The sequence below is a fragment of the Hemicordylus capensis genome, chromosome 3 (genome assembly GCF_027244095.1).
Source record: "Hemicordylus capensis ecotype Gifberg chromosome 3, rHemCap1.1.pri, whole genome shotgun sequence".
NCBI classification, from domain to species: domain Eukaryota; kingdom Metazoa; phylum Chordata; class Lepidosauria; order Squamata; family Cordylidae; genus Hemicordylus; species Hemicordylus capensis.
Window position 1 is genome coordinate 35189089 of NC_069659.1, and position 72089 is coordinate 35261177.

Sequence of the window (72089 nt, forward strand, 5' to 3'; positions counted from 1 at the left end):
TTGGCAGAAATGTTCTGTCATCATTAAAGCTGTCTCAGTGATTACATTAGACATATTTCCCCCCTCAAGGCACTTATTGCTAAGCTGCAAAGGGACTAAAATGCACCATACAAACTTTCACTTTGGGATAACAATATGCATTACCGAGGGCAACATATTCTAGTTTGGGCAATAGAGCAGCTGAAAAGAAGGGATTTGGTTTGCTGCATCACTAAGACATGAATCCAGATCATGAAGTTACCTCATTCAGGTCAAGTCACAGTGGGCCTCTGCAGAATGACAACATCAAGATTGCTGCCTTTGATGAGGCAAAAGAAACTTGTTGGCCAGACCCTAATGGATTGTCCAAGCTAGTGATGCACTCTTTTGGTATGTGTGCCAGAAGTCAAGTCCAAAATATGAAATCCTGTACTATGTACTGGAGTACAGATGGAGGCCTCTGTGTCATAGGGTGTTGTCATCGGATAAGTCCTCTGGATAGTATGGGGGAGAGTGTTTGCCTCAATACCATAGGGAGGCCCACCTGTTCTTGTCCAGGCCTGCAATAAATTCCTGCGGCTTCTGTCAGTTATGGTCATTCTGCTATAGGTTGGCCACCTATGGTCCAAGCAATCTCCACAGAAGTCCTAAAGGGCTGTCTTCTCCCATCTGCCCAGGCTATAAGAACTTGCCGGGATGGCCTCCTGTGTGTGCTGCCATCTGAGACTCATCTGGTGACGATGTGGAATAAAGCCTTCTCTATGGTGGCCCCTGCTCCTGATGGAAATGCCTTCCCTGAGTAGTTTGGATTTCCCCCTTTCTTTTAACTTTTCATTATATCTTTGGAGGATGGGTGGTAGGGAGGGTTGGAAGCCAACCAAATGGGATGGGGCTGTAGTTCAGTGGTAGAGCATCTGCTTTGCATGCAGAAGGTCCCAGGGTCACTTTCTGGCATCTCCAAGTAGGGCTGGGAGAGACTACTTCCTGAAACCTTCAGAGCAGTTGCCAGTCTGTGTAGACAATACTGAGCTAGGCGGACCAATGGTCTGACTTGGTATAAGCTTCCTGTGTGTTACTGTGCCAAATTGAAACAGGCCTAATCAGGTCTGATTCAACTTCGTCTGGCCTGAACTGGATGATGGTTCAGTTTGGGTCTAATCAGGCCAAACTGGCCTGCTTCAGTTAAGCACCAATCCAGCCACCAAAGCTTTGTGCAGCCCTACCATTTAATCTAATGGCCCTTGTCCTTTTAGTAATGAATTATAGACATTAATAATATGTTACTTGCACACAATGTTAAGAACTTTCTTTTTACCTTATTCCAAACCTTCTATCAATTAATTTCATAGTATCACTGGACCACTTGTCAATGCTGGATTTCTCAGTTTGTGCTGAGAAACAGAAGCTCTGGGCTGTCGATCTGGAATAACAGATCTCCATGGAAGTCCGTGTAAACAAGCCCACAGTGGAGGTTGGCAAGACATCTGAGGATAAATGCAGGACATGGAAAAACATGTTATTTCTGTGAAGTCTTTTATATCCCTCGACTCAGGCAGGCGATTGTGCTATTTAGTTCTGTCTGAAAGTAAAAATCCTAACACTCCCAAGAAGAATGCTGAAGAGTGTTTTGGATTCCAGGAATAAGACAAGACGTGGTACTGAAGCTGTTGAGATCGGTCACTTTCCTATAATTGCCGAGTGTGAGGTTTTCAGTTCCTGCAGGACTGAGCCTGTAGCTCTTAACAGTTTGAGGGTGTAACAGCATGTGGCCTACAGGGCGAAACTACATTTTACCTTTATGGAAGGCACAGGTGGGTGTGTCCTCACCTGGCAGCTCATATTGCTCCATAGAAGAGGAAAGACTGATGTCTTAACCTCAGCAAAGGTAGACTCCAGAGGAACAAAACAAACAATCTCATGTCTTATGATAGGATGTTTTGCAATCGCAAGGAAAAAGTGGAGCTTACCTCATTTCCAAATGTGTCAAGAAATCATTCAAAGAAACAAGCTGATAACAAAAGGAAAATAAAAATTGGAAGTGAAAGGCTTTGGCACAGGAGACCCTTTTCATTTCTTATTCAAAGGCTTATTGGCATTGATGATAAAACCAAGGTTTGTTATGGTGATGCTGCACACAGTGTTGCTAAGTTGGTTTGTGTATTCTCTAGACAATTTTTTTTTTTTGCTGAGAATTTTGCTGCTTAAATTTGTATGAACTCAGTGGGTGAGCCTATGCTTGGCATGTAGACAGCCCCAAGTTCAATCTTTGGCATCTTCACTTGAATGATTTCAGGTAGCAGGGTTGAGACCTTTTCTAAGCCCTTGGAGAGATGTTGCAAGTTGGAGTCGAACTGCATTAGATGGACCAGTGGTCTAATTATCATGTTTTGCTGAATCATGCCCAGATCTGGCATTTTGTTTCCTGTAGTGCCTTTGGGCAGGTACAAGCAGGGCATGAACGTGATAATCTTTAGCTGCTGTTTGTTTCCAGTGTCTTCTGATAGAGATATTGTCAGGGCTGAGCCTTAGACAGCCGTCCAGAGGCACTCTTATCCCTGGACTGCCACACACCCCTTGGGGCCCCCCAATTTCTCTTTAGTCTGTCCGAGGTGGTATGATTGCTGAGCCACCGGCCCACACTGGGCCGGGCAGCTGAGCATGCCTTTGACCTGGGCCGGGCGACCTAGCGCAACCTCTGCTTGAGAGACCGAGAGGTGAGTAGGGAAAGAAATATGTGGGATGGGAATATGTTGAGTTGTATGTTGTTTCTGCTCATGCATGTTTCTGCTAATGCATATTTGCATAAATATACTTTTAACACTTACATTCTTATGAGTTCAGTTGTTGTTTGTGCCCTCAAGAACCCACGTGTTAAAAATACTTTGTGTCACTCTGTGTGTGTGTGTGTGTGTGTGTGTGTGTGTGTGTAGGGCAATGATGCATAATTTGCAGGGGAGTGGGGCTCTAAAGGCCTTTAGGTCCAGGCTCCAAAATTACCTAGGTGCACCTCTGAAGCAGCCACCAGGTGGGTCAAAGCCAGAAGCCAGGAGTGGGAGAGACAGGCAACCAGTTGGGGCTCCGGGACCAGCCCAGTAGCCAGAAGTTAAGCTGAGCAGAGAGTCAGGAATCAGAGCTCGAACCTGCAGCCAAAGGTCAGGAACACTCCAGAGAGCGAGCTGAGTGGACAGTTCAAAGAAGCAAGCCAGGAACAAGAAACAAGAAAGAAAGAAACCTTGATATTGTTGCAAGGCCTGACTGAGACCGGAGACCTCTTATCCTACCTGCTACAGGAGGAGTCAATAGATGACCCTGCAGGGCAGGGCTTGTCCGGGGTCTAAAGCAGAGCTGCTCAACTTTGGCCCTCCTACAGATGTTGGTTTACAGCTCCCATAATCCCTGGCCACTGTGGCTGGGGATTATGGGAGTTGTAGTCCAAAAACAGCAGTGGGGAAGGGGCAAGTTGAGCAAGCCTGGTCTGAAGGCTTGAAGACCTGCTGCAGTGCCACAAGCTGCCACAAGGACAGCAACACACGCAGCCTCAGATCAGGTATGTATGATCATGAGAGGTATGTATGTATGTATGTATGTATTTAACATATTTGTATGCTGCCTGACAGTGGCGGCCAGTGAGGATGCTGCCAGGGGAGCTGGCGAGAGGCACCTTTATGTGTAAATTAGTAGGTGCTTATCTCTGGTTCCGCCACACCCGAAAGCTGCTCCAAGCAGCGGCACACCGCCCAGCACCCCCTGTGGCAGGGGATCAGCTCTGCCACTCACCTGGCCTCTGCACATGTGCAGAGGCCAGGCCCGATCCCCTGCCACGGGGATGCTGGGCACTGTGCCGCTGCTTGGAGCGGCTTTCAGGTGTGGCGGAACCAGAGGGAAGCGCCTACTAATTTACGCTAAAAGGTGCCTCTCACTGCCCTCCCCCGCCCAGCAGCGCCCTCAAAAGCTGCCACCACCGCCTGATATGTGTATCTCTGGGCAGTGTACACAATCTAAAACACAACAAATATAAGGCAGAATAAAAACAATTAAAACAATCTCACAGAATAAAATCAGTTGAAACAGTTTAAAATTATTTTTAATTAAAGCCCGAGAAAACGTGTGTGTCTTGGGCTGGTCTTGTGGTAGCAAGCATGACTTACATAGGAATATAGGAAGCTGCCATATACTGAGTCAGACCATTGGTTTATCTAGCTCAGTATAGTCTTCACAGACTGGCAGTGGCTTCTCCAAGGTTGCAGGCAGGAATTTCTCTCCGCCCTATCTTGGAGATGCTGCCAGGGAGGGAACTTGGAACCTAGATGTTCTTCCCAGAGCAGCTCCATCCCCTAAGGGGAATATCTTACAGTGGTCACACATCAAGTCTCCCATTCCTATGCAACCAACCCCTGCTAACTTGGCAAAGAGGCATCTTTTAACATGCTGATTCTTTTTATTTAGCAGGGGGAGAGTAACTGGCCCTATTCACCCCCAGCACAGTACCTCCAGTGACTGTTGCTGGTTTCTATCTTGTGTTTCTTTTTAGATTGTGAGCCCTTAGGGGACAGGGATCTATTTTATTTATTTATTATTTCGCTGTGTAAACCTCCCTGAGCCATTTTTGAAAGAGCAGTATAGAAATAAAATAAAATAAAATAAAATAAAATAAAATAAAATAAAATAAATAAAACTAGGGCAGACCCTGCTTAGCTAAGAGGACAAGTCATGTTTGCTACCACAAGACCAGCTCTTCTCATCTAAAGGCGACTTGTCCCCTTAGCTAAGCAGGTTCTGCCCTGGTTGCATTTGAATGGGAGACCACATGTGAACACTGTAAGATATTCCCCATAAGGGATGGAGCCAGTCTGGGGAAAGCATCTAGGTTCCAAGTTCCCTCCCTGGCATCTCCAAGATAGGGCTGAGAGAGATTCCTGCCTGCAACCTTGGAGAAGCTGCGGTCAGTCTATGTAGACAATACTGAGTTAGATAGACATATGGTCTGACTCAGTATATGGCAGCTTCCTCTCTTCCTGTGTGTTCCTGTGTATACAGCCTCTATTCTTGGGTTAACAGCTGTCATGGCTAAGAATAATTGATAGACATATTCACCATGAATTCGCTATATTTCCCCTAACACTACTAAAACCCATAGCCATCATAGCCATGACAGCTAAGTTTGCAATATTGATGTGATTGTGAATTCCAGGCATGAGCTATGAAGAAATACTTCCCTTTGTTAACCAGCTTCTTTGAATAACCCTCACCCCAAGTTCTCATGTTATGCACACAGAAAAAAATGGTCTCTCTTTTTCACTTTTTAAAGAGTTCATTGTATTTTCATTTAATATAACAGTTGCCATACACATCTGGCTAACCCCTCCTTGGTTATTTTCTATGAGTCCTTTAACAGAACTCTTCTCTTCTTCCAAATCATGGGAGATAGAAGGTGTGATGTCATGTGGTGTGGTGCAAGTTGTTAATTTCAGCGGTGGGCATGTGCGTATGCACAGGAGCGTTGGTGACATTCCTGATGGGTTGTGACCTATGAATGCAATATTGTTTCTTGATTTCAAGAAAAGTAATTTCTCTTTCTATGAAATGATGGGAATTAAAACTGAGTGCATGTTAGTGACTATCTACAATTATTCAGAATATGATGATGGTGTTAGTATCATTCTTCAGCCAATCTAGACAAGTTTGAGAAATTGTCTAAGAGGCAGAATTTTTCTCATATGCGTCAACATGCATATCAGCTTAATCACAGACTTTTGTAGACATTGCAAAACATTCCTCATATTTTTGGCAGACAAATGGAGCACAACAAACAGCTCAAAGCTTTCATTCACAAGGTGGGCTTTTGGATGGACTGCAAGTGCAAAAAAGGAATTATGGACATTTTTTTGCAAGTGGCCTTCATTTCCCCATTATTGTTTTCTGAGGAAATGCGTCAAAAGGGAAGAGTTGAGAACATTAAACAAACGAATAACTATTTCTCAGACATTTCCTTGAACGTATGAAGCTGCCTTCTACTGAGACTGGCCATTAGTCAACCTAGTTCAGTATTGTCTACACTGACTTCTTGTGGTGCTCCAAACAGGGATCTTTTCCAGCCCTGCAGGGAGATACCAAGGTTTGAAATTGTGGCCTTCCTCATCCAAAGCATGTGCTCTACCACTGAGCCAGAGGCCATCACCTATGGCTCCTCCCTCTCTCCCTTTCCCCTCCTCCAATTCAGTTATCATATTGCTATAAGAAACTCACTGAGGTCATGCACACAACCCTGATCATGCACTCCCTAGGGCTGGGGGGAAGGTTGCCTGCCTTCCCATGCAGATGAGCGGCGGCTGTCTTGGCCTCTGCTGCACTGCACACCCACACAAATGGGGGTGTGGTGGAGGCAAGAGCTGGGATCGGAAGTCCTTCTGCACCCCAATGTACCCTGCATCAGGAGTGCAGTGGCTGCTCTCAGTAGAGCAGCCACTGAGTTCAGCGTGGCCACGAACACCCTCCCACCCCTGGGCTCACTGCACAAAATGGCAGCAGGCTGGGGGGGGGGAATCATCTACACAGTGGCAATCACACAGATGATGGCCTGCCAAAGTGGAACGAACCCTGGTTTGTTCTACCTTGGTAAAATGCTGGTTACAAAAGGTGGGCTCCACAGGTCTGGAGCAGCCGGAAAGGCTCCTGATGCACCAGGCGACACGTCGTGTCGTGTGAATGCCCTCAGTGGCTCATTAAATTCAACTTTCTGTAATATGAAGTATTTATTAAGTCAAAATTGTTTTTATCGTGCTGTAAACCACTCTGAGCCATTTTGGAAGGGCAGTATATAAATCAAATAAATAAATAAATAAATAAATAAATAAATAAATAAATAAATAAAAATTACATTCATTTTATTATATTTTGGATTGTAACATTTTCCATTTCTTCAGTTTCCCCAGACATTTTCAAAAACAGTGAATGAGCATAGAAATATTTAAATAGCAAAGCAATTAATGTAAAAACCGACCTGCCATTAAAATAATCCGTTGCTTATCACCAAATATATAAACAAACAAACAAACAAATATCTTGCCATGGCTCTACAAGATGTTCAGGCCTAGCCTTTGTGGGACATCCAGAGAAAAGGATTTCCAAAGCTGAAGAGATGTGAAAAGCTTTCTATTGACTTCACTGCTCAAACTTGGACAATATCCCTAAGAAGCAACTATCAGCTAACCATAGGTATGTGACGGAGGTGGATAACTTTACAATGGCAGTCAGGAATGTAGCCCAAGAATATGGATTAAAGCACACAACTCAAGAAAACGTAATAAACCACACACGTGTTGGACTTCCTTTTCCATTTGAACAAACAGTCCTCACATCAAGGAGGTGGAACAGAGGAAGGATTTCTGGGGAGAGAAAAGAACATCTGTATGTTTGAAAATGAAACCTGTATTTACGTATAAAAGTCTGTAACATGTATTGCCCTGGTAATGTCCCCCCCCCCCTTAGTTAAGAAGAAAAAGATGGATGATTTAAAATAAAAATCTTAAGGCGGGGTGGGGGAAACAGGAGAGTTAAATGTTTACAAAAATGTTGATCAATAACCAACATAGATTTGGTTGCCTGACCAAGATTTAGAACACTTGCTCCTTTTCAAGGCTGGTATGTTAAGCTCTAGTTTGTCTGGAGCTAAAGAAAGAGTAAAGAGATTTCAGTAGGTAGCTAAAACTCACAAGACTCACAGGCCTACTCTTGTATACAGCATTAAATTGGGCAAAACCTCAGTGTATTTTAAAAGCATTTATTATGGTTAATTTTAAAGCTGCTTAACAACCAAGGATGTAGGTACTCTTGAGAACTTGCAATCACATGTGGTTTGAAACACAGGATGGGGGCAAATGTGTGTGTGAATGACCGCTCTGCCCTCTCTCAATAATGCCTCTGCCCCCTTTCTATAAACTAGGGAATCAGCATGGAGAAAGTGGCAGAAGAGTTTTTCTTCCTTTCTCATAGTACCAGAATACAGTGTCAGCCAATGTGATTAGCACTGGCAGCAGATTTAGGGCAGATAAGGGAAACTACTTCTTTACACAATGCATAATTAATGAATGGAATTTTCCAGAGGATCCGGTGATGGCCACTTATTTAGCTGGCTGTAAAAGGAGATTAGACACCTTCTTGGATGCAGGGGTGGCAACAGGTGTTGGCCAAGTCGGGCACTGGCTGAGGGCCCATGACCACAAGAAAGTCCATGGCATGCCTTGAGGTCTCGCTCAGTGCCTGACTGGTTGAAAGTCCGGGCGGTGGCAGCAATTCAGAGTGCAGTCTGGAGTGCTTCACAATGACCATGCTGCCTGCTTGCGTCCCCCCACCCTCACCGTCAGGGGCGTAGCAAGGTTGGAGTGGGCCCAGAGACAAGATTTTAAAATACCCCCCTCAAGCTCAGCTCATGAAGTAAAGAAATCTTAAATGAGAATGAATAGTGGTAACAAAAAGCATAGTAAAATATCTATCTATCTATCTACCTATCTATACATCTATGTGCCACAATAGAACAACATCCTAAATTATTTTTAAAAGGTTTTGTAAATTGTGGACGATGCAAGTCATTTAATAGTACTAGAGAAAGACATGCTGTTCTGGTAGCTCCAGGTCTTAACACTCACATCAATTTCGCAGGATGAATACAACTGAAGGAAGCCCGGGCGGGTGTGCGGCTGGGGGAGTCAGTCAGGTGACTTGCCTCTGGGGGGCCCCCAAGACAGTGGGCCCCCAGACAACTGTATCTCCTTGCCCTATTATAGTTACGCCCCTGCCCACCGTCTAATTGTTGCATGACTGTCAATGGGGCAGGTACACTGAAGAGAAAATAGTAGCAGGGAGTTGGTTACCACGAAGCACTTTGCACCACTACTGCCTTGTTGCCCAGGTAAGCCTCCAGTTGTTGTAGGGGTTTATCTGGTCCACAGGAAAGGTCTGGAGCACTGTTACTCTGCAGCCCAGCCATTAGGGGATGGGAGCCCAGTGCACACCCATGCTCGCCATAGCGGGTGACAGACCCAGGCACCCAGCCTGGGTTCCCCTTTGTTGGGGAAACTAAAGGAACTCTGGGGCAAAGCGTAAAGACTGCTGGCAGCTCTTCATCGCACCAGATGTGCATCTCAAAGCCTGAAAAGATTGGATTGGGAGCTCCAGCTCCCAATCTGACCTTTGCAGTCTTTGAAAGGTGAGCAAGGGAGAAGGAAGAGGGCAGATCTGACCCAGGCAGGCTTTGGAAGGGGTACAGGGCAAGTAGAGGAGGGTACTGTAGCTTCTGTTTGCCCCACTCCCCCCGCCTTTCAGAGCCAGCAGGGCCAGACTGACTGCTGGTGGGCTGCAGTTCCCTGCTGCCAGCCCAAAGACCCTGGGGGCATTGGCCATTGCCTCACCTCTTGCTATGATCTTAAAATGATGCTTGGGAGGAGCCAGAGAGTCCTTTTTAAAGTTCAGCTAGCCCACAGGGTTTCAGCCTTTTAAAACAAGTGTACTGCTTTTGTCTGAAACCTGCACAGGTACCTCATAGAGATTTTTAGTGGCTGTATATGTGTTTGTCCCTTACAAGTCCTGCTATGCTGCCTTATCATGGCGGGGTGTGTTGTTCCTGGGAGGGATGGGCGAAGTACGCCAGGAGGTATATTCCTAGCAGGGTCACCCAAAGCGTGAAGGTCATCCCAGCTGCCCAGCTAAAGCAAGCAGGCACCTTGGACAGCAGCAATATAGGAAGGTGCTGGAGGCGGATGATCACTTCAGTGACAACGACAGAGGCATCATTTCATACCGCGTGGGAGAAGGCAATGGTAAACCACTCCTGTATTTTACCAAGAAAACCACATGGATAGACTAAATAGAATGATTGTCGATGTACTGTCAGATGATGGGCCCCTCAGGTAGGATGCTAATCAACATTCTACTGAGGAATTGCTGAGGATCTCTCAGAGTACCCATGGTGTTTATGATGTGGTTAGATTAAAGCCTTTTGGACGTCTAGGGGCTGATGTTGCCATGTGGGGAAAGTAAATCCAAAGCTGCAAAGACAGAATTATAATGGGAACATGAAATGTAAGAAGCATGAATGTGGGAAGGCTCGACACAGTGAAAGATGAAATGAATTGACTACAGATTGACACCTTGGGCATCAGTGAATTAAAATGGACTGGAATATAACACTTTCAATCAGAAAATCATACCGTTTACTACTCAGGACACGAAAAACAAAGGAATGGTGTTACTTTCATAGTCAAGAAGCAATGACAGTACTTGGGTACAATGCAGTCAGTGATCAACTAATATCAATTAGATTTCATGGACAACCCTTTAACATGACAGTTCTTCAAGTCTATGCCCCAATGACTGATGCAGAAGAAGAGGACATTGATGAGTTTTATGCTCAAGTTCAGTCTGAAATTGACAGAATATGCAAGCAAGATGTGCTGGTAGTGGTTGGAGACTGGAATGCCAAAGTTGGAAAAGGTAAGGAGGAAAACACACTTGGCCTATATGGCCTATGAAACAGAAACAAAGCAGGAGAACGACCTATTAGTTTCTGCCAAGCCAATGATCTCTTCATTGCTAAGACATTCTTCAAACAACTGAAGTGGCGATGTCCATGTGTATAGGTAGGGTTGCAATGAAGGCCTTAGATGCAGGTTTTGGGCGGTCTAAAAATATGTTAAATAAAAAAATAATTAATACAAGCCTTAAAAGTATTCCCAAGGGTTTGTGTACTCCTTATTGAGAACCATTGGGCTAGACCAGGTGTAGGCAACGTGCAGCTCTCCAGATGTTGTTGGACTACAAATCCCATCAGCCACTTTTTACAGCTGGGGATGATGGGAGTTGTAGTTCATCAACATCTGGAGAGCCACAGGTTGCCTACCCCTGTGCTATACAATTAGCACTCTGCATCTCCCAGAGTCCCGTAGAACTGCGCTGGGCCAATTCAGTGAAACTACATGGAGGTGGGCACCTGCTACCATGAGTGGCCTTAACACTAATAACAACTAACATTAATTCTAACTAGGCACTTCCGCAACATATGAGACACTAACTGGTATAATGCCTCTAGTTTCCTAACCTTCATTTGATTTTTTTAAAAATTGAATTATTCAAGAGTGTTTCCCCCCTTTGTGAAGTATTGCCCTGTTTCTCATTCACACTGACTATCTTTGCTAACGTTCACGCTCTTGCTTTTGCTGTTCTTGCTTAATTAGGATTTTATCTCTGATAACGTTGAAGGCATTTGATTATCTTCTTGTTTTCCTGCACAGCAAGATTCTTTCTCTGTTAAAGGAAAGTTACTTTTAATATACCAGGGATGGAAGTGGCAGTCTGTGTGAAAACAGAGCTCTTTTTGCTGGGAAGAAAACTCCATTATACAGTAGTTTAAGAAGGTCTGTTTAAAAAGCAAAGCTGCCTCCTCTCTGTTATATTAAACTATTCTCAGCACTCCCTTTTTCTTCGAGGCTTCCTCTACTACAAATATTTTGTTTAAAAATTGCCATTATTACTGTGTGGCTTTTATATCTTCCCTGCTGTTGTTCATCTTGCAAGTGAAGAAAACACACAAAGCATTCCAGACTTTCCGGAGACCTGTTCACAAGGCACACTTGGGGTGTGTGTGTGTGTTTTTTAGTATTTATGTTCAACTGGATGTCCTCTCACCAAACAGCATAAATTCTACCCGAGGCGAAGATTAGAAACACTGGCATTATTTCAGCAGCTAACAGGAGCGTTGTCATGGAGCCAATGCTTAAAAACACACTTTCTTCTGGATTTGAACAGGTTTTATAATTATATCTTCTTGAATAGTATTTTGTTTTGCTTATTCAGGTGATAATTTTAATAAAAATGAGACCATGCCATAGCATTCTTATACAGACATATTATTTATCACATTTTAAAATTGCCCTTCTTCAGAGAAACTCAGGGAAGCATTTATAGTTTTTACTTTACAATAGCAATAAGATGAAATGCTGCACATTAGACCAGGGCTGCACAGTTTTGATCTCTGAGCTGTAGTTGGACTACAGCTCCCATCTACCCCAGCCACCACAAATGGCCAATAGTCAGGAAATATGGGAGTTGTGGTCCATCAACTGGTGGAAGGTCAAGTTGTGCAGCCCTAGGTTAGACTGCGGGAAAGCAACTAGCTGAAGGTTACCTAGAAAACTCTTTAGCAAAGTGTTGGTCCAACACTCTAGCCACTACACAATGCTAGTTATGTATGGGAGGGGAGAGCTGGTCTTGTGGTAGCAAGCATGACTTGTCCCCTTAGCTAAGCAGGGTCTGCCCTGGTTGCATATGAAAGGGAGACATGATGTCTGAGCACCATAAGATATTCTCCTCAGGGGATGGAGCCGCTCTGGGAAGAGCAGAAGGTTCCAAGTTCCCTCCCGCCCTGACTTTTCCAAGATAGGGCTGAGAGAGATTCCTGCCTGCAACCTTGGATTCCTGCCTGCAACCTTGGAGAAGCCGCTGTCAGTCTGTGAAGACAATACTGAGCTGGATAGACCAATGGTCTTACTCAGTATAGGGCAGCTTCCTGTGGTCCTGGTCCTATGGTCCTATTTGAGCTGTGTTTCTGATATCCTCACATCTTCTGGCTTGGCTGGTACTCCCCCCCCCCTTTTCCTGTTCAAGGGGGCTGTTTGGAGTAATTGTCATCATCATGTTAGCCCCTGATGAGGAAAATGTGGAATAATTTTCTCATCAGGCCAATCAATAAGAAAGTAGGATAATTTTACATTATGGGAGACCTGGTCTTGTAGTAGCAAGCATAAATTGTCCCCTTTGCTAAGTAGGTTCCACTTAGTTTCCATTTGAATGGGAGACACGTGTGAGTCCTGTAAGATATTCTCCTGAGGGGATGGGGCCGATCTAGGAAAAGCACCTTTGTGGAGCACACACAGCATGCAGAAGGTTCCAAGTTCCCTCCCTGGCATCTCCAAGATAGGGCTGAGAGAGACTCCAGCTTGCAACCTTGGAGAAGCCGCTGCCAGTAGATGGACCAATGGTCTGACTTGATAGAAGTCCGCTTCCAGGTCTGTTGAGGCTTTCTTACATGCATTTGTGTACAATGTGTAGTTTGCCTCTTGTAATCTCAACCTGCTACCTGGAATGTGCTTCTGGGTTCTTCAGATGAACTCAGTATGGCTGACAATTACTCAGAGCAATCCCACTGAAATTAAAAGGGCAGGTTAAGAAATTCTTAATGGGTCATTTTAATTCCAATGGGATTACTCTGAGTAATTTTACTCAGTATGCCAGCCAGTGCCTGCCAGGTCTGTCTTCATGCTCTGTAGGCTCTTAGCCTGGCTGGAATAGGGAGCTGTCAGTGTGGTCATGCAGCTTCATGCATTACTTCCTTCATCTAGGAGAGACCATATTACTCCCGTATTGAAGGAGTTACACTGGCTGCCGGTATGTTTCCGGGCAAAATACAAGGTGTTGGTTATAACCTATAAAGCCCTAAACAGCTTGGGCCCTGCGTATTTAAGAGAATGTCATCATCATCATCATCATCATCATTATTATTATTATTATTATTATTATTATTTCAATTTCTATACCATCCTTCCAAAAATGGCTCAGGGTGGTTTACACAGAAAAATAATAAATAAATAAGCTGGATCCCTGTCCCCAAAGGGCTCACAATCTAAAAAGAAACATCAGATAGATACCAGCAACAGTCACTGGGGGTACTGTGCTGCGGGTGGACAGGGCCATGAACCCCACTGCCCATTCATGAATCATGAACCCCACCGCCCATTGAAATCATCAGGAGAGGTCAGTCTGCATTTGCCACCAGCTCGTCTGGTGGCTACTCAGGGACGGGCCTTCTCTGTTGCTGCCCCGAGGCTTTAGAATGTGCTCCCTAGTGAAATAAGAGCCTCCCCATCTCTGACAGCTTTATAAATGTCTTTAAAGATGCATCTGCTCACCCAGGCTTTTAATTAATATTGTTTTGATTGTTTTTAATGTTTTAGAATATATTTTTTAAAAAAATTTAATTATCGTGTTTTTAAATTTCTTGTTTCTGTTTTTAACTAATGTTGTAATCCGTCTGGTTGTAATCTGGTTGTAATCCGTCCAGAGACGTAAGTTTGGGGTGTTATAGAAATACGTTAAATAAATAAAATAAATAAAATAAATGTGGCTGCATCCTTGGGTCACTCTAATGCAGGATTTTAGAGCACATATATCAGTTCTATGACCCCACAAGTTATTACATGCTAAACCTTTAAGCAACTATTGAGGTCATTCACACAATTAAAAACTGTGTTCTACTCAGGTTTGGGAGCTGTGTGTGCTCCTAATTTTCAGTTGTGTGGAAACAAGGTAGGAGGAAAACCTGGGCAGAAGGGATTGGGTGGAAGCACAGTAGGAGGAAAACCTGGGTAGCTTTTCTTCTTACCTTGCTTCCACACAATCACTTCTACCCAGTTTTTCTTCCTACCTTGCTTCCACACAACCAAAAATTGGGAGTACACACGTTTTGATTGTGTGGATGACCTCTGTGTCTCCTAAGAATGTCGTCATGTTCATGATGGTTAGTTCTATGTTGTGCATTTCACAAATATTTTACTTTGCATTACATACCACTGACACTAATCTGTTTCTAATTATTGTAAACAGGAAAGTGAAGACAAGAAGAAACATATTTTCTATTACCCTTTAACATATTTTCTGTTACCCTTGCTATTTTCTTTTACAGCATATGTTCTATATGCTATAATATTTTTTGTATCTAATTATAGCATATTTTCTGTTACCCTTGCTGTTATTTGCAATACACAATAAGATTTTTTTTTTTAAAAAAAAGTCCTGTGAGAGTAAAGAGGCCCACTGTTTCTTCACCATGAATTCAGCTTGACATGTAATGCTCATTTTGTATTTTAATTTTTTCTCATTTTTTAACCCTTCTGTTACACTTCGAAATCTGATGTGACATATTAATAAAGAACTTAGGAAATGTATTCCTTTTGATATGAACGTAACTTAATAAATAACAAAAGAGGTTAGAAGATCTGGGCCCATTTTAAAAGTGTGTGGTGGGGACCCTCGTGTTCGACAGTTACATGTGGGCTGTCAGTATGGCTGAGGGGTGGGCAGGAGATCAGTTATTTAGGTCAAAGAAAAACATACGTGTAAGAATAAATGAGGAAAAAAGAGTTCTGTGTTTGTTTGACTTTGTAAACAGCAAAGCATGTCTAATCCATAGAATGGTGATATTCTAGAGCAATCTTTCTAGAATTTGGCACATCCAGCCTTGGAGACATGTTTCATTCCTTGCTGTTTTGCAGTTTGAATACATGTTAAGCCCTCCCCAAACACTGCAGTATAGATATCTTGTCCTGAGTTGGAAAAAGCTATTCATGACGTAAGCTAGTCAAAATCAGGCACATTCAAGTCACATTGGTTTTAATGGAAGAGCTGTGCTTTGAATATTGACCTTGAAATAAATGGCGCTTAAAAATGTCTAATTTTATTGGCTTTTGATCCACTGAGGCTGTTCTCATGCACGGGCAAAACCAGGCTAACAAAGCCAAGCCTGGTCTTGTCCGTGCATGAGAATCCACAGAATCGTACCAGATCCTGGTGCTGCCTAGGCATCAAACCTACCAAGCCAGCCACCATCTTAAAACAGGATTAAGAGAACTAGCGCTCCCTTAGCCCCATATTTTTTTAATTGTCTGCCAGCCCCAGCTGCTTGCCCCCATTGTGGGGCTCCCGACTGGTATCGGGAGAATCCCCATAATGTGTCGCACACTCATGCAGTGCATTATGGGAGTTAAACTAGAAAGAGCTGGTGGCGTGCATGTGCCCTTCGTGGCACGTGCTCATCTCCGCTGCTGGGGCGCGCGCGCCGCAAACATCACATGGCGCACGCGCACCAGCGGTGGAGACGAGCATGTGCACCGCGAAGGGCGTATGCGCGCCGCAAGCTCTTTCTAGTTTAACCCTTACAGACAACGACGGGGGCAGGGGCGGCAGGGAGGAACTCTGCCGCCCCAAGAACGTTTTTGGCAACTCCAGCGCCAGAGGGGGAAGAGCGGCGGGGGGGGGGGGAAGTACTACCACCCCCGCTTAAGGACACACTCCCCCCAGTGCCGGACCATGCTTCTGTGGTTCTGTGCACATCCCTAATGTGGAGAAGCATATAATCTCAGTAAGTACTTCTAACTAGCAAGAGATAGAGAAACTGGAAAGGAGAGAGGGGAGGGAGCTGCTTGGAAGGGGGAATGGCAGAGCACCAGGTTTTAGTGAGCAGGAAGGAAGTTGGAGGCAAAGGCTGGTTCTTGAGAGAGATGTATTACTGGGTCTCGTCATGGGACAGCAAGTGTGAGCAATTTGGGTCCGATGCTTCGGAGCGAAGTTCAGGCAGGCCTCATGCAGTTATGTTGGATATTGCTGAATAGTAGGTAGAAATTACTCTGATCTCAAGCCCCACGGTAGGATCACCAGTAATTTCTTGCCTTTGTCAAGAAGAGCCTTTGGTTCTGCCTCACAGTTTAGCAAAAGGTTCAAGAAATGAGCAGCTTTGCTTGTTAGGCATAAGCTTTTTGACTGGCCATGTCTGAGGTGGCCTCTTATGCAGGCTGGTCCTTTTGATCTGTCATGAATCTCAAAAGTGTCAATTGTTGTTATCCTCTAGATCCTGTCCCCTGACAATTATTGATCAGTTCAGGATAATAGGTTATTCCAGGATAACAGGATCTGAATTCCATCTCCTGTTAGCTGTTAACAGAAAACATTGTATTCTTGTGTTCCTAAAGCATCTGCATTTCTGAACTTTGCGGATGGGCTTTCTCCCTTGTCCACAGACTTCTGGCGTCTTGCCTCAAAGAGTGTTGAAAGTCAAAGGTGTTGGTGTTAAAAAGGAAGAAGCTAAGCTATATGTGTGAGACAGCAATTAAACAACTTCTTGTGTACATCTACCTAGTGTGTAATTATAAAATTCCATACTCCCTCCAATGCTTTTTAACATCTACATGAAACCGCTGGGAGAGATCATCAAGGGATTTGGAGCTGGGTGTTACCAGTACGCTGATGACACCCAGATCTACTTCTCCATGTCAACTTCTTCAGGTGATGGCATATCCTCCCTAAATGCCTGCCTGGAAGCAGTAATGGGCTAGATGAGGGAGAACAAACTGAAGCTGAATCCAGATAAGGAACTTATTGTGCAGGGTCAGAACTCTAGAGATGATTTTGATCTACCTGTTCTAGATGGGGTCACACTTCACCAAAAGGAACAGGTCCGCAGTCTGGGAGTACTCCTGGATCCACACCTCTCCTTGGTTTCTCAGGTTGAGGCGGTGGCCAGGGGTGCTTTCTATCACCTCTGGCTGATACGCCAGCTGCACCCGTTTCTCAAGATCAATGACCTCAAAACAGTGGTACATTTGTTGGTAACCTCCAGACCTGACTTCTGTAATGTGCTCTATGTGGGGCTGCCTTTGTATGTAGTCCGGAAACTTCAGTTGGTTCAGAATGCGGCAGCCAGGTTGGTTTCTGGGTCATCTCAGATAGACCACATTACTCCTTTGCTGATGGAGTTAAATACTGGATGCTGATAGGTTTCCGGGCATAATACAAAGTGCTAGTTATAACTTATAAAGCCCTAAACGGCTTAGGTCCTGGGTATTTAAGAGAGCATCTTCTTCGCTACGAACCCCACCGCTCATTGAGGTCATTTGAGGAGGTCTTTCTTCAGTTACCGCCAACTCGTTTGGTGGTCACACAGAGACAGGCCTTCTCGGCTACTGCCCCGAGATTGTGGAATGCGCTCCCTGCTGAGTTACGAACCTCCCCATCTCTGGCTATTTAAAAAAAAAAAAACATTTGAAAACCTATTTTTTTACCCAAGCCTTCTCAGGTTTTTAATTAAAAAGTACTGTTAATTTTATGGTTTTTAAATTACTGTATTGTTTTAACTTTTATATGTGTTATATGTTCAACTGTTTTAACTTTTATATGTGTTTTAATTGTTGTTAGCCACCCAGAGACGTAAATTTGGGCGGGGTATAAATTTAATTAATTAATAACAACAACAACAATAATAAACATTCAAAGTAACAGCAATAGGATATATGTGTGAGACTAGTAATTAATCCATCTGATTAAGGCAAAACAATGTAGGCAACATCAACATGGTAAAACCTTCTGCCAGAGGAAATCCGGGATCAGCTTCTAGCTTCCCCCAATGCCATTACCTGAGAGCAAAGTCCAGACAATTTGGCTAGTCTATTAGGAGGCAGTCATTTCACTCAGAGTTCAGGCTTCAATTGATTTCTTAATCAAGCAGAATCAGACACAGGCCTTGATTTCACAAAATTTTGGATTAGTAACTCCGGGTCCAATGTGGTAGCCAGGGTGGCCACAACAGTGGGGTGCCTGGGGCTGGGGGGCAGCATGTGTCACCGCTTCTGTCCCTCTAGGGAGGTCACCCTCTCCTCAGCGTTCCCCTGCTGCCACTGCATCACAGGGGAGCTGCACTCACCCCAGCCCTGCAGCCCCAATCACAGCAAGACCAGCCAACCCTCTAAAGCAGGCCTGTTCTTGCTGGCAGTTGGGGGAAGCAGAGCCAAGTGGTTCGGCAGGTAGTGGGTGGCAAGTGAAGGGGTGGTAGGCAGTGAGTGAAGGGGCGGGGAGTGAGGAGCACGGGGCCGTGTTTCGGATTTTACCCCTGGGCTGCCACCAACCTTGCTATGCCACAGACCTAGAAGTTTGAGGGATTCCACCTGACTCTTGTTTCTTTCTCCCTCTTGAATTAGTCATTGGTGAGTCTAGTCAGTCAGGGATTACATAATGAATTGCCCGACATTATGATGTGACAAAGTCAGATCTGGCCATATGATGACATAGCAATAGCAATAGCAATAGCACTTACATTTATATACTGTTCTATAGCTGGAAGCTCTCTAAGCGGTTTACAATGATTTTAGCATATTGCCCCCCAACATTCTGGGTACTCATTTTACCGACCTCGGAAGGATGGAAGGCTGAGTCAACCTTGAGCCCCTGGTCAGGATTGAACTTGTAAACTTCTGGTTACAGGGCGGCAGTTTTACCAATGTTTTACCACATTGTGGCCCAATAAATGATGGCAAATGAGGTACTGTTTCTTGTATAGCCAGATGCTCAGCGCATACAGTTAGGGATCATGGAGTAAATGGGATGTGACTACAGTGCTGCACAGCTAATTAGATGTGTTGACGTGGTGGTCTCATTGAGTGCAAGTAGAGGCAATCAAAAGTGACGGAAATGTAACCATTTCCCCTCACCTTTTTGTGAACATTTTTGCAAGGAGCACTGAAAAATCTTTGAGAAGGGAAGGTGGAACATACATAGGAACAAAGCATCTGCCATATGCTGAGTCAGACCATAGGTCCATCTATCTCAGTATTGTCTACTCTACACTGACTGGCAGCAGCTTCTCCAAGGTTACAGGCAGGAGTCTCTCTCAGCCCTATCTTGGAAATGTGGGAAAAAAACTGTGAGTAGTTTTAGCATGGCTCTAGTGTGATGCACGGTTTCAATTAGTATGACCTGATAAGCTGAAAGCTGTGGTGTATGCTCAGTCAAGCTAAGCCAAGCTTCTAGAGGGATTCTGTTGTTGTTTCACTTTAAGAAGCTGCTGCCTGCCTCTGGGAGCCATCTGTTAATAAAGAACCTGTTAGCTTGTCCAGTTTGTGTATGATCCATGGACTTAACAGTGGTGACGAAGGTGGGATTCTCCTGGGATGGCAGTACTGCTGTTTTCTGCACTAGAAAAACCCACAAGTTAGTAGCTGTTGTTGGTTATTTAGGCCCAGAGGCCTTGCAGAGGACTAGGCCTGACAAGACCTTTTTGCAGACAGTTAAGGGAAGGGCCCCTTGCAGGCCTTGAAGGTAGACGTGTGAGGTGACCTGTTAACAGCCTCAGGAAATAAATAGATGTGGGTTCCCAAAGAGAAAATATGGACCATTTTGATGATTCTGTGGAGGACTGGGCCACATATGTTGAGCACCTGGAGCAATATTTTGTACTCCGTGATATTCCAGAGGAAAAGAAGGTGCCAGCATTATTAAACTACATGGGAGGTCAAACATACCACGTCCTTCGCAGTTTGAAATATCCAGATAAGCCATGCTCTAAGTCCTTTGCTGAACTGGTGAAGTTGCTACAAGACCATTTTTCACCTAAGCCCTTGGAGATTGCCGCAAATTTTCGCTTTCACAAACGGAATCAACAGGTGGGGTTGATCAAGCCATTGTGGCTTATGCTACTGTATTACAGAGACTAGCAGAATCCTGTAACTTTGGAAAGAAAGGAAAGATTGTGCCGTTGGGTCGGTGTCGACTCCTAGCAATCACATTCTATGTTATTTTCTTGGTAGAATATAGGAGTGGTTTACCAGTGCCTCTTCCTGCACTGTATGAGAGGATGCCTTTCAGCACCTCCCTATATCGTTGCTACCCAATATTTGGAGACTTTGCAAATGGCTCTGCGAGATCAGCTGGTTTGTGGTCTCAGAGATGGAAGCATTCAGAAATGCCTCCTGATATCAACTGAACTTACCTTTTAAAAAGCCTTAGAAATAGCCTCATCCATGGAAGTAGCTACAGGAGTTGCAAGCTGTGAGTATGAGTGAGCCTCCCAATCATCCCCTATATTGTACTCTGAATCAAATGGGCAAAACAGAACCCAAGGGAAAATGCAGGTGCAGATAGAAAATGCAGATAGATCTATCGATCTATCGATCTATCTATCTATCTGACTTCTATACCGCCCCATCCAAAGGCTCTGAGCAGTGCACTACAGGTAAAATACTACAACAAACAGCAATTAAAACAAACAAGTTAAAACAATATCTGGCACAACAGGTAAAATACTACAACAAACAACATTTAAAACAAACAAGTTAAAACAATATAAAAACATATCTAAAACAGTTCAGAGCCATTTAAAACCAATTACAAATACTTAAAACCAATTAAAAAACCTTGGAAGGCCAGGCCAAACAAATAAGTATTTAGCACTCTCTTGAAGGCCAACAATGAGCCCAGACTATGGATACCTGCTGGGAGTGCATTCCATAGACCAGGAGCAACTACAGAGAAGGCCCAGCTCTGAGTCACCACCAGACACACCGGTGGTAACTGGAGAGAGACCTCTCTGAATGACCTCAACGTGCTATGGGGAACATACAGAAGAAGGAGCTCTCTAAGGTAACCAGGCGTTGTGGCAAGCTGGGACATAAGATTGTTAACTGCCACCTCCCAAATGTGACATGCTGACAGAATGGGGGAAAGGGGCATGTACAACCAGTGTGTCAGTCTACCACATAACTTGGAGCAATAGTAAGGCCCAACAACATTGCAGCAACAGTGATGTGCAGCAGCAGCAGAGCAGCTATCGTGGCATATGGGTACTGGAGGGCAGTGATGACGGTAGTAAAGTATTGTGTGTGTACAGACTGCCTCTTTTCAAGATGAGGATACAGAGCCCATATGGATCACTCCCCTAATAGAGAGCAAAGCACTTTGGATGAAACTAGACACTGATTTGGCTGTGTCTGTTATTCCTCAGAAAGAGTATGAAAAGAAATTCAACAATGTATACATGTGTTCAGCAGCCATCAAACTAAAGACATACACAGGACAAAAAATAACCCCTACCTTGGAGTGTGTTCTGTGGCAGTTCAGTATAATGGCCAGTCTTAAAATTTAAATCTATATGTCGTTCCCACGAGGGTTGGGGCAGCACTATTTGGACGCAGTTGGTTAAGGGCAATGGACTGGAAATCCATCAAGACTCTCTGAGTGCCTCGGAGAACTGATGCACAGGTGCAGCTGGAAACCCTTTTGTCTATTGCTTCAGCAGAGTATTGGTCATTTGAAGAATAATATGGCCAGCATCATTTTGGTGGAGGGAGCCCAGCGAAAATTCTTAAAAACTCGACATGTTCCACTTGCTATGAAGAATGCTTTAGCAAAAGAACTTGAAATACTTGAAATCATGGGCATAATGACTAAGGTTGATTGGAGTGGGCTACACTGATTGTCCCCATCATGAAGAAGAATGGCTCTATATGGATTTGTGGTGACTTCAAAATTACCAAAAATCCTATGTTGAGATTTGAACATTATTCCATGCCTCATATTGAAGATATCTTCTTACTAGCTCGTCGACAGACAAACTAGATCTAGGACAGTCTTATCTACAAATGGAAGTGGAAGAACCACATAGGAAATTCTTGACCATCGAAATGGAAAAAGGACTGTTCCAGTACAATCATTTGGTGTTTGGAGTGACATCAGCACCTGTGATGTGGCACAGGGCCATGGATCAAGTACCGCAACTGTGAGAGGGTCCAGTGATTAAAATCATGTAAAGAATCTGACACAAATCCTAAAAAGCCTGGAAGAACTTAAAACAATTTAACAATTTAAAAATCATCCACAAATTAAAACATAAAAATTTTAAAGAACTGGAAAAGCTTGGGTGAAGAGGTAGGTTTTCAAATGCTTTCTAAAAATTGTCAGAGATGGGGAGGATAGTATCTCAGCAGGGAGCGCATTCCACAGCCTCGGGGCAGCAACCAAGAAAGCCCGTCCCCGTGTGGCCACCAGCCGAGCTGGCGGCAATTGGAGATGGATCTCTCTGGATGACCTCAATGGGCAGTGGGGCTCATAATGAAGAAGACGTTCTCTTAGATACCCAGGGCCTAAGCCATTTAGCTTGGCTTGTGATGCCTCCACATATGGCCTTGGAGTTGTCATGTCTGATAGCATGGAGTGACCCATAGCTTTTGCATCCAGATTGTTAAGTCTGGCAGAGCGCAACTATGCTCAAATAGATTGAGAAGCTTTGACCTTGATCTGGGGAGTGGAAATTTGGACATTAGCTTTATGGCAGGAAGTTCACCTTGGTCACAGACCACAAAACTCTGCTGTCCATTTCCCATCCTGTGAAGGGTATTTGAGAAGTGGCAGCTGTCCATATTCAGCCCTGGGCATTACTTTTGGGAGCTCATACATATGATGTTAAGTTCAAAGGAGTGGCTCAACTTTGCAATATGGATGGCCTGTCATGACTGCTCTACATTGCAGGATGTAGAGCAGGCTTGCTCAGCGTAGGCCCCCCAGTTGTTTTTGAACTACAACTCCCATAATCCCCAGCCACAGTGCCCAATAGCCAGGGATTATGGGACTTGTAGGTCAACATCTGCAGGAGGGCTGAAGTTGAGCAGCCCTGATGTAGAGGAAGACAGCAACCATTGAGACAGGCTCTCTGTTGTGGAAGTGTTCCATATGTTATAAATGAACATCTTGCCAATCACATCATCAGTGTTTTATCAAGAAACAGACCAAAATTGTATACTGGTGTAAGTCTATGATGGTACCTTACCGTTTGAGGAGCCTTGTTGTTTACTGAATTCAATTACTATTATCAGGGGGTAACAATGAGAAAATATTATTCACCATCTACATATTTTATATCCTTGATGAATATTTATGCATGATTTATTACCTCCAGAGTAAAGCACAGCTTTAAGAAACCAAGAGATGACTCATGATTTTTCAATGCCATAATTTTGTTTATTCCCCAAATTTTGTTTTCATACAAGCCTTCTCATAACAATATGGTCCTGCTGTGAAACCATACCAAATGCATTGGGATGCAGAATCACTGCAGAACCATGAATTATACCTTTGTTTCTAATAAGAGGTTTAGCATCCCCTTTGTTCTTAAACATAATTTTTCCCCAGGTGCTCAGGAGGAGGAGATATCTACTCTCTCCAAAACAGGATGGTAGACACAGACTACAAAGGGATAAGAATCTACTCATCTGATTAGCCTCTCTTTAATTATACTATTTCCATAATTTCTACCAAGGGCTTTTTTCAAGAGGTATTAGATTTCTACCTTCCAGAAGTCCTCAAGAACTTGATCCATATTTAATAGCATAGCACAATCTTCAATTTTCGAAAGATAAACTCTATATGGCAGAGGTTCTCAAATTTGAGTCCCCTGATGTAGTTAGGCTACAATTCCCATCATCCCAAGCCACAATGACCTTCTGGGGACCCATGTTTGAGAACCCCTGAGGGCACACATTTGAGAATTCTGGGGGATCTATATTTGACATCCCCTACTATAATGGTACCATTGATTTATTAATTACTTTTCTATTCTACTCTTCCTCTGAAAACCTCCATGCATGAGGTTCTCAGATAGCTGCCTTTGCCTAACTGTAAAGGGAGAGCAGTTCCTGCCAGAACAAGTAAAGTTCTGATGTTTTCATACAGCTAGGTGCTGCTGCTCTAAGGAGGACTTGCTTCGTGTAGCTCCTCTTTGCCTTTTTACTTGCCTTGTTCTCTCTTTAAATTGCCTTCACTTGCCCTCAGTTTGTTTATCATCAGTAAACAAATCAGACTGGCTGATTATATCAGACTAAATCAGACTCCCTGCCCACACCTATAACACATTGCATAGTGAGGACATCCCTCTCATGTAGTATGATTCCTGATTGAATGCGATCACCCATTTTACTAATCCAGGAAATCTGGATTCACTTGTCCTCAACTCTTTCTTGCTCCTTCTCATTAATGCCATAAATAATGCCTCTCTAGCCTCTTAGACAGCGCCTTCTTCTACATGATCCCCACTGCAGGTTAAGATCATCTGAGGAGGTCCATATCCAGTGACCGCTGGTTCGTCTGGTGGCGACTCAGAGGTGGGCTTTATCTGTAGCTGCCTCAGAGCTGTGGAATGCACTCCCAGTAGAAATCCGTAACCAGAATTCATTGCTGGCCTTCAGGAGAGCCCTTAAAACCTATCTGTTTGGCCTGGCCTTCCAGGGTTTATAATTGGTTGAAAATTATTTCTAACTGCTGTAAATGATTGGCCTGGTTCTCCAGGGTTTTTAACTGTTTAAATGTTTTAATTGTTAATTAGTTTTATGCTGTTTTGTTTTTAATTGTTAATTGATTTTAATAGTTTTATTTTGATGTAAACTGCCCGCAGCCATTTTTGGAAAGGTGGTATATAAATCAAATAAATAAATAAATAAATAAATATTATCTCACCGCCTAGAGATGTACACAACACCTAGAGATGTACATATCAGGTGGTACAGAAATATGGTACATACTTGCATACATACATACAGGGGAAGGAAAAGGGGTAGTCAGTTCATAATGCCTCTCTAACCTCTTCTGCCTCTTCTTGCTTCTGATGGGAGTCTGGTTGTTTGGGATTCTAAAACAGGGTAGAAGGGAATTCACATGTTCTCTCACCAGGAAGTTAAGATAGAAAATCACCCTGTGTTTCCATAAGATACTGCACCTGATGTTTCTCATTTGGGTGCAAGGAGCCTGGCAAAACAAATCATGAATAAGGTATTTAAAAGGTACCCTCTGACAGATGAAAAAGGGACACACTGGTAATACCCTTAGGACGGGTTCAGACATAATGGCAGCACCTGAGGTTGCTACGATCCTTGGAGTGTGCATCCCCTCCCCCAATCCCATTGTGAGTCTTTACTTCTATTGTATGTTCCAATATGCTGAGATTGGTCAAACCCACGCATCTTGGCATATCCTGCCCTACTTCCTTCAGGGAACCCAACATCAGCAATTTACTTCACATTTCATTTACAGATATTGGGTTCCCAATGTGAAGTAGGGCATGGTATGCGAAGATTGATTATGTTGTCTGAACCTACTAATGTCTGTGTATTGGAACCAGCATTCTCTGTAATAGGGATTCCTGGATGTTGTTGACTACAAATCCCATAATCCCCAGCCAAAGGCCATCGGAGTTGGGGATGATGGGAGTTGTAGTCAATAGCATCTGGGAATCCCTGTTACAGGGAACCCTTATTGGAACCTACAATAGAAACAGAAGCTCATGAAGGGATGGCGGGGTGCATGCTCTTGGGGCGGCAGCTGCCTTAGGTGCCACTGTTGCATCTGAACTTGTCCGTATTCTCATAGCAAGGGAATCACTGTCCAGTTCCCTGCCCACACCTATAACACATTGCAGAAAGCTCTCTGGGCTTTTTTTTGTTCACTGCATTCGCTTACTGCATTGCAGTAGGCAGGCTGTCCTGCTCTGTTTAAAAAGCCATGATGCCTTTACATTATTACTAGAAAAAATATTATTGTCCCACAATATTTTATCAGTCATTCAAAATAAATCTTAACAGCTTGTAAAATGACTGGCTATGGATGACATGGAGAGGAGAGCTGGTCTTGTGGTAGCAAGCATGACTTGTCCCTTTAGCTAAGCAGGGTCTGCCCTGGTTGAATATGAAAGGGAGACTAGAACTGTGAGGACTGTAAGATATTCCCCTCAGGGGATGGAGCCGCTCTGGGAAGAGCAGAAGGTTCCAAGTTCCCTCCCTGGCATCTCCAAGAGAGGACTGAGAGAGATTCCTGCCTGCAACCTTGGAGAAGCCACTGCTAGTCTGTGTAGACAATACTGAGCTAGATGGACCAATGGTCTGACTCAGTATATGGCAGCGTCCTATGTCCCACTTAGCATGTTCACCCTACTTTTAATTTTTTTAAATTAAGTCTTAAAATATGAACATACAAATACACAAAAAGGAAAGGGGAAATCCCAAGTACATAAAATATTTGTGAAGAAGGCATTCCAGGCAATCTAATACAATACATCATCTGCAACACCACTTAATCTCCAATACTTAATCTTTAGAGACTCTGGGCAGAGATTTTGTTTATTCATATAAAACATTTCTGTGCCACCAGTAAAAAACTTCCAGGGCAGCTCATAACACTTATAAAATATGATCATGTAAAAGCATATACATTGAACACAGAAGACTGACAATTCTAGCAAGAAATGCTAACAGAATGTTACAAGGCATCTCTCCAACGGCAAAAACAAGAGACAAAACAGAGAGAGTCATTTAACAGAGGCAAGAACCAGAAAACAGAGACTAGATCTGGTAAATAAAGACATTTAGATAGGAACATGGGAAGCTGCCTTATACTGAGTCAGACCATTGGTCCACCCAGCCCAGTATTGTCTTCACCGGCTGGCAGAGACTCTGAGATTTCAGGCAGGAGTTTTTTCCAGCCCTACCTGGAAATGCCAGGGATTGAACCTGGGACAGTTCATTCCCAAGTTGGAAGTATATGATAAAATCAAAGACAGATATGCAAGGCATAGCTTCAATGTAACCAATCAGATAGTCAACCTAGAAAGTTATTCTTCTAAGACAGGAACATGCACCTACAATCGAGATTTCTGTTTAAAGGATCCAAATATTTCAGTGGAAACAAATTAACATCAACCAAATAACAAGAAGCAGAACAACAGATTCCTGGTAGCATTCAGTTTTAGCTTTTTATCGTGAAATAATATGTGTTTCTAAGAGATAAACTGGCCACAAGATAAGACAATTAATCACTAGAACAAACATGAGAACACAACTTAACCATCAAAAATAAAAGTGAAAGAATGGAATGTTCCTTGGAGGAATGTAATTAAAACTCCTAAAAATGTCAGAATGGAAAATTCTGTTTCTGCTTCCTTCATACACAAGTGTCAATCCTAATGGGGATATGTGTGTGTGTGTGTGTGTGTGTGTGTGTGTGTGTGTGTGTGTGTATATATATATATATATATATATATATATATATATATATATATGAATGAATGTGAGGTAGTAGTCATGAAAATTCTTGAGTCCACTTGCAATTTATGAACCAAGGAATGAACGTTACACTTTAGGATTCTTAATACTAGCCTTAGTCCAACACCACACCACATGTGTGAGTAGAAAACACTTCTGTGTATCCTTGGGGATACAGGTAGACCTCACTGTTCAGTTTCACATATTCATGGTCCACAAGTGCCACCCGACCTTGGCATTTGCGGGTATACAAAGGGTTAATACTCATGTATCCATGGTTTCTAGATGGCTGGAAATGACCTCCAAGGTCATTTCTGGCCGCCATTTTGGCTAAAGGAGCCATTTTGTGGCTCTTCTGTAAAAACAAACAAAACCCTATGGTTTTTAAAGGAAAACCCCCCAAATTGGGGTTTGGGGGGGCATCGCTGCACAATTGGAGACCTACAGAGCATGTTATGGCACTTCTTTGCTTCTATTTCTGCTGTTTTTCATGGTTTTTCTGCCTTTTTTTTTCTCTGCAGGAAGTTAACCCCCCACTCCCCATAAGACTCATTATCCCCAGTTTCTTTATCTGTGTTTAGCTGTGGGAATGGAACTCCAGTGGAGAATGGAATGGAATGGAACTCCAGTGGATAACAAGGTACTCCTTTCTGATGGCTGTTCTTCATACCTAATAGAATGCTGCTCTGGAGGGCCTCTAACATTGGGAAGGTTTGGGGAGGGTGCAGGAGGCTGCTGCTGGGGTGGGGGGAGCTGGAAAGCCCATGTGTGTGTCATGACCCCTGCCCCAGGGACTGACTCCGAGCTTGACCCTGAGGAGGCATGAGGCCAGCATAGACCCAGACTTGTGTCTTGACACCAAGCCAGAACCTGAGAAAAGTCCAGTGCTGGACTCCCCAAAACAACACAGAGGAGAGCTGGTCTTGTGGTAGCAAGCATGACTTGCCCCCTTAGCTGAGCAGTTGCTGCACTGGTTGCATATGAATGAGAGACTTGATGTGTGAGCACTGCAAGATATTCCCCGCAGGGCATGGAGCCACTCTGGGAAGAGCATCTAGGTTCCAAGTTCCCTCCCTGGCTTCTCCAAGAGAGGGCTGAGAGAGATTCCTGTCTTCAGCCTTGGAGAAGCCGCTGCCAGTCTGTGAAGACAATACTGAGCTAGATAGACCAATGGTCTGACTCAGTATATGGCAGCTTCCTATGTTCCTATGAGTTTGTCTCCCCTGAAGTTGAGTCCTCTGAGGAACTGGGTCCTCCTGCATGTTGCACTCCCTGATATCTGCACATCTGTGCCAGCAATAGGCTAGGCAGAATTAGATAGAAGGGCAGTTCATATGATTGGTACTTGGGTAGGAGACAAGTCCCACCAAATTTCAGGAGCTGTGCACACTCCCATTTTGTGATTGTCTGTGAGTGTAAAATAGGTTGGAGGCAGGGAGCTTGAGTGTCTGCTAAACCCCAGCTGGGTAGGATGTGCTTGCCCTAAGAAGATTGGAAACCATTCTTATTATATTTAAAGAACTATTTTCCTAATATTGATTTTACAACAGGGTTTGAAATCTAGTAATATTAGCAGGTTGGGTAGATCAAAATCGTGTTTGTAAGGTTTAGATCTATGTTTTGAATTATTATTATAGCAAGGGTTAATTCTATAGTTGGTAATTCACGAGGAGGTGTGAGCGGGAAGTCCATATTTGTTTAATGTGTTGGGAATGTTAATGTTAAGATATTGTTAAAAAATTTTTTTAAAAGGATGTGCTTGCCCTAACCACATTCCATTCCCAGCTATGGACCCAGGTAGGACAAAAAGCTGTCCTGCCAAGGTGGGGCTTAGCAAATGATGAAGCTCCCCATTTGCTACCTTATTTTAAACTCACAGACAATCACAAAATGGAAACACACACAGCTCCTTAACTTGGTCTTGCAGTAGCAAGCATGACTTGTCCCATTAGCTAAGCAGGGTCTGCCCTGGTTGCATATGAATGGGAGACTAGAAGTGTGAGCACTGTAAGATATTCCCCTCAGGGGATGGAGCTGCTCAGGGAAGAGCAGAAGGTTCCAAGTTCCCTCCCTGGCAGCATCTCCAAGATAGGGCTGAGAGAGATTCCTGCCTGCAACCTTGGAGAAGCCGCTGCCAGTCTGTGTAGACAATACTAAGCTAGATAGACCAATAGTCTGACTCAGTATGTGGCAGCTTCCTATGTTCCTGTGTCCCTATGTTCCATGTCTCTGGTTCAACTGCTGATTGTTTGAACTGCCCCAGAGAGGAGGAAGAGTGCCAGATTCCAGGCCAGAAGCCTTCCCCTTTGAGGCTGCCACTCTCCAGGCAGGGGGCAGAATTCAGAGAGGGAGCTTGAGCTCAGAGGTATTTAAAAGCTCAGTCCACCTCTGACTCCTACTGGAGCAACTTGTCCCATGGAGCTGTCTGTGGTGCTGTAACCTGTCTTGTTTGTCTTCCAGACCTCATGGGCTCCTGTCCATGAGATGAGATGGGACGGGACTGGACAAGACAGGACAGTGTGCAAGCACCTACACTGCCCCCTTGCCTTGAGCCCCCAGGGTCTCCCTCCCGATGGGAGCTTGTGTCTGCCTTGAAGTCTTGCTGCCTTGGTTAACCTGGGTTTGGACATACTTGACATTTTTCCTACATGGGTGTAGGAAAACCTGTTGATAAAGTGAATGCTTCAACCAGTTTAAAAGCCACACAACAGCTTCAGCAATGCCACATGCTTGGAAGCGGCACTTCGCAGCAGCTTCCGAGCACATGTGATAACGGCAAAAGCCAACTGGTCATGGATATGAGGATTTTGATGAGGAGATATAGGTGTCTGCCAAGAATGTATATACTTTCTTGGTATATTTATTTCAACTTAGGCTCTTCTAATTTCAGCAAAATGAACTCCGATGGTATTAGGCTAGACTAATCCAAGGTTTGTTCAGTCAAGTAAAAAAAGAAGAAGTGAGGTTCGTTACTCCTCTAATATTGCTTTATTGCCAATTATCCCAACATGATTCTCACCAAAATCACATCCAAACTGCACATTTTCTTTAAACTCACCTGGTCTCTGCACATGCCTTCCCTTCCCCACTGCCACCACAGATCTACCTAGGGACCATCTTCCTCTGAGGGGAGGAGAGAAGAAAGAAGCAGCAAAGCCTAAAGGGCTCAGCATGTGAAGATCTAAACGTGTGGCTTGATGCATGGTTTTTTAAAATTGAAACTTTTATGGAAACTGCTTTGGAAGGTCTGCCTGAAAAGTGGTATATAAATGCCAAAAATAAAATAAATAAATAACAAATAAAAAGCACATGCCCAATTCTGAAATCAGTGATTCCTGATATGGTCCAGAAGTGGCTGCTGTATTTGGGAAAAGAGATTCAACTTAAAAAGAGAGGGGGAAGAGTGGTTAGAAAGATTTTTGCCCCTTTCTGTTGAAGCTGTCTTATGTGATTCAATCAGACCATTGGGCCATCTAGGTGAGTTTTGTCTACACTGACTAGTGCAGGTCTGTAGGGTTTCGGGCAGGGACTTTCCCAGTCTTACCTAGAAATTCCAGGGACTGAACCTAGGATCTTCTGAATACAAAACATGCACTCTAACACTGAGTTACAATCCCTTCTTCATACTACTAGAAACTGGAAGTGACCTACTGAAGCTGGACGTAGCTAAGAGGAATCATTCGTTTCGTCACACAGTACATTATCAGCTTGTGGCATTCACTAGCACTAGATGTAGTGATGACTTCTACATGTGATGCTGCCACAGAGCTGCCACCAAAAATGGCATCCCTGTGTCAAGTTAAAGTTTAGACAGTCTTGTCTATTTTGGGCAGCATCTCTGTGTCAAAAATAATATCTAGTTTCATCCTTAGATGAGTTGGAAAATTCATGGAGGATAAATCTATCAATGGCTCCATGAATGTACAGATATTGGTATTTATGCCCATAAGGAAACTTCTGACTGCTCCAGCTGATTAGGAACACAGGAAAATTGGTAACTGCCTTATACTGACTAAGACCATTGATCCATCTAGCTCAGTATTGTCCACACTGACTGGCAGCAGTTCTCCAAGGCTTCAGGCAGGAGTCTTCCCAACTCTAGCTGGAAATGCCAGGGATTGAACCTGGGACCTTCTGCTCTACCACTGAGAAGTGGTGGCTGGTGAGGGCTGTGCTGGAGGGCTGATGAAAGGTACCTTTAAAAAGTGATTAGCAAGCAGCAGTGCCTTGACTGGCATCCCGCATGGTGGCTGCCGTGGCTCCTGCATTCATTTGGCCTCTGCACATGTGCGGAGGCCATTTGCGTGGTCAGCTGACCATGGAAATGGCCTCCGCACATGCACAGAGGCAAGGGGAGTACCAGAGCTGCAGCAGCTACCGTGCGTTATGCTGGGGGAGGCACTGCTGCTTGCGGTGGCTTGCAGGTGCCGGCGGTACTGCTGGCAGTCACTTTTTAAAGGTATCTCTCATGGCCAGGCCAGCAGAGCCCTCACCAGCCTCTACTGCCACTGAGCTGCGCCCCCATCCCCCTAAGGGAAATATCTCACAGCAGACAGCATTCGCATGTAGTCGCCCATTCAAATGCAAACCAAGGAAAACTCTGCTTAGCAAAGGGGACCATTCACGCTCTCTACCGCAAGACCAACTCTCCACCCTTAAATATGAGAATTACTTAATGCGCAAATTTTGATCGCTTGGTGCACACCTTCTAGTCCAGCTTCAGACTTTCATGTAGTCGCCTTTCTTTAAATGTATTCAGGCCCTTAGTGCTCCAACAAGAATCTGACCTTAGAAACAGAATGACCCATATTCTGGTAATACAAAAGAAAATGAGCATAAGCAAATGATACACAACAGCTGATTACTTTTTATTACAATAAATGAATTTCCATATTGATTTTTGCCATTTCAGTTAAACCTATATAGAAAAATAAAATATTGATGCAGTATTATGTTATGGGCCACTTTTAGCAGGTCCATCAAATTCTCCTTGGGAGCTGCATCATGCAAAGAGAATGCATTCTGGGTTTCAAATGACACTTGTTCTATATCTGTGATGTATGGTAGGGCCATCTGTTGGATAAATATACATACTAAGGAATCTCACGGAGCTATCTTTGTCTGTAGGCAACACAGTGGTCATGCAATGATGAAAACAGCGCCAAGACAAATGTAACAATCAGTATTTTCTGTGGTATTTGGAAGATTTGCAGTCATCAATTAAATTTATGCATGTGTTTGTTTAATTTTCAGACTCTTGAGGATGAATGATTGGGGAGGCTGAATCCCATAAATGAATATTCATTACAGAAGGCCTACTAAATTAATAATCGTTTTAATAGGGAAAAATACATCCTATCAGTAAAGCAACATATTCTCCAATATAAACTCCTCTTAGAGTCAACTTCAGTGCCAGCTATTGGTCTCAACCCTTGCACCCTGGCCTGGGCTCTGATTCCAGGACCCAGTCAGGCTTTTCTGCATGACATAACGCCTCTTCACCCTGCTGGGCTCAGGCACAGACAGCAGGTTTCCAGAAATTCACCCTGCCTTATACATCTGCCTTTACTTGTGGTGCAATTTATACTTGTAAGGACCAATACAAAACCAAACAAACACACCCTACATACTATAGTGTGTTTGTGAGTATGTATGACTCTGCCCTTGTCTTGTCTAACACCACAGAAATCAGACGTTCCAAAGCTCACATTTTAATACTTAGCCATTTGGTACACTTAACTTTATTTTGCCTGTATGATATTCCTAATGTGATTTATTTATTTATTTATTTATTTATTTATTTATTTGAAACATTTAATATACTGCCCACTCTGAAGACTCCGGGCGGTGCACAAAAACATGCAAAGCAAGACAACATTAAAATTACATTCTAAATTAAAAACTTAAGTAATTAACAAAAAAGAAAAAAACCCCAAATAGATAAACTACAGGGCAAAAGCCTGGCGAAAAAGAAAAGTCTTTAATAGAGATTTAAAAATCAGTAAGGAAGAGGCTAAACAAATTTGAAGTGGAAGAGAGTTCCAAAGAAGTGGGGCAGCAACCGAAAAGGCCCTTTCATGAGCACCCCAAACCTCTCGGAAATCAGGAACTGACAAAAGGGCCATCTGAGATGATCTAACCAGACGGGATGTAACTGGATGGGAGATAGTCTGTGGGTAGGGAGGCGCCAAACCCCGCAAGGCTTTGAAGGTCAAAACCAGGACCTTAAATTGAACTCAGAAGCAAATAGGCAACCAGTGCAATGACTGCAGGAGAGGTGTTACCCTGTCATATTATCTGGCACCCATGAGTAGGTGAGCTGCTGCATTCTGGACCCATTGAGGCTTCCCGATTGTCCTCAAAGGTAACCTTGGATAGAAAGCGTTACAGTAATCTAAGCGGGAGATAACAAGGGCATGGATCACTGTCATTAATGCCTGCCGATCAATGTAAGGGCGTAATTGGTGAATCAGATGAAGCTGGACAAAACCACTTGATTGTTGGCAATCATTTGTCTTTGTAACAGAGTTTTGCAGGTGCAGAATAGGGGAACCTATTCTAAACTAAAAAGCCCCAAGTGGTGTAACCTTGCCTTGCAACAAAGGTATTCTAGGCCCCTGATCATCATGAGATGATCAGGGCCTAGAGTACCTTCAGGGGCCTGATTGATGATCAGGGGCCTAGAGCACCTTCATTACGAGGCAAGGTTACACCACCTGGGGCTTTTTAGTTTAGAAAAAAGATTACTAAGGGGAAACATGATAGAGGTCTACAAAATTATGCATGGTATAGACAGAATGAATAGAGAGAATGTTTTCTCCCTCTCTCACAACACTAGAACCAGAGGTCATCCGATTGCCAGGAAGTTTAGGACCGACAAAAGGCAGCAGTTTTTCACACAGCACATAATTAACCTATGGAATTCTCTGCCACACAATGTGGTGATTGCCACCAGCCAGGATGGCTTGAAGACGGGCTAAGACAAATTCATGGAGGACAAGTCTATCCATGGCTACTGGTCTTGATGGCGATAGACTACCTCCAGGTTCAGAGGCAAGATGTCTCTAAATACCAGTTGCAGGGGAGCAACAGCAGGAGAGAGGGCATGCCCTCACCTCTTGCCTGTGGGCTTCCCGGAGGCATCTGGTGGGCCACTGTGGTGAACAAGATGCTGGACTAGAAGGGCCTCATCCAGCAGTGCTGTTCTTATGTTCTGATTACATGAAGAGCCCCTGGTGGCGCAGTGGTAAAACTGCCGCCCTGTAACCAGAAGGTTGCAAGTTTGATCCTGACCAGGGGCTCAAGGTTGACTCAGCCTTCCATCCTTCCGAGGTCGGTAAAATGAGTACCCAGAATGTTGGGGGCAATATGCTAAATCATTGTAAACCGCTTAGAGAGCTTCCAGCCATAGAGCGGTATATAAATGTAAGTGCTATTGCTATTGCTATGAACTTTGGAGTAGCTGAAGAGGTCAATCTTAGATCAGCTGGACCTGCCATGGGTACCCACTTGAAATCTTTAATGAGTAAATAATTCTTCTGGCCTCCTCCCCCCTTTTACTGGCATATCTTATTCCCTCACACCAGCTGTTTTCAAACTTTCGACTATCAGGAATCTCTTTCCACTTTGACTGTCTTCCATGGAAATCCAACATCTTGCAGAGGATTATGTGATATGTTCCAGGGGGCATGCTCAGTTCCACTGGGGCACTGGCAAAGTCTGCTAGACCTCATAGTTTCCCTCTGTGAATGGAGAGCACATCCTTGAATATACCCAGATTTCCCCTCTCAATGTTGTTGCACATTGTAAAGGAGGATAAATAATGGTGGCCAAATTATCATTTAGGGAAGTTTGTCTACTACGCCGGACACAGGGTGCCCAATGCTGCCTCCCCTCCTTGTGTGTGCCTCCTATGTTATTCGCAGAGGGGGCAACAGATGATAATGTTTCATTAGGCATGCACATAAAGACTTATCTCTGCCTCCTCCTTTGTGATGTGAAGACCTGCCACTGTTACCTAACTCAGTGCAAACCCTCCTCCTCCTTGCCACCCACTGATGCCCAATAATCTACTGCTTGAGGCAACCACTTCTCCTTGGGTCATGTAAGAACCGCCCTTGTTCAGGAACTTTTCTTACACTTCCAAGGAAACCCAAACTGCATTTCCCTAAAAAACAGCTTGAAAAGCACTGCTTCATAGGATCTGCATTTTTAAAGTAGAAAGATGCTTGAAGTTTGCATTGCCCATAACCACACATTCTGGAGATTTTCTTGAACAAACAGTTGGCATATTCCTACACAATTCAGGCTGCGTGACCCACAAATTGCTTAAGCCAGTGTATTTGTATTAAAGCTAGATTATTATTTTTTAAAGTTAATTTGTTCATCTGCTTCCCACCAAGACGTTCACTGATAGAAAGAAGAGTAGAAAAGGCTAGTATTAAAGTAGCTGCTCATCACCAGTTATTACACTATGTTCTTTCTAGCTTCTGTGAGGATCTGCTGGCCAAGTGCTGGAGCTTAACCACACAGAAACAGCATCTAGCAGTTATTTTACAGGTTCAAGAGGAGTCATGGATCAAACCATCAAGAGATTCTGGTCCCATGCCAATGTTTAACTATGCCACATGGGATTCCTATTCACACAGGGCACTTCACTGAGAGCCTCGCTCCATTGCCAAGAGAAGAATAATATTATTGCTTCAATCTTAAGTCAAACACTAACATTTGTCCAGAGTACTGTAGGTTGCTGTTAACCAAAACGAAAAGTCAAGAGAATGTATGCTTTCTTGATAATGTAATTAGTTTCTTTGATTTCAAGGTGCAAAAAAACATGCATTAGTATTAGTGGCAGCGGGGGAGATTTTTTTTCATGTGAAAAGGTGCTATGGTTTATTATTATTTAGAATGTTTATATATTGCTTTTCAACCAACAAAAGTTCTCAAAATGCTTTACATAGAAAAGGACAGTAGTGGCCAATGCACAACTGAGAGAGAAAGGCAAGAGGCACCTTTAAGCATTGAGGAGAGCTGGTTTTGTGGTAGCAAGCATGATTTGTCTCCTTAGCTAAGCAGGGTCCACCCTGGTTGTATATGAATGGGAGACAACATGTGTGAACACTAAGATATTCCCCTTCAGGGATGGAGCTGCTCTGGGTGGAGCATCTAGGTTCCAAGTTCCCTCCCTGGCATCTCCAAAATGGGGCTGAGAGAGACTCCTGCCTGCAACCTTGGAGAAGCTGCTGCCAGTCTGTGTAGACAATACTGAGCTAGATGGACCTATGGCTGACTCCTGTGCTTCCTATGTTCCTATAAATTCGTAGGTGTTTACCTCCACTCTGGCTGCACCTGCAAGCTGCTTCGGGCTGCTCCCTGCAGCAGGTGATCAGCTCCGCTGGTGAGGGATTGGCCGCCGGTGAGGGATTGGCTCTGTGGAAGCAAGGTGAGTGGTGCAACTGATCCCCGGCTGCAGGGAGTGCTGGGCGGCACACTGCTGCTCGGAGCAGGTTGCAGGTCCGGCTGGAGTGGAGGTAAGCACCTACTAATTTATAGGAACATAAATGGAGTGGACCTACTAATTTATGCTTAAAGGTTCCTCTCACAGCAATGGCCGCTACTGGGAAAGGAATAAGGGCCCTCCAGCTCCACCCCTCCCTTTTTTCTTCATTATCTCCATCACTCCAAAGGGCTTTCTGGGAGAAGGGCGAACATGGGCCCCCTCTCCCCTAGCTATGCCCCTCCGTGCTGGAGTTGGATAGGGAAATTTGCTCTCCCCCTGCTAATATAAGAGAGCCACCATCTTAAAAGGTGCTCTTTGCCCAGTTAACAGGGATTATTTTGAGAAGCAACTTCCCTCATCTGGATTGGAGTTGAGCGCAGCAAATCAAGCGATTTCCCACCCTCCCACAAACGGAAAACAATGCCATTTCCCCCATGCCTAGTTCCAAAATTTAGACCACACCATGCTTCCAATAACATTATGGGGAGCATGATGGGATTTGAATAATGCCTTGCATGAGCCCTTGTACCCAATCCCCCACCCATTCCCTTCTCTTTGCTTCCTACTGATCGGACCTGGCACATGGTGAGCTCACTTCTGAAAAGCTCCACCCCGTCTCTCTCCCTGGGTGGTTTCCAGATAGTGAGCCTTACAATGCGAAAAGTGGAGTGAACTGCAACGCTTTTGTGTGCCGAATTCAAACCGCAGTTGAAATCCGTTGCAAGCTACAATGGGGAAATACAGCTATTTTTCTGCGATGCATATGCAACATTATAGGGCTGCAAAACAGCAACAAAATCCAAAATAAGGCATCGGAAATGGGAACGGCATCTTGCTTACAGCACAGGGACAGTGCAGGCAGTGCGGAAGTACACTTAAGGAATATGTGTTACCATGCAGTCTGGAAAACGCCCCAGTGTGTCTGGTAGTCTGAAATGACAGTTTCCCATGCACTAGGAAACCTGGGGAATATAGTTTCCAGGGTGTGTGATCTCCATACTAAGGATGGGTGCCTCGGGAAAAGTACATTTCCTGATGTCCCTGGCACCTAACAGAGCAGTTTCAGTATCCTAGACACAAGGGAGGTAGGGTGGGAAGACAGTGACTCAGATCACCATCTCAGCTGAAAGAACCTTTTTTAAAGACGGCAGTATCTGTGCTCAATTCAGAACACAGTGGAGTACCATGAGCTACAAGAATGTATTAAAAACGAAGACTACAACACCAACAAGTATTTATATACTGCTTCTCAACAAAAGTTCTCTAAGCAGTTTACAAAGATAAAGAAATAATAAATAAAGAATCAGGGGTGGGCCCAGAGACAAGATTTAAAAATGGGCCCCCCTCACTGAAGCTCAGCTTATGAAGCAAAGAAATCTTAAATGAGGCTGAATAGTGGTAACAAAAAGCATAGTAAAATTGTCTATGTTCTAGTAAAACCTATGTGCCACAATAGAACATCATCCTAAATTATTTTATAAAAGGTTTTGTAAATTGTGGACAATGCAAGTCATTTAATGGTACTAGAGAAAGACATGCTGTTCTGGTAGCTCTAGGTCTTACCACTCACATCAATTTTGGAGGATGAATACAACTGAGGGAAGCCCAGGCGGGTGTGTGGCTGGGGGAGTCAGTCATGTGACTTGCCTCTGAGGGGGCCCCCAAGACAGTGGGCCCCCAGACAATTGTCTCCCCTTGCCCTATTATAGTTACGCACCTGTAAAGAATATGTTGGAGATGGAGTTCGAGTGCATCAACTTTTTGCACCTACTATCCTAATGACCACGAGGGGCATTGGGAGTAGAGGTAGTGAGTGAGGGTCTCCTTACCTGTCTCTACTCTATGACCCCAGGACTCACTCTTCAGCACTTCTTGTGCTGAGTCACAATCCTTCCCTTCCCCCTAGAGAGCAGATGGAAACATCTCTCTTTCTCCTTACCTATTCATTATGTAGTCCTTTAGATTAGTTTCAGGTCTTTCATATCCATGTGTCCTTAACCAATAAACACTTAGTATTTAGTTCTACAAGGATCTCCATGTATTTTTCTCTAAATAGCTGCAATAACTAAACCATCCTCTGCTACCTACTCTGTAACTGGAGTGTGTGCCCATTCCTTAGTGCTCTGCTGTTTTGCCCACTGGGGGGGTGGGAATTAACACCCTCTAACGGAATATGCTCCCCTGTCCCCAAAGGGCTTACAATTTGGGGCTACAGCAGGGCTGCACAACTTTGCTCTTACAACAGTGTTTGGACTACAAATCCTATAACCCCCAGCCACAGTGGTCAGTAGTTAAGGATTATGGGAGCTGTAGGCGAACATCTGCAGGAGGGCCAAAGTTGGGCAGCCCTTCCCTAACGAAACAAGTACATAGCTTGGGAGAGTTCTTGAGCTGTTTCGGTCTTGGATAAATAGTGGCAAGACAGGAAATGACTGTGTGTTGGACTGCAGTCCGAAGCAACAACTTACTGAGAACTGTTAGTTGAGAAGTTGAAGAATGCAAGAGCGATGGGATAATATTAACTTCCACCCTTTTAAGAGTCTGCATTACACTATGTAACTCTGTAATGCGTCATCACGAAACTAAGTAAGTGCCGTCTGTTGCATCTTAACAGTTCGGGGTTATAATTAAGTGATGACAGAGATGTCCATGGGCATTGCCTTGGCTCAGGCAGGACACCCAACACTGCATAAAAGATACATGCTTGCCGTCTAGCCCATACTATTTTCAGATGACACCCAAAGTGTTGACAAACCTTGTTGGACAAGGATACTCCATTAGATTTCCACTGAAAACGCAGGAAAGGGCTCTCCCACAAAGAAGGTACAAATGGAACAAACTTTGACATGGATGGCAGGATGAACAAGCAAAACAAATGATTTTAATCAAAAATTGGTTCCTAAAAACCTTCACTGGTCAGTGCCCATATATGGATAAAGGTAACGTTGTGCCCTCGAGTCGGTGTCGACTCCTGGCGACCACAGAGCCCTGTGGTTGTCTTTGGTAGAATACAGGAGGGGTGATGTGAGATGATGTGTGAGATGATGCCTTTCAGCACCTTCCTATATCACTGCTGCCCAATATAGGTGTTTCCCATATTCTGGGAAACATACCAGTGGGGATTTGAACCAACAACTTCTTGCTTGCTAGGCAAGTCATTTCCCTGCTGCACCATTAGGTGGCTTGTCCATATATGGATACACCCGAAAAATTAGTTTAGGAGTGTGGAAACTAGACCTAAGTGAATTACAGATTGTGGCTCACATGGTGTGCAGCCCAATGTGGGTGGTGCTGATCCACGTTGGCGTGCCCACAATCCAGAAGCACTACTTATGTTGGAAACATGTCCCAAATGGTTAAGTAACATGTCTCCGATCTAAATTGGAGCATCAGTGTGGTGTAGTGGTTAGAGTATTGGACAGGACTGGCTCATCCACTAGGCTGTGAACTCTGACATTGGGACGAGTGCATTTCTGTTGTTGCAGTATTTGTCTCTGTGCCTGTAAACATTTTCATGTTGCTTTCAGCTAATATGTAAAGTGTGTATTGTTTTATTGTTTTATTTTTTTGTGACTTTTCTAATGAAATATGAGTGGTCCCCCAGGGCACCAGTTCTTAGGGGCATGGGGCAGGCCACTAACCCTGCTGTGAATAACCACCCTCTGTATGGCAACTGGGGCTGGGTAGTGGTGAGGAAGGAGATGATACCTTTTAAAATCCATAAGAAATGCCACTGCTGACCCACAGCAGTGCCACTGCCCAGTTCTGCATGGAGTCTGCGTTTACCACAGCAGACGCGGAGCCTGACCGCTAGCGGCCTGTGTGCGGCGGTGGCCCCGCTCACCCTGCCCCCTGCAACTGACGTCAGACGCAGGGGCTAGCCCCCCCGTTTGATGTCTGATGCAGGGGTGTGTGGTTTGGCTCCCAAATGGAGCCCAGTGGCTCCGTTCAGGAGTTGGGAGGCAGGCCGGTGCTGCATTCACAGTGCCGGCCATTTAACTCCCGAAGGGGCCACATGGCCCCTTTGGGAGCTAGTTGGGCTGGCGCTGCATTCGCGGCATAGCCAGGAGCAGCTCTTCCCTTTTAACTCCCATTTAACTCCCAAAGGGGCCAAGCGGCCCCTTCGGGAGTTAGACTTGTGCTGGTGCTGCATTCGCAGCACAGCCAGGAGCAGCTCTTCCCTGCCTTTAATCCAGCGGCCATTTAACTCCCGAATGGGGGTTGCGCGGCCCCCGCTTGAGAGCTAAACCAGCTCCCCTGCGTCTGACGTCAGATGTGTGTGGGTGTGGGTGTGTTGGGGCTGCGAGGCACGGCCCCTGATTGGGCGCAGCCCAGGTTCTTTGAACCCGTTCGCCCAATGGTGGCTCCACCCCTGGGGCCACACAGCTCACCCCCGCCACTCACCTGCTGGACACGCACAGGCAATGGCCATTCCAAAAGTCAGCCTGATGAACCTCCCTTGCCTCACATGAACTGTTACAGAATATCATTCTAACCGAATGGGGGGATGCCAACATGATAGGGTGACCCCAGGGCTGGCCACGATGTTGGGACTAGGATTGAGGAGACCCAGGTTCAAATCCCCACTCAACCATGAAACTCACTCAGTGACTCTGGGCCAGTCACTTATTTCTCAGGCTAACCTACCTTATAGGGTTGTTGTGTACATGTACAACCATGTACACCACCCTGGGATCCTTGGAGAAGAGTGAGACATAATTTTAAAAATGAATGAATGAATGAATGAATGAATAGCTAGCACTACCAGAGTGCAAGCATGCTCTTGTGCAAAAGTTCAAGACTGACAGCACTTAATCCGAACCCAAAGCAGTACGGATAGGTCAGCACTGCCTTTGTTATGCTGCACAACATGTGGGCCATTGTTCTGGGGCCTGATATTTCCACTGAAAGTGACTGAGGGAAGGAGTTTTTTTCTAGTTCATTGGAGCCTATTCTTTTTGACACGCAGAGCAACACTATCTCAAATCTGCGTTTTCTATACAAAAGTTATGTGTTATATGCATGCATACATTAGCACATTAGAAAGCACATGCAGAAATGTTTGAATACAGATATTCATGTTCACCAAGTTGTATGTACGTGCAACCATCTATATATGGAATTTTACCCAAAACACACACACACACACACACACACACACACACACACACACACACACACACACATATCTATACATATATGCATCTACCTATCTGCTGTTTTAGGAGTTTTCTAACTTCATGCACAATGCTTACTTATATCCTTCTGTTTTGTTTTCTTTCATGTGCCTTAATGAAACCTTGCGTGCTGAATATTGCATGCTTCGGGAAGAAACTTGACCCTGTGTTTTTAAAATGCCAATGGCAGTCCGTCCTTGAATCCTTTGAGGGTAAATTATCAAAACTAAAATTGGAGACTGAGAGGGTGTAACATGAAGTAGAAAATGTGCAGGGGGATCATGATTTATGTATGACAGCAGCAGGCTGGTGAGAGACTCATGTGAATCCCTTGAGTATTCTCCTATCCACGATTCTCATGCTGAGATGCATGAAGAGGCAATGTGTCTGCTTGCTGGGGGCGGGGTGAGGACAGGGGTGTAAGTTAAATAATGAGAGTGAAAGCTTATCCTTGGTTCATTGATCGGTATTTCTTGCTGCTGAGCCCTACAGTACCATCCTTATTCACAAGAGATAACTTTCAGACATCCAGAGAAATAAATAAACCCTTTGCATCCCAAGCCAGCTGTCTTTTTTTGTTGAGTAAATTGCTACTTTGCACAGGCAATGCGGCTGGAATCCATCTCAATGACTTTTAACACTGCTGTCCGTGGGCCATTCCCCAGAAATTTCACTGACTTCAGTGGGGTGAGTTTAACGTAAGATGGATTTAGTAAGTAGTTTGAAGAGCGCAGATACCAATGAGAACACAAATGCACAGCGGCTGACATCCTGTGCACAAGTACGTCAGCCTAGTAACTTTGCATTTGCACAAATTGTGTTATACAAGAGCAAGCCCATTGGATGTAATGGGCATACTCACATGTAACACAATTTGCACACATTTTATGTTTGTGCAACTTGTGCAAATGTGTTACTGGGCTGATATACTCTTGCACAGTATGTTAGCCAGTATGTTTAGGTATAGGTAAAGTTGACTAACAAGCAGAAGGTTGCCAGTTTGAATCCTTGCTGGTACTATATCGGGCAGCAGCGATATAGGAAGATGCTGAAAGGCATCATCTCATACTGCATGGGGGGAGGCAATGGTAAACTGCTCCTGTATTCTACCAAAAGAAAACCACAGGGCTCTGTAGGCACCAGGAGTCAAAATTGACTTGACAGCAAGGTAAAGGTGTGCCGTCAAGTGGGTGTCAACTCCTGGCAACCACAGAGCCATGTGGTTTTCTTTGGTAGAATACGTGTGTGTGTGTGTACCATTGCCATCTCCCATGCAATATGAGATGATGCAGGTATAATCCAGTAAAGCTTTAGTTGTTTTTAATATCCCCCTGCCTTATTTCTGTTGCCTCTCTCATTAATTTTTGACACTCATTGGTAGATGTTAACTTGATATTTGTCTTTGCTTTTTGGCATATAAGAAACTTGTCTTTCTTGAAAATGTCTGTAGCCTTTGATTCAACAGAATTCCCTTGTCTGTCTCTGTTTTCAGCTGCTTCTCCATTTAACTTCCTAGGGCTTCTCCACTAGGAAGTAAAACAACAAAAATAATAAGCATGATGATATACCTGTTGACTAAACAGGTTGTTAATGGTAACGCACCACTTTTCTGTCTTGCATCTCCAAGGGGGAAAAAAGCAGGAAGTAAGCTTAGCATATTACCCGTGTTTCCCCGAAAATAAGACAGTGTCTTATATTAATTTTAGCCCCCAAAAATGCACTAGGGCAATTAGCGGCACATCAGAAATGACTGCTAGGTCTTACTTTTGGGTTAGGTCTTACTTTTGGGGAAACAGGGTATATACATAGATAGCTGGAAAAGTATGATTCAATTGTATTTTCAGTTTTTCCTTTGTCCACATTTTTCAACGTTATTATAAGTGTCCTTAACACAATGGCAATTGTTCTTTTGGCTCCAAGGTTTCTTAAAAAGTATATATTTTTGCCACCAAAGTGAGCTTGTTTAAAAGTTACTACATTTGTGTGTTCACCAGCAAGGAGAATGGTGGCTACAGAATTATTGATACAGAATGAACATGTCTGCTCAAATCAGTTTTGTAGCCAACTAGGCTAGAAACACATATGTATTCACAATTTTCTGTGGGACCAGGACTATAAGGCAGATTTTCAGAATAGCTTTGATACATTGAAAGTCTATGCTCTCAGAATGGCATCAGGGGCTATGGCGGATTAACGTAGTCGCAAATGTAGCATTTGCTACGGGCCCCGCGTTTTTGAGGGCCCCACACGCCTGGCTTCCAGCTGCCCCCTCTGCTCTCTCTACTTGGTGCATGGGGAAGAGCATGCTGAGAAGTGGGCTCTGTTGACTCCTGCCTCTGCCACAGCTGCAGTTAGCGCCTGCTCTCACTTCACTTGCCTCCGATTAGCAGGCTTAGCTCAGCTGTAGTGCGTCCCTTCCCTGTCCTGACTGTAATGGCCCAACCCATTTGCAAAGCAAATGCCCTGTTCTGCATTTGAAGCACTGTATTTAATGTATTTCCCTTGGGCATGGCTGAAAGATTCCTGTAAACAGTAGACTTTCTTGGGGGGTGGCCGAGGCAGGGAGAAACTTCTGGCCTCCTGAGTCCTGTATGGTATGTGGCACTTCCAGGGTTCAGGTGCATTATAGGTTTCCAGCTGTACCATTTCTAAATGCTAGATTGTAGATTTAAATAATAGCAGGACTAACAGACTATATGGTTTGTGCCTTTTTCCAATCTTGCCCTTCACTTTTCCTTGGCATGTTTATTTTCATTCCTATATTAAAAAAAACTCTGGGAATTAAATTAAAGTTAAAACTTTACCTGTTTTATTTGGTCCATGTTAGATAAAATATCCCTTTTCTGCTAAATGTGCCTTTTAAGAGAAGGCCCAGCACAGCATCTGTCCAGTGGCTGTTGCTGGTGCCAACCACATTTTTCTTTTTAGAGAGTGAGCCCTTTGGAGACAGAGAATCATCTCTCCACTCTTTATTTTTCTATGTAAACCACTTTGAGAATTTTGATTGGAAAACAGTATGTAAATGTTGTAGTACGTAAATGAGTTTGTGGCTTGGTCTCCCATACTCCAAAATATAGCAAATGAAAAAATTGAATTACTTTACTATGCAAGTAAATAATTTATGTTTTAATATTTATGTGCATTTTTTTAAAAAAAATTAGGGCCACTTTATAACATATGCTACAGGCCCTGCACTAGCTTAATCCGGCCCTGATCAGGGGCTTGGCCAGCTAGGGATGTGCACGGAACTGGGCAGAGGAGGCTCGAAGGCGTGTGTGTGTGTGTGTGTATGCTGCTTTAAGGGTGGGGGAGGTTGCTCTTACCCCTCCTGCTGCTTTCCCCCCACCAGGGCTCTGTTTTTGGCAAAGTTAATGGGGTGGCAGCATGCCTCCCTGCCACCCTGTTGCCCCTGTTTACCGGAACTAACTGGAAGTACCTGATACGCCAGCGTGTGTGTGCCTCACACCTGATGCACGCATATGCTCGATGCGCACAGGTGAGTTTGATACTTCCAGTTAGTTCTGGTAAACAGGGGCAATGGGGCGGCAGGGAGGTACACTGCCCCCCCATACACTTTGCCAAAAATGGAGTGCTGATGGGGGAAAAGCAGCTGGAGGGGTAAGTGCACCCTCCCCTGCCCTTAAAGTAGCACCCCCCCACCTTTGAACCAGCAGAACCACCCACCATTCGAACCACTTCGGAGGTCCATAAAGGGCCTCCGAACAGGTTCCATGCACATCCCTATAGCCAGGTAGGTCACAGGCCCAAGGGACCACTCCCATTGGAAAACCCACCTGTCAGGAACTACCTTGTTCAGGCTGGAAATCTGAGAATCTGCATACCACTGCCCCATGTGGCAGTCAGCTGAATTACAGCACAGCTTTCCAATAGCAGAGTGATTGACGCCAGGCCCCATGGACTGCTGATCCCCCCTCTCTCCAGGAGCAGAAGGTACAGCGAGGTGTCATAGGCAAGAGTCCTAATTCAGTGGTCACGTGGGCAGAGTCTCAGGAGCAGAGTAAGATCATCCAGGTCAGGCAGTAGCAGGAATGCAGGAGTCCTGGGCTCCAGCTGGACTGAGAACCCACCAGGTTCAGACATATTTGAGAAGTTGTTGCCAGCAAGAGGACCAGGAAAGGAAGTGACCTAAATACTGGAAGGAAAGTTGTCAGAGATGGAGAGGCTCTTATCTCAGCAGGGAGTACATTCTAGAGTCTTGAGGCAGCAGCAACAGAGAAGGCCCATCCCTACATGGTAGGGATGTGCGGACTGGTCCAGCAGCCCGGCAGTCCAGAGGTTCGGGGGTTCGGGATCAAACCAACTCCTCCCCCTCGGTTCCATCCGGACCAGAACTGAACCTCCGGACACGTTCACAATTTTTTTAAAAAAGAATGTTAAAAAATAAATTTAAAGTACCTTTAGCCCCTTTGGAGGGCTTTCTGTATGCTATGAGTGTGTGTGTATGTGTGTGGTCTGCAAGGGTTCCCCTCCCACCGCTGGTCCCTGAAGGTCACAGCTGCAGCCTGGGAAATTGATCATTTTCGGCCCATTCGGGCCTCTGTAGTGCGTGGCGGCGGCCATTTTGGAGTCAGTGTCTGGAAACCACGGAGCCATGTGGGGTTTTTTTGTAGAATACAGGAGAAGTTTACCATTGCCTTCTCCCGTGCAATATGAGATGATGCCTTTCAGCACCTTCCTATATCGCTGCTGCCCGATATAGGAGTTTCCCATATTCTGGGAAACACAGCAGCGGGGATTTGAACCATTAGCCTCCTGCTCTCTAGGCAGGTTGCTTCCCTACTGTGCCAAATATAAGAGAACCATAGTGAAGTAAACGTTCTCTTAAGTATCCTGGGCCTAAGCTGGGAGGACACCGAGGTGGCTCCTTGGTGTCCTCTCCCTCAGAGGTAACTGGGGGGCGGGTCCTGGGAAGTCCTTGAAAGAGGTCTTCTTCTGGGGTTTGCTCTGTTGGGGGGGGGGGTTCTGGGGCCTCTGCAGGCCCCCAATCCTCACCTACTGAGTTCCCTACTGACAATTGGGCCCCCTTGTCGTCAGGCTCGGAAGACCACTCAAGGTGGTTTCTAACAAAACCCTGGGCCCAAGCCATTCAGGGCTTTATAGGACTGTACACCAGCATTTTGTATTTTGCCCAGAAACCAATTGGCAACCAGTGCAGTTCTTTTAAAAAAGGAGGAATGTGGTCTCTACGGGTGGCCCCTAGAGACCAACCCTGGCTGCCAAATTCTGCACCAGTTGTAGTTTCTCAACTATGTACACTTAGAGCACATTGCAGTAGTCAAGCCTGGATGTTACCGGCCTTGGTCAGCCTGATGGACTAGGAAATGACAGAGGAATTAGGAAATGACAGAGGAAGTGTGACTCTGATGGTCCTTTTGGATCCTTCTGGAACATCTGAGCATATCGGGGGTGGGAGGCACTGCTTTGCAGTGGTTATGCTCCTACCTTTTGGGCAGATTCCAGATGGTGTCATTTCAAGACTGTTGATCTTTGAGATGTGAGCTTCTGTATGGTGTCCCTCCGGGCTCCATATTGTCTCCAATGCTTTGTAACACTTACATGAAACCACTGGGAGAGATCATCCAGAGATTTGGTTCAGGGTGTTATCAGTATGCTGATGACACTCAAATCTATTTCTCGATGTCAACATCATCAGGAGAAGGCATATCCTCCCTAAATATGCCTGGAGTCGGTGATGGGCTGGATGAGGGATAATAAATAGAGACTGAATCCAGATAAGATGGATGTACTTATTGTGTGGGGTCAGAACTCGAGAGATGACTTTGATCTGCCAGTTCTGGATGGGATCACACTTCCCAGAAAGAACAGGTATGCAGTCTGGGAGTGCTTCTGGATCCACAGCTATCCCTGATGTCTCAGGTTGAGGCAGTGGCCAGAGATGCTTTCTGTCAGCTTTGGCTGATACGCCATCTGCATCTGTTTCTTGAGATGAACGACTTCAGAACAGTGGTACATATGCTGGTAACCTTGACTACTATGCAGACTTGACTACTGCAATGCACTCTATATGGGGCTGCCTTTGTGCATAGTCCGGAAACTGCAGTTGGTACAGAATGTGGAAGTCAGGTTGGTCTGCGATTCATCTCGAAGAGACCATATCACTCTTATACTAAAAGATATCGTATATAGTATAGTATAGTATAGTATAGTATAGTATAGTATAGTATAGTATAGTATAGTATAGCATAGCTGCTGATAAGTTCTGGGCAAAATATAAAGTGCTAGTTATTACCTATAAAGCCCTGAAGCGATTCAAGTAGAGTCTTTCTCCACCTTCACTCTAACTGCCTGCCTTACTGCTTCAGCCCCCATAGTTCTTCTATATACTAAGGGGTTAGTTTAATTTAGTTTAGGGCCAGGAGGTGCGCTTAGGAGCAATCATGCCTAGCGCCCTAGTTAATTTATTATTCCATGTCTGAACCAGGGCGTTGACAGGCTCGCTGGCAGAACCAATAGGATGTATATTCCTTAAAATCTACCTGTGCTGACCTCTCTCCTTGTGTTTTATGCAATCAATAAACAAATGTGGGGGGGGGGTGTTGGGGGGGGTTATAAGATAATTTGGAGCATTCTCAGTGGCCAAGACAACTGAAGTAGTGATGAATGATAAAATATTTAAAATGTTGTGAGTTTCTTAAATGTTTTCTTGGCATCCTGCTGAAGGCACAAGGTGAGGAGACCATAGCTCATAGGAACATAGAACATAGGAAGCTGCCATATACTGAGTCAGATCAAAGGCCCCTCTTGCTCAGTATTGTCTACACAGACTGGCAACGGCTCACTGTAATCTGGTATAGGACCATACCAGATTGGCAGCGGCTCACCGTAATCTGGTATGGGATCCTAGCTCAGCTACTTTCACTTGCTTTGCATATGAAAAATCCCAGCTTCAATCTTTGGCATCTCTAGGTAGGGTCTGGAAAGATCCCTTTCCAAAACCCCGGAGAGCCATTAAACTATTAAACTTGATGCACCAATGCTCTGACCCAGTATAAGGGAGCTTCCTATGTACAATGTGCCTTAATAATGGGGTAGAGAAAGTGACTTTATCCATCACACTGAACCTGCCCCCCGCCCCTTTTCTGGCTACACCTGCATGTTGATGCCATAGTTGCAGGATTAGAAAAAAGGTGATGAAATATGGCGCTCAACTTCATTTTTCTCTATCTGCAGAGGCTGGAAGGTGATGAAGGAAGATCTGTACAAGCTGCATGAATAGTGGCTGCTAGGACAATTATAATGTGTAGATTCTAAAAATGCAATTGGACAGAGGATCGAGCAATAGTAAGCAAATGGATCTGTAGCCTAGAAGACAGAATGGTCCATGCACGAGAGACAGCTTTTTTTACTTTGTTAGTTTTGCTGGGACTTTTACACACAGCAAGCTTTACAGCGAATTTTCTGGGAGGCTTTACTGCAAACCTGAAGTCCCCCCCCCCCAAACAAATGCAAATAGTGGATTTTTAAAACCCCCAGATATAAAGTGGACTGCACTCTAACGTGCAGTGAAAAACACGAATTGTGTGTGAACTCACACAATTCACAGGGACTTCAGGTATATCTGACTGATATGTGAACGCACCCCCTCCATTCCGGAGGAGATGCAAGTTAAAGGGCTTTAAAAGCCCCCGTGTGAAAAATGTCCTGTAAAAATAATAGGCAATTTGGGTATTTTAGTATAAAGTACTTAAGTCCTACTGATTTAATCTGAAGAGAGCTAAGAATTAATGCTTATTATCAGTGGAACTTGTACCCAGATCCTGTGCATGTCTACTCAGAATCTCTGCTAACTGGGCAAAGAGGTACCTTTGAAAGTGCTGGCACACACACACACACACACACACACACACACTTAGCAGAGGAGATTTAGCAGCAGGAGGAGAGCAAGGGTCTCTGTGATCAAGCCAGCATAATCTCTCTTCTGGTGGTGGTTACTGGTGTCTCCCTTGTGTTTCTTTTGTGCGACTCTGTGAGACAAGGATTAATTTTCTCATTCCTTCCAAGACCTGTTTTGTATACATATACGAAAAGCAGTGTATACATATGCTAAATAATAACAATTATGAAGTCCCATTGAGCTCAATGGGATATACACCTAAGTAAGTTTTATTTTGTTTGTTTGTTTTAATGTGTGTGTAACTGTACGTTTTATTGTTTTATTTTGTGAGCCACTCAGAGAACTATTGTTATGGGGCAGCCAACAAAAAAGTCATTGATGAAGATGATGATGATGATGGTGATGATGAAGTGCACATAGAATTGTTGCCTCAAAGCAGGACTGCACAACTGGTCCTCTAGCAGTTGTTGGACTACAGTCCCCATCATCTCTGACTACTGGCCACTGTGGCTGGGCATGATGGGAGCTGCAGTCCAAGAACCGCCGAATGGACAAAGTTGTGCAGCTCTACCTTAAAGTGTTCAAGACCAGTGGATTGTGTCCAGGGTGATTTCCCTCTTTCTTGAATTAATTTTGGCTCAAGCTTTATCGATTAGAAGCCAATAAGCATCTGGGTGGGCCAACGCAGCTGGTCCCTTTATAGTGAAGGCCTGCAGTTGACTTGCATTAAACCCCTCATGCAGCCTACCCACTAAGCCAGGATTGGAAACGATGAGCAGAATAAGCCAGCTTGTACGCATTACAGCCTGCTGCTTTGCCACAACTGCAGTAATATTCCTCCCTCCTCTCTAGCTTGCAGAGTCACAGCGATCAACTGCAGCACAATGTGTGCCAAAACCGTGTGGTTAAAGAGCAAGTGCATTTCCCAGTCAGCTGGCTCAGTGGGGGGAATGTCAATGAGTCTGTTGCATTTTTATCATTGCAATGGCCAGGATGAGTCAGATGAAAAAGGAACTGTTGGTCACCTCACTGCGACAGAAAGAAAGTCTTCCTGATCTTTTTATAGCAGAATCATAATACCCCTCTGGCAGAACATCAATCCCCCCCCCACCCCCGCAGCCTGCATATTGGCATTATTTTTCTAACCGGGATCACTTCAGATTGCATGCTAGGATGAATGTCTGGATGCTCCCCCGTACAAATGCACTTGCTACACATACAAAGCTAGCATGTTAGTGGGAAGGCTCTGAAGGGAAGCTTCTCCCTGATGTGCTTTCTCCATTTTGGAAGTAGATTTATTTTATGGGTGAACAGTCAAACATTTGATTTCCTGAATCGCCACCACCATATGAAGTGGAATAGTCCAACAATATACAGCACCTGAGCCTGTGGAATGTAGCTCAACTCTCACTGGTGAAATAAGGACTAGTCCAAGAGTTCTCAAACTTGGGTTCCCAGATGATTACAATGCCCAGCATCTTCAGCCACAAGGCCACTGTGGCTGGGAATGATGGGAGTTGTACACAGGAACATAGGAAGCTGCCATATACTGAGTCAGACCATTGGTCCATCTAGCTCAGTATTGTCTACACTGACTGGCAGTGGCTTCTTCTTCCAGGCAGGAGTCTTTCCCTGTCCTACTTGAATCAGGGACCTTTTGCATGCAAAGGTCTTCCACTGGTCTACCACTGGTCTCTGCAAAGGTCTACCACTAGGCATATGCAAAGGTCTACCCCTGGGCTCTGGCCCCACCCCCAACCCCCAGATGTAGTCCAACAACCTGGGGACTCAGGTAGTGTTCCCTGTAACATGGATTCTCAGATGTTGTTGACTACAACTCCCAGCATCCCCAGCTACAAAGGGCCTTTGGCTAGGGAATATGGGAGTCAGAATCAACATCTGGGAATTCCCATTACTGGGAATACTGCACAGTGTTGAAAACCCGTGGATTGGCTAATTAATTAATTTAAAAAATTATATCCCACCTTTGGGATCTAGCCCCCACCCCTCCCGACCCCAAGTGGCTAATAACCAGAATTTAAAACAAAACACTAAAGAAAAGTTAAATAAAAATGGAACAGTGCACAAAGTCAACTCAAATGGAAGGAAAGACAGTTTCAATTGTTCTTTATGCCAAAGGCATGTTGGAGCAAAACAGTCTTTACCAGATGCCGAAACGTGAGCAGAAGGGGATCCAAATGAGCCTCCCAGGGAATAGAGTTCCGGAGCCTGTGTCCCATGACCAAAGCTCTGTTCTAACATACTCCCTAGCCCTGTTCACATGGCATGTTCAGCACTCAGCACTCATACAGTCTGTACAATGTACACAGGCACAGACCTTGATGCAAGTGCAGTAATTCCCATGATATGTTGCATGGAGGCATAGCAGTACACTTCCAATCTGTATCCTGCATTCCAGGGAGCCTGTACCCAGGTTCTTTTAAAATAAACATTCATACAAAAACAAGTACGGGTGTACATTCAGACATCTGAATGCAGGAACAACGTAATCTCTGAACAGGGGAGCTTGAATTGATGAATTGAGGATGAATTGTTCGTTGAATGTGGGGAAAGGAAGCAGGATCACATCTGCATCAATCCTGATGCCAAGGTGCTCACTGGACATACCCCACCAGAGTTCCCACTAGTGTGGTGTATGTAGGTGTGATCTCTTTTTCAAGAACAACAATTGTGCAGTTGTGGAGATGTGGCCAGTGGCATCAGGGTGGGGTAAGTTTGCACAGTAAGTTTGCTTCCTGTCTCCATGTTCAGTACATGTGGAGACCTTTATGTGAGAAGAGAGATAGAGGAGGCATACCTTGCCTTCTCACATACCGACCAGTCACATTTCTGTTGTATAGTACTGGTTTGATATGTTTCTGTTTTATAGCTGCTCCCCTCATAAATACAAAGTAATCTTTCTGACTCTCTCCCCCAGCCCCACTCTCTACAGGATCCCCACTGGGACAAACTTCTAATCAACAAAACATAAAGGACTACTAGATAGAATAGAACAATTTCTATCTGTACAGTTGAATCTCAGTTGGGTATTTGGATATCTGGACATGGAGAATATGTGGTGTCAGCAGGCTTTGGATCAAAGGAACAGTGTTTTGGGTAGGATAAGCTTGATATCAAAGGACTGACACAACCAGATCCAAGTTTTCAGGCAGCCCCTTTGCTTTGATCGTGAGTGAAAATGCAACTCATGCTCCCAAGTGTCCCTTTTTAGTGGACTTGACACAACAAAGAATCGGAGGTACCTGACAATTTCTTGTAATGCGGCGAAGGACAGGTGTTCATTCCTGGGAAAGCTTTGAAGCTAAAAATAAAAGAAAATTAAAATTAAAGGATATTTCCAGGTACATGGTAATCATCTTAATACTTGCGTTTCAGGAGGGGAGGTGAATGCGCGAGTGTGTGAATTGCTGACAACACTTTTGACTGAAGTGGAATGCAGACAATGGAGGACAGCAAAGCCCTGTAAGTCATTTGAGATCAATCGGCACGGAATGCCTGCGTCTCAGCCATGTCATTATCAGATTAATAGTAGAGTTCCAATTCAAGCTGGAATTATTTGGATAACAAAATCAAAAGGGACGTTTTCACAAACAATTTGCCTTGAAGCGAAATAAAAAGTGCTGGAGATAGAATCCTCTCTCTTTCTCTCTCTTTCTCCTCCATCACACCCCTTCAGATTCCTGCCAGACTAGGTTGCTTCACAGATAAGCCATGGGGCTCTTGCTCCTGAAATCCTTGTTTATTCTGCCTTGCACTTTAATGTAAGATGAGACATCTGATCTTGTCTAAACTCCCACTGGACACTCGTTTACTTTGTAAGCAGACTACCCAGAGGGGCTTTGGTGGCTTTTGCGGCATCCATTTGATTATTCAGAGGGGGCTCTTTTTATTAGCACATGTATCTCAAGCGGATGGGGCCATAACTCAGTGGTAGGGGCATACACAATGTCCCAGGTTCAATTTCTGGCATCTCCAGGTAAGGCTAAAAAAGTTTTCTTCCTGCTGGAAGCCTTGGAGAAGCTGCTGCCAGTCAGTGTAGACCAGGCCTGCTCAACTTTGCCCCCTCCCAGCTGTTTTTGGACTACAACTCCCACAATCCACAGCCATAGTGGCCAATAGCCAGGAATTATGGGAGTTGTAGGCCAACATCTGCAGGAGAGCCAAAGCTGAGCAGCCCTGGTGTAGACAATATTGAGCTAGAAGGATCAATGGTTGGGACTTGGGTTCAATTTAAGGCAGCTTTCTATGTACTTATAACTACTTGCTGCCACCTGAGATTGTCTAGAGCAGGGATTCTCAGCGTTGGGTCCCCAGATGTTATTGGACTTCAACTCCCATAATCCCCAGACAAAGGCCACTGGGGCTGGGGATTATGGGAGCTGAAGTCCAATCACATCTTCAACATTTGGAGTTGAAGTCCAAATAACATCTGAAGTCCAATAACATCTCAACAATGTTGAGAATCCCTGATCTAGAGAAGCCCTTCCTTGGGCCCCCCTGCCATCTGAGGTTGGGCAGGTGGTGACAGAGGAACTGCCCTTCACAGTGATCCTACTTTGAGTTGCCAACTCTGACAGAAGCTTTTCCCTCAACTATTTCCCAGTGTTTGTTTGTTTGGTTGTTTTTGCAATATCAAGCCATTACAACCAACAGGGTTGCTTTCAATCATCACCTGAAGATAGATGCTGATTCCTAGAGACTTTCGGCCAATCCTCAAGGGTTGGCAACCCCAGGTGCCCAAACTCTGGATTGTCCTCAAGTTCATGCACCTGGTGCCTCCTTTCATTTGTTTTAGGTGCCAGCTGAAAAAAAAGCTCCTTCCAGGTCTTTTAATAACTGGTTTTTATCGGCTGTCTGCTTTTAGTATTTTTATTGCTGCTTATCCCATGGCTTTTAAGGCATGTGTATTGTTGCAACTTTTTAATATAGTTTGTCTTTGCTTTGCAATTTTATGACATTTAAACTTGAGGCTTTGTGGGGTTTTTTTGCTTTAATGTATGCCTTCTTGAAAATCATTATTAAATGGTGAGATAAAAATGTATAAATAATATTAAAGTAGGATTGGCCAACTTTGTTCTTGGTGGAAAGGGGGAACTTTATGACCCAGACAGCAGTCTAGGGGCTGAAAGTGTCCTCTGCAGCATCGGTTCACAGTTATGGAGTACCTGTGCTTGTAATTCCATATGGCGAAAATGTTACATTGGAACTGATTCTAAGTAGGTATGTGAACAGAACTGCTAAGGGTGGTTCAATTTGAGTTCAGACCAAACTAGAACCAAACTGCCCAGTCCGTGAGGTGGTTTGTTTGAACCGGTGGTGGTCCAGTCTGAGCAGTCAAACCAGGTTGAACTGGGTTGAACTGGTTTGACCCGGTGTGGATGCTTGTAAAAGGGAATCTGGTAAGCATTCTCCTTTATAAGCATGGGGGGGGTGGTTATTGGAAAAGGGCAGACGGGAGGTTATCTTACATGGCACTATGTTGGTCTGGCAGTGGCTCCTTTGGGCCCCACCAGCTCTTGCCCCACATCAGCCCCTGCTGGCCTGGGCTGATGAGGGGAGCACCAGCGGGGCCTAGGGGAACCACCGCCAGCCCACCGCCACTGAGGAGCCATGTAACATAACCCCCCCACCGCCCTCCACCCACCCTTTTCCACACACACCCACCCAATAACAGTCTGGGTATCAGCTATTATCTACAGACATCTCAAAGAGGGCTGTAACATTAACATATGGAATATCTTTATTTCTTAAAACTTGAAAACCTGTTTTTAATTCCTCATGAATGAAATTAGGGGACTACTTTTTACTGTACCTTGATAAAAAATGTGGTGGGGTCCCCAGGCTCCAGATAAAAGGGCCCTTGAAATTGGATCCATTCAATCAGCCATCTCTCTCTCAGGGGACTTGAGAACATTCCCATTGCTGATGTGGCTTATGGGACAAATAGGTCCCTTCTGCTTCACTACACTTCATCACTTTTCCTTTCAGTTCATGATTACAGATGCCTGGAAGTGGTTTTGCATTCGTCTCGCATGCAAGCGTAATAAAAAAAATCAGCACTGCAAATATTTGATTCCTCATAATGACCTGAAAACTTCAGGCTGGAAATTCCAGGAAGAAAACTTCATTGGTGGCCACCAAAGGACATGGGTTTTTTGGAGCATGACTGAAAATGGTTTGAGAGTTTCTTCCTCCTGCTTACCTGGAAAAAATGGTTTCCCACAAGAATAGTTCCTTTCCCCGCTTTTTTGTTTAAGCTCTAAAGCACTATGTACATTTGTTTATTTAAAAGAGCTGTAGGCTGTCTTTCTGCCAAATGACATTCAAGGCGGCTTAACAACATTCTATAAAACAAACACCATAAAAACAAATAGAATAAAAACATGCCATAATACAAAACCAGTGGATGTTTATAAATTAACTTATCTTCCAAACCAGTTGGCAGATGAGCAAAAGCAAACAACAGAATGAATTAAATTGCACCACCAGATTCAGCTTACAAAAGCCAACTTTTGGAACAGTTGGGACAACTGTTGGAAAGCCAACAGGACCAAAGTGGCATATAAAGGCATCAAGTGGTTCTCACTTTGGCCTTCCATAAGTGGGGTACAGCCACAGAAAAGCCCCTCTTTTTGGTCATCACAGGGGAGGTGAGCAGGTCTTGCAGCTGTGAGCAGGGATTGTCCCCATTGCTAAAGAGGAGGGTTGTTCTCACGACCACAGATTCCTGAGTAGGAGGGGGTTAACCCAGGAATCTTTGGTTGTCTGGGGCAGCAGGAGTCCTCCTGACCCAGCAGTTCTGAACCTGGGAGACCAGATCATCTACACAGGTTTAAAGTGTGGAAGGACAAGAAAATACTTGTCCTACTTTTGGTTTTGGTCATTTGTGCAGCCGGTATGATTTAAATTGTTCCAGGGCGGCTGATGGCTATGCTCATCATAGAGTTTTGTGGAAAGCAGGACCAGGGAGAGGAGAGCGGTTGGTGTACTGAGGGCTGCCTCTCCACTGCTCCTGCAAGGAATTGTGGGATATGTGGAAGCCCCAGCTCCCTATTTCAACAATGGAGAATGCCACTGTGATGTTTGTGTGGGTGCATGAGCTGCAGAGCCCAATGGAGGCTCTGTTCATCTGTGGGGCACAAAGTAGGAGCATGCCTTCCCACCAGCCCACCTCTATATGGTCGTGTGAAAGAGCCCAGGGTCTGCCCTGGTTTGCATTTAGACGGGTGGCTAGCTACATGTGAGTGCTGTCTGTTGTGAGAGATTCTCCTCAGAGGGAATGGGGCTGTAGCTCAGTGGAAGAGCATCTGCTTTGAATGCAGAAGATCCCAGGTTCAACCCCCAGCATCTCCAGGATGGGAAAAACTCCTGCCTAAAACCTTGGAAAGCTGCTGCTAGTCAGTGTAGACAATGCTGAGCCAGATGGACCAATGATCTAACTCAGAAAAAGGCAAATAATGCCTAGACATGGGGACATGGAAGAGGCCTCCCTTGATCATCTCAGCTACCAGGCACATTCATAGGGGAGTAGGTGGTCCTTCAGGTTTGCTGGTCCCAAACTGTTTAGGGCTTCCAAAGGAAGAAGCTTTAGGATCATAAGAACATAGGAACCTGCCTTATACAGAGTCAGACCATTGGTCCATCTAGCTCTGTATTTTCTACACAGACTGACAGCAGCTTCTCCAAAGTTGCAGGCAGGATCTCTCTCAGTCCTGTCTTGGAGATGCCAGAGAGGGAACTTGGAACCTTCTGCATGTAAGCATGCAGATGCTGTTCCCAGAACGGTCCAGTCCCCTAAGAAGAATATATTAGTGTTCACACATGTTGTCTCCCATTCAAATCCAAATTAGGGTGGACCCTGCTTAGCAAAGGGGACAATACATACTTGCTACCAGAAGACCAGCTCCCCTCCAGCTTTAAACTTTTAGAAGACAGTGTAGATCCAATTAGAGCTTCAGAGGGTATTATCTGTAGGGAGCACTTTTTGGTGCTCTTCTACGACCTTTTTCAGTGGAAGAGTAAATATGTGATTACATTTCTTCCACTGAAATAAATGAGACTTTATTAATTGTTCAACTTTAATTGGACCCATTTTGTTAAGTGCTGACTTTTACTCTGACTTCTAAGACAGCCAAAAAAATTATCAGTGACAAGGAGATGGTTGTATTCTTTGCTAGCTGAGAATACAACAGAACTCAGATAGCAACCCCTGCTAGCTGAGCAAAAGGGCACCTTTTTAAAGTGGTGATTTTCTTTATTTAGCAGTGGGAGAGCAACTGGCCCTATCCATCCCCAGCACACAGCATCCCTCCAGTAGCTGTTGCTGGTGTGTATCTTATGTTTCTTTTTCAGATTGTGAACCCTTCGGGGACAGGGGGAACCATTTTATTCATTTATTTATATCTATGGAAACCGCTTTGGGAACTTTTGTTGAAAAGCAGTATATAAATATTTGTCATATTCATATTCGTGTAAAGCAGACATTTTACTCAAGGTTTCACACACAGTCCCCACATGATTATCTTGGTCCAGTGTATATGCAAAACCACTCCCCCCCCCCTGGAAAATTTGACTGTCACAGCTAAATGTTAGAAATGACAACCTCCCTTTTAACCTGAAATTACCAGGAATTATCTGTATGAAAGGGAAGTGTTGGCAGTTCTAAGGAGCTCCTAAAGCAATCATCGCTAATATGCAGCTGACTGGAGTGAAGACATACATTTTAAAGACAAAGATCATCCTCTTTAGAGCTTGCAAGGCTCTTCTTAGTATGCAGATAGTGTTACTAAAACTTCAAGCTGTGTATTATGGATCAGCCCTTTAAGCTTTTTAATTTCATTTCCCCAATATTTAGTAAGTGGAAGAGGAGAAGCTGAATGGCAGTTCACCAGCTGGACCAGCTCCTGTTTAGGCAAGGTTTCCAAACAACCAATATGAAGATGGAACTGATGGGAACAGGCCAGAGAGTGAAACATATGGAACTCCGGTTAAGGCATTAGTTTTGAAAGAAACCATTCTCCTAGTCCTTCCTCCCACCTTTGATGACTTTTGAAAAATAGAAACAACATTTACCTGCATGTGTGATCTTTCAAAGCCCGTGAAGAAGACAGTAGGGGTGTGCATATGGTTTTGAAGCGAACTGAACCTGGGCCAATAGTTCAGCTTCTAAAATGGAGAGGAGAGCTGATCTTGTGGTAGCAAGCATGACTTGTCCCCTTAGCTAAGCAGGGTCCACCCTGGTTGCATATGAAAGGGAGACTAGAAGTGTGAGCACTGGAAGATATTCCCCTCAGGGGATGGAGCCGCTCTGGGAAGAGCAGAAGGTTTCAAGTTCCCTCCCTGGCTTCTCCAAAATAGGGCTGAGAGAGATTCCTGCCTGCAACTTTGGAGAAGCCGCTGCCAGTCTGTGAAGACAATACTGAGCTAGATAGACCAATGGTCTGATTCAGTATATGGCAGCTTCCTATGTTCCTATTAATGGGTATGTTCTGTATACTATTCATTTTCATTATCTCTATATATAATTATCCTAAACGTACCCATTGCTAATCCCATGTGTAGAAGCTCTCACGAGAGCAGCTTCCTAGGGGATAGCGATGGGGATGGGGAGACAATGGCGGTGGCAGCTGGTTGGCCGGAGGAGGTGGTGGTGGGCCAGCCTGGCCAGCGGGAACAGGAAGTGGCAGCAGGGCCGCTCAGCCACTGGGAGGAGGAGGCGATGGTGGTGGGCCAGGCCGACCCGACCCGGCCGCCAGGAGGAGACAGGAGAAGCTGGCGGGCTGGCTTTCCGGCTGGCCCACAAGCAAGAAACTGCAGGGTGCGGGGGAGAGGAAGCAGGCCATTCCAGCTGTCGCACCAGAAAGTGCAGGGATAGAAGCGGGGGGGGGAAGCAACCGGTCATCCAGAAAGCTGGGCATGCTGGCGTGTGGGGAGGGGACAGTGGTGTTGGTGGGTGGGCCAGCCAGAGGCGCAAATGCTGTGTGCCCAGCCCAGCTAGTTATAATTATTACAAGTATTGGCCCACAATGAAATGTTGCAGCATGTCCTGGTGTAGGGGAAAAAATGGAGAGGAGACCTGGTCTTGTGGTACCAAGCATGACTTGTCCCCTTAGCTAAGCAGGGTCCACCTGGTTGCATATGATTGGGAGACTAAGTGTGAGCACTGTAAGATATTCCCCTCAGGGGATGGAGCCGCTCTGGAAAGAGCATCTAGTTTCCAAGTTTCCTCCCTGGCTTCTCCAAGATAGGGCTGAGAGAGATTCCTGCCTGCAACCTTGGAGAAGCCGCTGTCAGTCTGTGAAGACAATATTCAGCTAGATAGACCAATGGTCTGACTCAGTATATGGCAGTTTCCTATGTTCCTATGTACGGTGTGGCACTGTGTGTGCAGGCACATAAAATGATCACCAGATTAATAGATTCAGTGTGTAGTTATGGCTCCATCACCTAAGGGGAATATCTTGCTGAACTCATATGTAATATCTCCTCCAAATGCAAACCAAGCGGGGCCCTGCTTAGCAAAGGGGGCATTTCATTCTCACTACCACAAGACCAGCTCTCCTCCTCTCCTGCTTGTTGCCACACAGATTTTGAGTATTTGATGGGAAGATAGGCCTCTCGTATCAAGCAAACCCTCTCTTTTGCTAAGAAGCAATCAGATGATATCTTGGCTCTATCAGCTTTATTAGCCCCCTAGAAGAATAAAACAAGAGACTAGGTAGTGTTTAAGTTCAAAGAAAGCCAGAATGATCCTACATCAAAACTGGGGAAGTCATGTTTTAATTCTGACTTTAACTGCCTGAACTCACAAAGGACTAGCGGTAAGACGTGAGGATAATTCTGTACCACATGAAGGGGGACTTCTCAGTGTGTGGTTATTTGGGAAGGAAAAGGGGAAATGATCAAGGTATTTGCCTCTGACCCGCTGGATGCCTGTAAAGCTTGTGGTCTGCTTTATCAGTCAAACTCTTTGGAGAAGTTTCTCTAAAGTAGCCAACTGAAGTAGCCTGAAGGATGACAAATGGGGGGAAAAACCTAATAGATTTGCTGCTCTGTCATTTTTATTTGAAGTTTGACGTACAGCAGTTTCCTTCCAGAATTGGTTGCTATTTCATTCTTGTGTTGCTTTCATTTATGCAGCCAGACTCTGAGTCACACAGGACTTGGAGGTAAGAACACACACACATACCCAGCCCTTTGACATAAGCACTCCAATTAGGCCAATAATGTAACAGGAAAAAGGGGTTTTCAATTTGCAAAAAAATTTAAAAAAATTAAAATCTCTTGGTGCAAATTGGCCCAGGTGGAATTAAACAAGACATTAAAAATGCATAATATCTAAAGGGGGGGGGGAGAACAAAGTAGGAGCCCAATATTATTTTAAAGAGTTTGAAATGGAGATTGCTCACATCTCCAAAATGTCTATATTTCTTGGATATTTCAAAATCTCCCAAATACCTTGGCTTCTCTCTGATTCCCCATCTCCACCCCATCATTTGACTAGCTGGACATTTTACTTTTAGGTTGATTGATTGAAGGATATCCCTTCTTTATTATAGTCCTTTCTTTATTATAGTAATGCTGAAGGATGGGATGTCCCTTCTTTATTATAGTAATGCTGAAAATTATTATTATTATTATTGTAATGCTGAAAGCCGTGTCCAGCAGACGATAGTGTACAACGTATCTCATGTACCATGTCCTCAGCTCCTTATAGGAAAGTGGGATAAATATGTAATAGAAAGACGGATAAATAGAGTCCAGGGAGTACTGTCTGAAACCAGTGGATCACAGGAACATAGGAAACTGGCTTATGTCAAGCTGTTTAATACCAAGTGGCTGGCACTGGTCCATCTAGCTCAGTATTGTCTACACTGACCATCAGCAACTCTCTAAGATTCAGGCAGGAATCTCTGCCAGCCCTACCTGGAAGTGCCAGGGATTGAACCTGGGACCTTCTGCATTTAAACCAGATGTTCTGCCACTGAGTTATGGTCCCCATCCTGATCAGTCACTCAGGTAGATCATTTGGAGGGTTAAGCCAGGTGCTGCTCAAGTTAGGCTAGGGACCATAGCAAAAAGAACTATCTAGGAGGACTGGGATCTGTAGACTGGGAATGTGAAGTGGGACTGGATAAAGAGGCAGTAAATGCAGGAGTATCCAGAAGTGATGGTGGGATGGAAGACAAGACTCATGGTAACAGTGAGAAGACCTGCGTTGGATATTGCTCTGCTACCACACTTGCTTGCCACTGTGTATACATGTCTATACATGTGTGTACCTATCCTTTGAAATCAAAATGGAGAAATTACTCGAAACCAGATCTGTAAGCATGAATACCCATGGATCACAGCATGTTAGGGGATCCTAGAGCTGCAAACAGACTCAAAGGCAAGGCTTTGGAAAAATAAAGGCAGATGCATACTATGAAAGCATGGGATTTTGCAACCTTGGTGATACTGGGAGTGACAGCAACTCTGAGGGTGGGAGAGAGAAGAAGAAAGGGCAGAGGGGGAAGGCAGAGGCTTGGCTGGCCTAGAGGTTGGCAAGTGCGGGAGTGTGGGTGGAAAGAGTGAGTGAGAGAGGTTACTTTTATACCTGTCCTTTAATCTTATGAGCAAAGCCAAGGGGATTAATCTCACTGGGGGAGACTCAGGGATCCTATCCACAGAGGTTCTGCCAAAGTGGCAGCCAAGGGAAGACAGCATGGTTCCAGTCTGGCACCAAGTTTCACAGGTTAAGGCACTCCGTGTGCCAACAGCTATTATAAATGCTTCTCGTCTTAGGGAGGGCAGGATGCCTCCTTGTCTTAATGAGGCTATTAGTAGACCTTATTTGAAGAAACCTGCATTGGAACCCTCAGAGTTAGCTAATTACTGAACCATTTCCAATCTTCCGTGGTTGGGCAAGGTGATTGAGTGGGTGGTGGCCTCTCAGCTCCAGGCAGTTTTGGATGATACAGATTATCTAGACCCATTTTAATCTGGCTTTCGAGAGGCTATGAGGCTGAGACAGCCTTGGTCAGCCTGATGGATGATTACTAATTGGCAGTCGAGAGAGGGAGTGTGACTCTGCTGATCCTTTTGTATCTCTCTGTGGCTTTTGATACTACCTACCATGGTATCCTTCTGGGTCTCTTGAAGGAGCTGGGATTGGGAGGCACTGTTTTACAGTGGTTCCGTTCCTACCATTCGGGTAGATTCCAGATGGTGTTGCTTGGAGGCTGCTGTTCTGCAAAGCGAGAACTAAAGTATGGAGTTCCACCAGGCTCCATTCTGTCTCCAGTGCTCTTTACACCTACATGAAACCTCTGAGAGAGATCATTAGGAGGTTTGGTGCAGGGTGTTATCAGTATGCTGATGACACCCACATCTATTTCTCCATTTCCATTTTCATCATCAGGAGATGGCATAAATTTCCTAAATGCCAAAACTGGGGACAACACAGGGCTAAGAGGCCAAAAATGAAAAAAAATCCCCCGTGTCAGACCAAAGCATAAAAGTCTGAAGAATACAATGGACTATATATATCTTATTAAACCTCTTTATAGGACTCTCTGAAGAGAATGCCTAGATGAACCATCATAAAGAAAATTGCTTCCCCTGAAGATGCCAAAAACATAAGTATAAACTGAAAACATATAATACATAAATGTTCTTTGATCTAAAATGTCAGAGATAACAGTTCTTGCCTCCTCCAGAGGTATGTTAGTATAGAGTGCTGAAACATTTAGGGTAGCCAGCACCGAATTCCCTGGTATTCTCATCCCTTCCAATTCGGAAATAAGGTCCTTCATATCCTTTATGTATGAATTAAAGGATGGTACGAAGGGCTTAAGAAAGTGGTCTATAAACAGAGATAAAGGTTCTTGCTGTCTCCTGATGTATGCACACATGTGAACATTTAGTTGATTTATATCATTCAAGCTATGTACTGTATATACATTTATGTTTGTATATTTAGCATTTTGGGATTTCGTATATTCTACTGTTTATTTTTACTGTTTATAGTGTGATTATTTCACTATGTTGTTTTTGATTTATGTATTATATGTTTTCAGTTTATACTTATGTTTTTGGCATCTTCAGGGGAAGCAATTTTCTTTATGATGGTTCATCTAGGCATTCTCTTCAGAGAGTCCTATAAAGAGGTTTAATAAGATAGATATAGTCCATTGTATTCTTCAGACTTTTATGCTTTGGTCTAACATGGGGGATAAATTCCCTAAATACCTGTCTGGAGACGGTAATGGGCTGGATGAGGGATAACAAACTAAAGCTGAATCGATATAAGATAGAAGTACTGACTGTGTGTGGGGGGGGGGTCAGGAGACACAAGAGATAGCTTAAATCTGCCTGTTCTAGATGGGGTTATAGTCCCCCTGAAAGATCAGGTACATCGCTTGGGAGTGTTCCTGGATCCCAAGCTCTCTCTGGTTTTTCAGGTTGAGGCAGTGGCATGAAGCACTTTTTACCAGCTTCAGCTGATACGTCAGCTATGCCCATTTCTGGAGGAAAATGACCTTAAAATTTAAAGAAGCCCAGCAGAGAGAGAAAGGGAGAGTCTATCTAGCTCCCACCCAGTGCTGCCTGGAGTGAGAGACCAGGTGGGTGCTGGGGTTCCTTCTGCTGTTGCCTGCCTGCTTTTGCTTCCCCTGTGGGGCTTCAGCCTCAGGTTAACATCTGTGGGAACTGTGGGCAGGACTGGGACCAGCCCCTGAGTGACTCAGCTGTTCCTCGGGTCACCTGCTCAGTTTTGGGCTCTATAGGAAGGCTCCTTGTGACTCAGAGTGTTAGAAGCCCAGCAGAGAGAGAAAGGGAGAGTCCATCTAGCTCCCACCCAGTCTTGCCTGGAGTGAGAGACTCAGCTGTTCCTCGGGTCACCTGCTCAGTTTGGGGCTTTATAGGAAGGCTCCTTGTGGCGGTGGGGTCGCCACCAAAGGGGCGACACCAAAGGGCGTTGCCCCTTTGGGGGAGAATGAGGGTGAGGGCTAGAGGGCTTCTGTTTAATTAGTTTTAAGCTGTTTTAGACTTGGGTTGAAATTGTTGTAATGTGTTTGGGTTCATCTGAAGATGGGGGGACAGGGGTTGCCTTCGTTGACTATGGGGTAGCCATCCCGGTGGTGGTGGGGAATAGAAGAGGTAATGTTGGCAGGTCAGCAGGCCGTTCCAGGGGAAGGGTAGCCAGAAATTTAATAGCGGTCTCCCCTTCCGGCTGTCCTGCCAGCTCTTTGACCTCGGGGAGCACTGCCAACAACCCACATAACTTTTCCCTGCTCTTCTGTAATGCCAGGTCAGTCCAAAATAAATATGAACTCATCCATAATTTGATCATAGACGAAGCGGCCGACCTGGTATGTATTACTGAGACTTGGTTGGGGGAGGCTAGTGGTCCAGTTTGGTCCCAGCTTCTCCCTCCAGGATATTCTGTAGAGGAGTAGGTGAGGGGACGTGGGCAGGGAGGTGGGGCGGCTGTGGTCTATAAGGATAACATCTCTCTTACCAGGGTCCCTGTCAGGGTATCGGACCATATTCAATGTGTGTACTTGAGTTTGGGGACCAGGGATAGATTGGGACTTCTGTTGGTGTACCGATCGCCCCGCTGCCCAGCGGAATCCCTTACTGAGCTCACGGACTTGGTTGTGGAACACACGTTGGAGTCTCCCAGACTCTTGGTGCTGGGGGACTTCAATGTTCATTTTGGGACCAATCTGTCCAGGGCAGCTCAGGAGTTCATAGCAGCCATGACAACTATGGGCCTATCCCAAGTGGTCTCTGGACCGACGCATATTGCAGGTCACATGCTTGATTTGGTATTTTACTCTGATCAGGGTGGTGTTTCATGGGTGGGGACTCCTGTGATTTCCCCATTGCCATGTACGGACCACCATCTGGTTAAGGTGGGACTTACAACCACTTCCCACCTCCGCAGGGGCGAGGGGCCCATTAGAATGGTCCGCTAGAAGAGGTTATTGGATCCATTAAGATTCCAAGAAGCCTTGGAGGGATTTAATGTTGGCTTTGCTGGTGATCCTGTTGATGCCCTGGTTGAGAATTGGAACAACTTGCTCACCAAGGCAGTAGACACAATTGCTCCCAAGCGTCCCCTCTGATCTGCTTCAAAATTGACCCCTTGGTATACGGAAGATCTACGGGGGCTGAAGTGGTGAGGTAGATGACTCAAGCACAAGTGGAGAAAGACTCGACTCAAATCTGACAGACTGCGACATAGAGCAAATCTAAAGATCCATGCTCAGGCAATACGTGCGGCAAAGAGGCGGTTCTTTTCTGCCCGTATTGCCTCTGCGAGTTCACGTCCAGCGGAGTTGTTCAGGGTTGTGAGGGGATTAGTATCTGCCCCCACTCCCTTGAACCAGAATTTGGAGTCATCAGTTACCCACTGTGATGTGTTTAAAGAGTTTTTCGCAGATAAAATCTCTCAAATTCGGGCCGACCTAGATGGAGACTCCACAATTAATTTGATGTCTGAGCTGGAGGTGCCAAATGACTCCTCTTATGTAATTCAACTGGATCAGTTTCAGTTTGTGGCTCCTGAGGATGTGGACAAGCTGCTTGGATTGGTGAGGCCTACCACTTGTTCTCTTGACCCTTGTCCAACATGCCTTGTTTGATCTAGCAGGGAAGTTGTTGTAAACAGCCTGGTGGATATCATAAATGCTTCTCTGAGGGAGGGCAGGATGCCTCCTTGTCTTAAGGAGGCAATCATTAGACCTCTTCTAAATAAACCTGCATTAGATCCCTTGGAGTTGAGCAATTATAGGCCTGTTTCCAACCTCCCATGGCTGGGCAAGGTAATTGAGAGGGTGGTGGCCTCTCAGCTCTAGATGGGGTCACACTTCCCCAAAAGGAACAGGTTCGCAGTCTGGGAGTACTTCTGGATTCACATCTCTTCCTGGTTTCTCAGGTTGAGGCGGTAGCCAGAGGTGCTTTCTATCAGCTCCGGCTGATACGCCAGCTGTGCCCGTTTCTCGAGATCAATAACATCATAACTGTGCTTCCTCTGTTGGTATCCTCCAGACTTGACCTTTGTAATGCGCTCTACGTGGGGCTGCCTTTGTATGTAGTCCGGAAACTTCAGTTGGTTCAGAACGCGGCAGCCAGGTTGGTCTCTGGGTCATTTTAGAGAGACCATGTTCCTCTTTTACTGATGGAGTTACACTGGCTGCAATAGGTTTCCGGAAAAATACAAAGTGCTAGTTATAACTTACAAAGCCCTAAACAGCTTAGGCTCTGGGTACCTAAGAGAGCATCTTCTTCATTATGAGCCCCACTGCCCATTGAGGTCATCTGAGGAGGTCCTTCTCCAGTTACCGCCAACTCGTTTGGTGGCTACACAGAGACGGGCCTTCTCAGTCGCTGCCCTGAGATTGTGGAATGTGCTCCCTGCTGAGATACGATCCTCCCCATCACTGGCAATTTAAAAAAAACACCTGAAAACCCTTCTTTTCACCCAAGCTTTCTCAGCTTCCCCAGCTTCCTAAATTGTGGGGGTTTTAATTTCTGGTTTATTTTAAAATTCAAAACCTGATTTCAGGGTTTTTAATCACTGTAAATGTTTAATTGTTGTTTTAAAATGTTTTAAAATTGTTAATTGTTATATTGTTTTTTAATTTGTTTTAGCTCTTTACTGTTTTATTGGTGTGTTTTAATTGTAAACTGCCCTGAGCCATTTTGGAAGGGCGGTATACAAATCAAATAAATAAAAAAAATAAAAAAATAAAAAAATAAAAATAGTGGTGCATATGCTGGTAACCACCAGGCTCGACTACTATAAGAGGTTGCCTTTGTACATAGTCCAGAAACTTCGACTGGTACTGAATATGACAGCCAGACTGTTCTCTTGGACAACCTGAAGGGACCATATAACATCAATTTTAAAAGAACTGCACGGTCTGCCGACATGTTTCTGAGCTAAATACAAAGTACTGGTTATTACCTATAAAACCCTCAATGGATTGGGTCCAGGGTAGTTAAGAAAGCTCCTTAATAGGTGAATCCCGTCACCTATTAAGATGAGGTCCAGTTATGATTGCTACAGACTCATTTGGTGTTAACTCGGGACCAAGTCCTTTCTGTGGCTGCCCCAGGGCTTTAGAATATGCTCTCTATCAAAATAAGAGGATCTCCATCGCTGCTTTTAGGAAGACCCTGAAGACACCTGTTTCCTCAGGCTTTTCACTGAAATTAATTTTAAACTGTTAAATTGTTTTTATACCATTATTTTTTTCAACTTTTTATTTTATGAAATTGTTTGAATTGTTTTTACTCTGTTTTAAATTTGTTGAGTTTTAAATTGTGTATGCTGCCTAGAGATACACAGATCAGGCGATAAATAAATATGATAAATAAATAAATAAAATAAACAGCCACCTGATGGGAGCACTGGGGTTTCCAGTGCAGTCAGCAGTCAACTATGGGGGTAAGCCCATAGCAATCCCACACAGAGAATGACCCACAGGCTGTGATTTCTGTTCCAAGGATGAGCAGGGCAGTCTTGTGTAGGTCTCCCAGGTAAAATGCCTATACAAGCCTCACCCAAAGATAGATATTTCAGCTCAGGTTTGGGATTTAGCTTAAGGGGAAGCAGGCCCAAGGGCACAAACGGGCAAGTTTCAGAGCAATGCCATCATGCTCCCACATAGGAAGTCACACATATGTGTCTAAAAGCAAAGACTGGAGGTTTTTCCTTCTGGGATTTCCCAGCAGAGGCTGCAGTGTCAGGAAAGTTCAAGAAGCAAAGGTGATAATTAGGAATTTCTAAGGGGAAATGCTTGGTTTGCTATTCAGCTGGATCTCTAAGAAAAAAGGCCACTAGTAAGCCAACTCTAATTAACACTTGTGATGCTTGCCTTAATTGCATTTTAGGCAGTGCTTGCTCAATTTTTCAGGGACAGTATTTTGTCTAACACTCCTGTTTGCTCCCTCCAGAATTTGGCTTCATTAAGCATTCCAGAATTCAGGGTGGGTGCTTTTCCTCTCTGGGCTGTTAGCACTATCTCAGGTTGCCTGAGTTTGCTATTTGGTCCAAATGGAGGCTTCTTCCTTCCTGGCACCAAATGCTTTTCTATACATACAGCTTTGCTCAGGTTCAAAGCCAAATTTCCAAGATGGAGGAGAGGCCATCTGGCAGCAGCAGCCAAGGGAAAATCCCAGGGCTGGAAACAACCATTGCAGAATCCAGAGATACCAGAAATCCATCTCAGTCTTTTGGGGAAAAGTTAGCTGGAAAGTCCCTGCCCCACCAAAAGAACTTAGGCTGTTGTAAGTTACATCTCTGCTTCTCAAAAGATTCCCTACCTCTGGTGGTGTATTCAAGTCCTTATAGCTCTGGCAGTTTGTCAGGAAAATCCACATCACCAATGTTTTAAAGTGAGGAAGTTGCCATAATTTGACCTCTTTAAGGGTCTATCTCATCTAGCATCCAGTTTTCAACAGTGGCTTTCTTGTTGTTTCTGGGAGGCACACAAGCAGGGCCTAAAGAAACAAGCCTCCCTTGGTGGTTGTCCTCATCATCTGTTATTCAAAGGTATACTGCATCTGATGATGGAGGTTCCATCCAATTATCATGGCCAATAGCCATAAGATTTTTCCTGCCAAAATGTACTTTCTTCAGTCCCAAGTCACTGGTGATTATTTCTGCATGTCAAAAAGGAGTCCTGATAAGTTGTCAGGACTGTTGCCAATCCCTGCCCTTTTGCCATTCACATGTTGTGAGAACAAGGGATAATTTTGGTAGTTATCAAAATATAGGCCCTCCCCACAAAGTTTTGACTTTGCTGCTAACCCTTTGCTGCTACTGAACTAGCCCATTCTTCAGTAGATTCATACATGTTCCTCCAAGAACCAGTAGTGAAGATATAAAGTCTGGTCTAGTCTTGCACCAGATGTTCCTGGACTGTACCATTTCAGATGGGGGAATCATATGAGTGGATTTCTCTCTGACATACTAGTTTCCCAGATGTAATGATTTTACATTTCCACATGTAATGGGAGAATATTTAGCCATGGCCCCCTCACAACTACCACCTACTCAATAAAGCCATTCATGTTATTTAATTTTTAAGCCTGGGGTTATGACTTTCTTAGGAAACTGCCTGTTTTATAACCATGCTCAAAGGTCCTGCAAGTAGGGTAAGTGGGGTCCCACATAACACTCTGACATTGGACATTTTGGGTTCTCTGCTTGGTTTCTTTTGATGAAGATAGGCAGAAGCCTGGGGAACGTTCCTGGTTTAGCAAAACCAAGCTCCTTTTCTGTCCTTTTTCTAGGCAGGGTAAAAATCCTTTAAATAAATAAATATGCTTCTTCGTTGGTTATTTGTTCTGCTCTTTTTTCTTTTTCTTTTCAGATTGTTTTCCAGATTGTTTAGATTGTTTTAACGGTTTTTATGTCAGTTGCCTTGGGCATACTCACTTGGAAAGGTGGGGTAGAAAAAAAATCCCCAGAATAAATAAATGTGTGCGTCATTATCCTTTGGTGGCAAAGCTGCACAAAACCAAATACATTAATTAATTGTTGGTATAGAAGCACAGATTATTATTCACTGGATAAGCAAGTGGCTGTTCTTGTGATGAGGTGAGGCTGGGGTATCGTAAGAACATAAGAACAGCCCTGCTGGATCAGGCCCAAGGCCCATCTAGTCTAGCACCCTGTTTCGCACAGTGGCCCACCAGATGCCACTGGAAGCCACCGGCGCCGCTCCCATAGGATTTTGTTTGCATTTCCAAGACATTTGTTCCAGTATATAAATAGTTATTTACACAATTTGCAACTGTTCTCTGGAACCATTACGAGTATGCCACTGTGCAACAGAGGATTATGAGTATGCTACTGCACAACGGAGGACTGGAATTGCAATAAGTTTCATAGGTCTTATTTTCTGTATTCTCACAGTTTACTTCTGTATCATTTAGGCTGTTATATGCTAATGTGGTTATTATGCTTTACATGGGTTTTAATATAGCTACTCCATTCAGCAGATAGATGGGTTGTGTATTTTTTTCATGGGAACAACTTCAATTTTCCCCATACATATAGGTTTTTAGGCTGCAGTTCTACCGAGGGTATTTCAGCTTTGTTTCAGTTTCCTTGTTTCATCATTACCAGTGTGCACATCATTTTTTGGCTGGAAGCCACAGTCAGGAGTTGAGGCATCGTGCCTTTGAGGCTGGAGGTGGCCTTTAGCCCTCCAACTAGTAGCCGATGATAGACCTCTCCTCCATGAAGTTATCCAAACCCCTCTTAAAGCCATCCAGGTTGTTGGCTGTCACCACATCTTGTGGCAGACAATTCCACAAGTGGATTATGCATTGTGTGAAAAACTACTTCCGTTTGTTGGTCTTAGATTTCCCGGCAATCAATTTCATGAGTATCCTCTTCTCTTCTCCCCATAATCATGGCTGCCTCTAGCTTTGGGGGATCCAGAGTGAAAATAATTTGCACGTCCCCCTGCCGGATGAATCCACATTGTTCCAGTTCTTCCAGAACTAGAAGGATCTCTGGTGTTGGACTACAGTGTAGGGTCCCCTGTAGTTGGGTAAGGGGGCTAGGCTACTGCCCCCTGATGTCCTCTTCAGACAGCTGTGCCAGGAACATCTGGTGAAGCTGACTGTAAGATGTTGCCTCATCAAACGATGAGGTTTTTGCCTGGCCTCATCCAGGGGTATAGGAAGGTTGAACTAGACCTGGTCTTGTGGTAGCAAGCATGACTTGTCCCCTTAGCTAAGCAGGGTCCACCTGGTTGCATATGAGTGGGAGACTAGAAGTGTGAGCACTGTAAGATATTCCCCTCAGGGGATGGAGCCGCTCTGGGAAGAGCAGAAGGTTCCAAATTCCCTCCCTGGCT

The 72089-nt window shown here is 44.6% G+C and overlaps 2 long non-coding RNA genes across 4 annotated transcripts; one reads left to right on the plus strand and one right to left on the minus strand.

Moving 5' to 3' along the window:
• Positions 1-6846: 6846 nt before the first annotated feature.
• LOC128352259 (uncharacterized) lies at positions 6847-20640 on the minus strand. Its single transcript, XR_008320292.1, has 2 exons — positions 20561-20640; positions 6847-7364 (listed from the first exon to the last, which is right to left on the minus strand). It is a non-coding gene; the product is annotated as an uncharacterized LOC128352259 (long non-coding RNA).
• Positions 18270-59060, plus strand: LOC128352258 (uncharacterized). Of its 3 annotated transcripts, XR_008320291.1 has the most exons (6): positions 18270-18779; positions 20044-20234; positions 28172-28290; positions 49539-49649; positions 53599-53685; positions 56212-59060. It is a non-coding gene; the product is annotated as an uncharacterized LOC128352258 (long non-coding RNA). The 3 variants fall into 3 exon arrangements; XR_008320290.1 differs by lacking the exon at positions 20044-20234 and having other exon boundaries at positions 18273-18779; XR_008320289.1 differs by lacking the exon at positions 18270-18779 and having other exon boundaries at positions 19509-20234.
• Positions 59061-72089: the final 13029 nt, after the last annotated feature.